The 72,089-nt window shown below is 41.4% G+C and overlaps 3 protein-coding genes across 4 annotated transcripts in view; 1 reads left to right on the plus strand and 2 right to left on the minus strand.

Moving 5' to 3' along the window:
* Positions 1-1,176: 1,176 nt before the first annotated feature.
* Positions 1,177-16,474, minus strand: DNTTIP2 (deoxynucleotidyltransferase terminal interacting protein 2). 2 transcript variants are annotated; one of them, XM_032218086.1, is made up of 7 exons: positions 16,356-16,474; positions 11,037-12,685; positions 9,034-9,169; positions 7,374-7,469; positions 4,890-5,054; positions 2,910-3,019; positions 1,177-1,562 (listed from the first exon to the last, which is right to left on the minus strand). In XM_032218086.1, the coding sequence occupies exons 1-7, from the start codon at positions 16,416-16,418 to the stop codon at positions 1,469-1,471; spliced, it is 2,313 nt and encodes a 770-aa protein (XP_032073977.1). In that variant the 5' UTR covers positions 16,419-16,474; the 3' UTR covers positions 1,177-1,468. The 2 variants fall into 2 exon arrangements, with proteins under 2 accessions (XP_032073977.1, XP_032073978.1); XM_032218087.1 differs by having other exon boundaries at positions 11,037-12,682; positions 16,356-16,458.
* A 1,819-nt stretch (positions 16,475-18,293) lies between these two features.
* GCLM (glutamate-cysteine ligase modifier subunit) lies at positions 18,294-36,023 on the minus strand. Its single transcript, XM_032218281.1, has 7 exons — positions 35,608-36,023; positions 25,871-25,936; positions 23,814-23,898; positions 22,388-22,444; positions 21,312-21,514; positions 21,112-21,226; positions 18,294-19,866 (listed from the first exon to the last, which is right to left on the minus strand). Exons 1-7 carry the CDS (start codon positions 35,731-35,733, stop codon positions 19,694-19,696), a joined length of 825 nt encoding a protein of 274 aa, XP_032074172.1. The 5' UTR covers positions 35,734-36,023; the 3' UTR covers positions 18,294-19,693.
* Positions 36,024-57,698: 21,675 nt separating this feature from the next.
* LOC116509574 (very-long-chain enoyl-CoA reductase-like) overlaps positions 57,699-72,089 on the plus strand; it is a gene marked incomplete at its 5' end in the record, with an annotated part of 25,177 nt that continues 10,786 nt past the window's right edge. Inside the window, 6 exons of the mRNA XM_032218779.1 lie at positions 57,699-57,764; positions 57,951-58,002; positions 60,572-60,616; positions 62,057-62,160; positions 66,882-66,997; positions 67,116-67,221. Of these exons, the coding sequence (XP_032074670.1) occupies positions 57,699-57,764; positions 57,951-58,002; positions 60,572-60,616; positions 62,057-62,160; positions 66,882-66,997; positions 67,116-67,221 (489 nt within the window). The remainder of the gene's footprint in view (positions 57,765-57,950; positions 58,003-60,571; positions 60,617-62,056; positions 62,161-66,881; positions 66,998-67,115; positions 67,222-72,089) is intronic.

Below are 72,089 nucleotides of genomic sequence, written 5' to 3' on the forward strand. Positions count from 1 at the left end.
GAAGAACAAGCAGTTGTGATTTCATGCTGTGGGATATAATATTGCACAATTCTCAGTGATTGTGGGTGTTTTATAATTGCTGTAAGTATTTAAGAATGCAGAATACGGGAAACACAAAAGCAGCACGAGAGAGAAGAGCTGTGGCAAAGGAAACAAACTTAAGAGAGGAACAAAAACGAAGAAAGAGGGGTCACTTATTCTCTCTAATGGCCTCTGTGAAGAGCCTTCAAAATACCAGTAAGGTGGAAGCTGAATGAATTTCAGAGGAAGCGTAGAAAAGAACCGTATTTTTCAGAGTATAAGACGCGCCAAGGTTTTGAAGATGCAAATTAAAAAAAGGTTTTGCACTCTGCAAACCTCCCAAAAACAGCCCCGTTTTTTCCCCAAAAAAGTCATGAATAGCCCTTAGGCGGCTTGTAGAGTACTCCTGGGGAGGTGGGGGCAAAAACGAGCAAAAAACAGCCTGTTTTTTTGCCAAAAAGGGGCATGGCTAGCTTTTAGGAAGCTTATAGAATGCTCCTGGGGGCAAAATTGAGCAAAAAAGGGTCGTTTTTTGCTCATTTCTGCCCTCCCCAGAAGCTCTCTAAAAGCCTTCTACAAGTTATGCACAGCCATTTTGGTAAAGGGGGGGGGGGGGTCAGAGGGCAAAAAATGCTGTATTCAATGTACACTATATTGCCCAAAGTATTCGCTCAGCTGCCTTTACTCGCATATGAACTTACTGTGACATCCCATTCCATAGGGTTCAATATGACGTCGGTCAACCCTTTGCAGCTGTAACAGCTTCAACAGGATTCCTCTCCCCACCTCACCCCTCTGCCTCCTGCTTGGACGGATGGCATGGTGGCAGCCGCGCTCGGACTCCATCTGCATTGTGAGGACTGCATAACCCCAACATGTGTTGGCCAAGGGGCCATTAGGCTGCAGCTGCTGGCACACACTGTCGGCCTCTGCGCACCTGGCACCTGTTGTGCTAGTTACCTCCACCACCACCACCACCACCACGAGGGCTGATGATCTTAATTAGAACTTATTTTTCTGTTTGGGTCTTATTTTTGGGGAAACACGGTATATATTAAAGAAAGCCCATTAATACTTACAAAATATTTTAATAGATATACAAAGAGGAATATACTTCTACAGCAGCCACATTTCAAATATAATCTCATATTGGGCTTTTTTTTTTAAAGTTACGCTCATTCCCATTTTACTTTAAACGGACAGTTTGATTTTAAACTAGGTTGTTTCTTCTAAAACATTTTAATGTCATCCTCTCTGCTGCGTATTTTCATCAGGACGTAACAAAGGGTTTCACATTCAGTTCCAAAATCTTATTGGGAAAAAGCTCTACACCCCTTCTTTTCTTCTTGCTGTTAATGTGATCAGTCCTAGCAGGACCATTTGTGCGAAATTCCAACTCATAAATTCACCATTAAAAAACTATGTTCAAGCATTTTGCTTTCAAAATCTATTTGTGAAACTTCTTCTTCTTCCGATTTTTCTTCCCTGCGGAGAGGGCCTCCTTCTCAGCAATTATGTCTTGGTACTTCCTTTTATTGTACCTGAATAAGAGAAACAATTTTTTTATGAAGAATAAATGCAACCAAACAAGGAATCCAATCCCATTTTCACAGTTGTGACCATTGCAGCATCCCCACAGCCAGGTGTTTTACATTTGAATGCCTGGCCACTGGTTTACATTTATGACTGCTTCTGTGTGCCAAGGTCATGCAATCTCCTTTTGCACCCTTCTGACAAGCAAAATCGATGGGGAAGGAAGCCAGATTCATTTCACTGTGTTACTAATGTAACAATTGCAGTGATTTACTTAACAAATGTGGCAAAAAAGTCCTAAAATGGGACTAGCAATAGCAATAGCAGTTAGACTTATATACCGCTTCATAGGGCTTTCAGCCCTCTCTCTAAGCAGTTTACAGAGTCAGCATATTGCCCCCAACAACAATCCGGGTCCTCATTTTACCCACCTCGGAAGGATGGAAGGCTGAGTTAACCCTGAGCCGGTGAGATTTGAACCGCCGAACTGCTGAACGGCAGTCAGCTGAAGTAGCCTGCAGTGCTGCATTTAACCACTGCGCCACCTCGGCTCTGCCTAAGTCCCAGCTATGCAATGTCATCAGATTTCAATCAATGCCCCTCCTATCTTGAACAAAGTTCATTCAGAAATATGATCATACTCCTATAAAAACTTAGCTTTTGGTGTCTGGATGTAACAGGGAATATGAATATTTGAGTTGACATCAACTGTACGTAAGGCCATTTTGGATTTTTAACCCCCCCCCCCCCCCCCCAAATTTTCAATCCAATTAGTATATTAGGTTTAAACACCATCGAGTCTTTTATGACTGGAATGGGATTGTCATCCTGTACTCTAAATTATTGCCATACAACAAGAAGGCTCGTGATCCTTAACACCTCCTACACATCATCTGGATGAGGAGAAAAGGATTTGTTTTGCTTTCTTGCATATGAGCGCACTTCTATTCTGCTTTCTTTAAACATAAAAAATTCAAAACAGCATATACAGTTAACTATCAGGAAATAATAAAAACAACCCAGAAATCACAAAATAATATAAGAACAAAAAACGGTCAATGTAGTTCAAATGAAAGGGATATCAAGGTGACAACTCATCTAAAATTGAGAAGACAGGCAGACAACCATCGTGCTCCAAGAAGGCATTTTTTAATCTGAATACTGCAATGAAAACAACACCCCCCCAAAATCTTATCACCCAATCATGCATTTTAAGAGGCATTGCAACACATCACAGGGCCTTCCATATGGAATGAACTGCATCGTATAGGATGGAGGAACTCATTCAGCTATACCCAACAGCAATGAAACACTTTATTTTATAACCACCCAAATGACTACATTAAAGTAAATACCGTCTAAACTCTGAATCTGCCAGAAGTTCATCCACAATCGTTTTCTTCCTCTCTTTCTTGGGAATACGAGCATGGTAGAAATCTGCTGGAGAATCCACAATAGTTCCAACCTGAAAAAGAAAATGCACGATGAGTTTGTTTTTATTTAAAGAGGTGATGGAGAATTAACCTAAGGATAACATTTATTAATACCGAATTCATTTGGAGTGCTCAGCCTCATCTTTTAGTGTACAGGTAATCCTTGACTTACAACACTTCGCTTAGTGACCATTCAAAGTTACAACGGCACTGAAAGAAGTGACATATGCCTGTTTTTCAGTTATGATCCAAGGTCACACGATCAAAATTCAGATGCTTAGCAACTGACTCATATAGCAATAACAGTTAGACTTATATACCGCTTCATAGGGCTTTCAGCCCTCTCTAAGCGGTTTACAGAGTCAGCATATCGCCCCCACAGTCTGGGTCCTCATTTCACCCACCTCGGAAGGATGGAAGGCTAAGTCGACCTTGAGCCAGTGAGATTAGAACCGCTGAACTGCAGATAACAGTCAGCTGAAGTGGCCTGCAGTACTGCACCCTAACCACTGCGCCACCTCGGCTCTCATATTTATGACTGTTGCAATGTCCCGGGGCAGTCAATGAGGAATCCAAAATCACTTAACTGTGTTGCTAGCTTGACAATTGCAGTGATTCATTTAGCAACTTTGTCAAGAAAGGTTGTAAAATGGGATAAAATTCACATAATATGTGTCTCACTTAGCCATATAAATTTTGGCCTCAATTGTGATCTTAAGTTGAGGGCTATCTGTACAGACACTTAAATCAGCCCTATTGACTAAAAACTATTTCAGCAATATTACAGAAGAACAAAAACTATTTTGAAAACAAAAAAATGGGAAAGAGAATCAAAATACAGTTTACAGAGAAAATCCAAAGGCCGGGAATTCCTCATTTACTGCTGAGAGGGGGAAAAAACTCAACAAAAAAACCCATAGAATTTTAGAACATACTGTTCTAAAAATAAACATTAACCATTATTTTAAGCAGGAGAACTTTATGTTGCCATGCTAAATATTATATCCAAAATACTGTGCAAAGAGTATTTTGTACAAAAATACAAAGAATAGCAAAGAAGTTGACATTCCGAGAAAACGTCTAGACAGAAATGAACAGAAAATAACCAGTGAGTTCTAAGTAGCATTAGCTAAATTAGTCATTCATAAATCTATCATACGTTTAAACATGTTGACAATATTTTGTAAAAATAATACTAAAACCTGCAGGGGAAGATAATGACACAATTGGGGTCCATTCTACCTTCCTCTTGACCTGCCTCTTACAGTATTTTGGAGGGTCTCCCCAAAACATTTTTGCAGCAGGTACAAATGAAAAAAACTGAAAAATGAAAATCAACGCCCTTATTTCTCTGCCATGTTAGTGCTTCGCCATCAACTACACAACAAGATGCAAAATCCATGTGCCATCTTCAAACAGGACACAAAAAATTTACTAAAGCAGCAGAGGCTGTGCAGTAAATAATATAAGCTAGTAAGCAAATGAATAGTTAAGAAAAAAAACCTAAACTATTTCCAAAACCTTGTAAAGTATTTCCAAGATACGTTTCTAGTAAAACACCAGAAAACTGTACAATGTTTTCAAGTGTATGTAACTTTGTAAGAAAAAAAATACACAAGTTATTTTTATGCAGTTTGTTTATAATTGCCACAAGCATTATTACTAACTGAAGCAGTAGTTGAAAATTGTAGTAATCGGTAAAAAGACTTTAATTCTGTGGAGTGCAAGCTACTTTTACTCAACGTAGTTGCCTGGATTTCACAGAAACATCTTAATGATAAATATGCTTATTTTTTTTTAGCAAGCCTGATATTTCTTTTGGTGTGAAATGAATAGTGAACATATTACACACACACACACACCCCTTATGTGCCAAGTATTAAACACCGTCAACATTCTTACCTGAAAATACTTGGGAAGCCCTTTCCTGTCGTTCTTTTTGTAGAAGCGTTTAGGATCTATGGCGGCTCTCATCTGCAAAGCCTTAAGGTCATTTTTCAATTCCTCCGTCATTTCTGGAGCTTTCATACCAAACCAACCATCACCTGTTGTTTTTGCTCGGTCTATCTGTTTTGGGGAAAAAGTTACAAGCATTCTTTCAAAACTCGTCAGGGTTATTCAATTATTAGGCCAATAATCAGTGGATCAAGACCAGATTTTTTAATCCGGCACTGAAGAGGGCAACACCCCTCCCCTCCCACAATGTGAGACTTCTAGCTTTATAGTAGGCTAATTTTCGAAGTATTTAAAATGTTTTAACCACTTTAAAATGTACTTCAAGGAGCTGTTTCTATCTGAAAGGTCTAAATTCGTGATGGCGAACCAATGGAACGCGATCCCTCTCTGCGGGCATGCCAGCCGTCGCGCCCACCCAGCTCCACTGTGCATGCGCCTCCCGCCAGCCAACTGGTCTTCAGATCTCTGCCATGCATGCAATGGGGGCACGTGTGCTCGCATTGCATTTTGGGGCCTCGTGTGGCTTTCCAGGTGCGCATGCGGGGGGCGGGTCTTGCTCGCATGTGCTGGGGTCATGCACGCATTACATTATGGGCATGCGCTTTTGGGCACACGATGACAAAAAAGTTAGCCATCACTGGTCTAAATAAGATTAATTTTATCAGGGAAATCCTGAGAGATCACAATGACATATTACAGGTAGTCCTTGACTTACAATAGTTCAAATAATGACCATTCAAAGTTACAGTGGCACTGAAAAAAGGGACTGACCATTTTCCAACACTTATGACCGTAGCAGCATTTCCCCAGGGTCATGCGATCAAAATGTGGATGCTTGGCAATTGACTCGTGTTTATGAGGGTTGCAGTTGATCATGGGATCATCTTTTGTGACCTTCTCACAAGTAACGTCAATGGGGAAGCCGGATTCACTTAACAACCCTGTGACTAACTTAATAAATGCAGTGATTCACTTAACTGTGGCAAGGGAGTTCATAAAATGGGGCAAAATTCATTTAACAAATGTTTCGCTTAGCGAGAGAAATTTTGGACTCGATTGGGGTCGTAAGTTGAGGACCACCTGTACTTTAGAGTCGGGAAGAGATATTGTCACATACTACTGCATATCCAAATGTATTTACAAAGGGGACTTTTTCATTTTCTTCAACAGCTTTTCTGAAAGCAAGTTCATGTTAGGGAAGCAACTACATAGGGAAAAGGAACTCTTTTGTTTAGATTACTTAAGATTATCTGTCCGCCCCCTGCCAACTCAGTGAAGCGGTTGACGCGATGTGTCAGTGCCTGGAGGATGTTAGGATCTGGATGGGTGTGAACAAGCTTGCACTCAATCCCGACAAGACCGAGTGGCTTGTGTTTTTCCCTCCCAATAATTGGCCTTGTATTCCAACTCTCAGGCTGGGGGGGGGGGGGTGGGTGAAATTATACGCCCCTCAGACAGGGTCCGCAATTTAGGAATCCTCCTGGATCCACAGCTGACTTTAGAACTCCATTTGTCAGCTGTGACCAGGGGGACATTTGCCCAGGTTCGCCTGGTGCACCAATTGCGCCCCTACCTGAACCGGGAGGCACTATGAATGTAAGCCGCCCTGAGTCCCCTCAGGGAAAAGGGCGGCCTATAAATCCCAATAAATACCTAAATACTCAGAACAGTCACTCAAGCCCTTGTGACCTCAAGATGGACTACTGTAATGCGCTCTACATGGGGCAGCCCTTGAAGAGCATTCAGAGACTTCAGCTTGTCCAGAATGCAGCCATGCGAGCGATTGTGGGTGCACCTCGGTACACCTACGTTACACCTATCCTCCGCGAGCTGCACTGGCTGCCTATTGGACTCCGGACGCGCTTCAAGGTGCTAGTCGTTACTTTTAAAGCCCTACATGGTATCGGACCTGGGTACTTGAGAGACCGCCTCCTGCCAATTACCTCCCTACGACCAATTAGATCCAACAGATTAGGCCTCCTCCGGATTCCATCAACTAGCCAGTGTCGACTGTCGACCCCCCCGGGGGAGGGCCTTCTCTGTGGCTGCTCCGGCCCTCTGAAACGATCTCCCCGTGGAGATTCGGACCCTCACCACTCTTCAGGCTTTCCGCAAAGCCGTTAAAACCTGGCTGTTCTGGCATTTATTTCTATTATATTTCAGTTTCATCCCAAAAGGCCACAAAGCATGGGGGACCACGTGTTATCATCCCATTTTATAACTATTGATGAATCTAGTAAACAGTGAGGAATAAGCCAGTAGATACACATCTTTGCAGAGGATTTTTTAAAGACAGACTTTAAATATGGCATTAACCGGGTGTCAGATTAACAGAGTTGGAAGGGATCTCGTAGGTCTTCTAATCCAACCCCCCCATGCCAAGCAGGAGACCCTACACCACGATCGATACCGCAATGGCATTTCACTTACCTTACGTTGCTTCTTTAACTGATGGACTGATTCTCTTAAAGGTGGCACACTTTCCTTTTTCTCAAAATCAGGAGTTATAATACTTTTCTGCAAAAGCTGCCGAGAGATATTTGGTTAAGCTAGGCCACAGCTACAAGTACAATGCAAATAGGACTCTAAAGGCCTTTTGGAAAACACGGAGTTAGTAAATTGACCCAACGCTCAAGTAGTTCTGGAAAAGTTGCTTGCAAGCTGAGGTTTTCAAGACACTCTCATTAGGAAATTCTTAGATGATGGCCTGGCAAACTTAGTTAATGAGCAGGGCAGGAATAGCCACTCACGTACTGACGTGTCAATAAATACACCTATCCTCCGCGAGCTGCACTGGCTTCCCATTGGTCTCTGGACACGCTTCAAGGTGCTAGTCGTTACTTTTAAAGCCCTACATGGTATCGGACCTGGTTACCTGAGAGACCGCCTCCTGCCGTTTACCTCCCAGAGACCTATTACATTGCACAGACTAGGCCTCGTCCGGATTCCATCTGCCGGCCAATGTCGGCTGGCGACCCCCCGGGGGAGGGCCTTCTCTATAGCTGTTCCAGCCCTATGGAACGATCTCCCAGTCGAGATCCGGACCCTTACTACCCTTCCGTTCTTCCGCAAAGCAACCAAGACCTGGTTGTTCTGGCAGGCCTGGGGCTCTTGATTTATCCAGTCCCATCCTAAGTCAGGAATGTTGTTGACATTTTTAATTGTTGTTTTTTTATTTTTTTATATTCCCCCCTTCCCTTTTTATTTGTAAGCCGCCCTGAGTCTTCCGAGAGTGGGCGGCATACAAACTAATTAATAAAATAAAAGCAGCACAAACTAAACCTGATGTGAAGAGTGACAGTACGTGTGGACAACTGTACTTGATTCCTAAAAGTGCTCAAAGAATGATATTAGAAAACATAGAGAGCAGGTTAAGTAATGGTGTAGTCATTTTGAAGGGGTGGCTGTATAAGGAAGTTTGGGACTACTAAGAATTTATCCTTGGCTTAGCTAGTAATGCTGCTCCACAATAAGGAAGCTTGTTATTTATAGACATCACTTTTCTTATATATTTCATATGCGGCCCAAGACAATTCCTCTTCATTCATTGTGGCCCAAGGAAGGCCAAAGGTTGGACATCCATTGTTTAGAGGCAAGACTGGTGCCATCATTAACGGTCTTCCAGAAATGAATAAAATCTGAATTATCCCAGAGAGCTTTTGCAACGTAAGGTTGCATTGTGCTATTTTAATTTAAGCGATATTGTTTCATCTTAATATTTCATTTATTTATTAAATTGATATGCTGCCCCTCTCAACAATAAGGTGACTCTGGATGGCTTACAAACATAATATTTAACTTAATATTAAATTTAATTTACTGGGAACAACTTTTTTTATTCCATTCTGTAGTTGATGTGAACCACTAAGTGTCACAAGGTATAAATTAAATATAAGTATATATAAATTAAATAATTTTTTAAAAAAATCGTACGTGATGAATTGTGACCTAAAGGAAATCTTCTTACAAAAGAACTTACAAAATGTTTGCTTTTAAAATAGTCCAGGTAGTTATAATGCTGCTAGAATGAAAAATAGGATTTACTATTCATTCTAGTTTTCAATTTAATTGCTAGATTTTGGCAATTTACCTCATCTGTTTTTTTCTCTTTTAGTGGTGGAACGTCATGAGATCCGGGTTTCTGCTTTCCTAAGCCAAAATTAATATATAAACCTCCAAACTGTTTAATGTTTAGTCCAGGATCAATACTGCTTGAAAATGATACTCTGGAAGAGAAAGAACTGATTATCTAAAAATACTTTATATACATATCTATATCTATTTAAAGTCACAACCCCTGGTATGCCCAAATATGGGAGGAAGTTCACTGCTTCCATTCTCTGTCCATCAGCTCGTCATAAGAGACCATCCAGACAGAAACCCAATATTTTTACTGTTGCCTTTGTTACATTTGTGTTGTATTTGTGCTGATAAATAAATAAAGGGAGACTAGTATAGATCTATTTCAAGCTATTTAGCTCTCATCAGCTTCTAATCCCAGTAAGGGTATGGCTAGCTAATGAGAGCTAAATAGCTTGAAATAGATCTATACTAGTCTCCCTTTATTTATCAGCACAAATACAACACACACACACACATATATGTAGGTCTTTAGTTATTCGGGTTTTCTCCCACGTAAAATTGGAAGTGTCTTGGCGACGTTTCGACGAAGTCTCATTCATCATCTTCAGGCTTGTTTGCTCCGATTGGTTCTTCCAGGAGCAATGTGAGATCTCGGCTGTTTCTTCCTTTTAACTGCCAGTGGGGGTTTGAGCTGATTGGATGGGAGCTTGGCTGTGTTCTGATTGGGTGGAGGTGTGTTCTGACTGGTTGGGGGTTTGTGTTTCATGTAAGGATAGGAGGGGTTTAAAGTGGCTACTGGTGCAGTTGCGGTCTGGCTTCTGGTCCTTGGTTGTGCCTCATCATCAATGTGGGTTTTTGTCCGCTTTCTTCGTGGATGTTTGGTGGTGACATCCTGTGTGGCTATTGTGAGTGTGGGCCTGGTGTCATTTCTCATGTTAGGGACTCGTTTGTCAATAAGAGCGGGCTTCCAAATGGCTGGCAGGGGGGAGGTACGTTAAAAGGAAGAAACAGCCGAGATCTCACATTGCTCCTGGAAGAACCAATCCGAGCAAACAAGCCTGAAGATGACGAATGAGACTTTGTCAAAACGTCGCCAAGACGCTTCCAATTTTACATGGGAGAAAACCCAAATAACCAAAGACCTACATACTAACACCCGCGAAAACCTCAGAATATATATACACACACACATATCTATCTATCTATCTATCTATCTATCTATCTATCTATCTATCTATCTATCTATCTATCTATCTATCTATCTATACATATACATATATACATATACACACACACACATATACTTTATCTTATTCTTTGCCAGATTCATAATCAATTGGCAAATGGCTCTTAGAAGTTAAAGAAACACTTCTAAAACCTTAGGTGGCCAACTTGCGTTTTTGTGGTTGGAACTTAGGTCTTTAGGACCCAAAGGTTTTGTACCCACTATCCCCTTGATGGCAAACCTATGGCATGTGTGCTGCCTCTCTGCTGGCACGTGAGCCATTGCCCCAGCTGAGCTTCACTGCTCATGCACACATGCCTCCTGCCAGCCGGCTGATTTTCAGGTCTCTGCAGTGCATGTTGTTTAATCAAAATGCAGTTAAAACACTATACAAGCCATCAACAATACAACTATATACATCTAACAGGAACAGGAATTGCCTCAAAGGAGCAGATAGAGGCAAATCCTAGAGAGGCATGACAATGGAGATGAATGCTAGAGAGGAATAAAGCTGCATACAAGGCAGACATAGCATCTATAACAGCGTAGGCATGCATGGGGGAACCCCCACCCGTTTTTGGTTGCAGGAGGCTTCAGGGAGGCCTGAAGGGGGCACACCTGCATTGCATTATGGGTGTGGGCATGCGTCCGCACTGTTGTGCGCACACGCATTTTCGGCATGTGGACAAAAAGGTTTAGCCATCACTGCATTATACCTTAGCACAAAACTAGCCACTTCAACCAAGCCATTTACTAAGCATATAAAGTTCCTTCAAAGAACGTACAATCCTCTGTTTGCCTTTACTTCCTCTTCGTCCTCATCCACGAACTCTTCTTCACTTTCTTCCACCTCTGATGAATCTTCACTTTGTGTTTCCTCAACATAATAATCTTTGTGAGAATCTAAGCCAGGAGTTTTATCAATGACAAACACCTCTTGATTATTGGACTGGTTTTCTCTCAAGGGGCTTTCGCTACTTTCTTCGACGTATCCAGCAGCTATTTTGCTGTTTTTCAGTTTTCGTAAGTTATTATATTCAGATTCCTGACTTGTAAGAGACACGGAGAGGTCTTTTTTATCTTCCTTGCCTTTGGTTCCACATGAAGAGGATTCAGCAATTTCCTCTTCTAGGCTTCCATCACTATCTATGCTTGAAACCGAAGGTCTGCAGTCATCTCTGTTAACAATGGGTGATGTGATTGTTTTGTTGGTGGGGCTACCTACTTCAGAAACGTCATCACTATCTATTATTTCTTCTCTTTTATGTAAACAGGTCTTTCTAACATTTTCGGGTGTTAAGCTCTTGTTTTTACTTGCTGTTGCTTTTCCTGAGGACTCAATGGATTGTTCAAGGTTTTCTGGATCGGGTGGAGATCTTCTTGAATTCTCCGAAGGCAACTGATTTTCAGATACCTGCATGGGTTTTTCTGAAGATTGATCATGCATTTCTTCTGGAGTCTGAGTTATATCAATTATATCCGCTGCTGTTTGTTTTGAACTGGAATGCTCCAATTCACCATCATTGTTCTTTAATTTCCCTTGCTTAGGCAAGTTTTTATTATCTTCCTTTGTTACTTCCTCATTACTGCTTGAGAAAATCTGTTGCAGATCATTGCTGGCAACAGATTTAGGGAGACACTTTTCTTTATTGGGGCTAAGGTGCTCTTTTATCCACTTTGAAGAAAGAGAATCTGCTTCTTCGGCATTTGAATCAGAAACGTCTGAATCAGGGATTACTATTGTTTCAGATGGAATTATACACTCGGGTGTTTCCGTATCCTCTCCTAATGCATTGCTTTTTCTTTCAGTCTTGGATATTGGTTTGGCTTGCAATTTCAGTGCCATACTCCTGGTCATTCGTTTAAACGGGCTAAAGGAAATACCCGAGCACCAAGACTCAGCATCGGAAACCTCTTCATCTTGAACCTCACACACCGGTGACACATTACCCCATATCTGTCGATGTCTAGACTTTCTCAGAGTTTTTGAGGTCCTTGTTCCCGAGACAACAGAAGAACACGACTCTGCCTCAGATGTATCATCGTGGTCTTGATAATTACTACTTTCATGGGTAGCGGTTTTTTTGCTTGGCCTGTTTTTAGCTGAAGTCTCTGGGGTAGAAGGAATTACAATTTGCCGCCTGGTTATTCTGGTGCTGGTTCTTCGTAGAAATAATGGCGTTTGAAGACCAGACATGGAAGAACAGGTTGATTCTGCTTCTGAAACATCTCCATCGACTTGAGATCCTGCCAGGGGCTCAGCGTTACTTTTACTCAAGACTGTGCGTGCTTCCGAAGGCTCTTCCGCCTCCAATTTTCTTTCAGAAGCTTTCTTTTTTTCACTCTGAGGTTCAGATATGACTCGGAGAGGGGAAATCATTTGGGTTCTGCTTCTAGTTATCCTTACAGACAGGCTATCTTCCACTGCAGTCTGCTGTAAGAATGAAAAGGATATCAGGTAACAAGCAAAAATAAAATACATAAATAAATCCATGCTACGTGAGAAACTCACAAATTCTGAACTACAACATTTCTCTAAAAAGATGACCCACCTTGAAAAGGAGCCCTATCACGTTTTTGCGCACATGCGATCAAATTAAGTCCCACCCGCAAAATTAGCCCTAATTAAGACCCTGCCCACCCTGGGGTGTAGAGGATGGGGCAAGGCACACAGGTAAAAAATAAACTATGGTGGGGATGGGGGTGGTGGAGCTGCCCTACTTACCAGGCCTCGCACCGCCACTCACACGCATTGCCCTGGCCTCCGTTTCGCCTTTAGACGCCTGCCAGAAGGCATCTGCAGACAGTAACAGAGCTCCGGATCGATCCAGAGCTCTATTATCGGCTGCAGATGCCTTTCCAGAAGTCATTTACAGCCTATAACAGAGCTCCAGATGAATCCAGAGCTCTGCTTTCAGCTGCAGATGCCTTCCAGAATCTAAAGACAAAACGGAGGCCAGGGCGATGGGTGCGAGTGGCAGCAAGGGGCTGCAGAAGTGTGCCAGCAGTGGGCTCCTGCTGGGCAGAGTTGGTGCCACTGTCATGATGTGAGTCAATAATTATGTTTAGCCCTTTTTTCGGGGGTCAAAAGAAAATAAGACCCGGCCTTCTTTTTGGAGAAACAGATTATTAATTATCTATTGTAGTTAAGGAACAAAGTTACGCCTGGCATCATAAAGCTGATTTTCTATGCGTCAGCTTCTTTATGAACAGTACTAGTTTCTGACATACTTGCTTTATAGATTTTATATTTGTTGGACTGAAAACATTAAGTCAAGTTTAACACTTTTTAAAAATTAATAACAATTTTTCCTACTTCGTAACTATAATGAGAGATACATTGTGCGCAGAGTAGCTTATGGGGTATGGTCCAGCAGGAATTGCCATGGACAAGGGAAAGTGAATTTGGTTTGCTACTCCATTTTCCAAGTATTTCATTTGCTATTCTACATTTCTTGCCAAAAGAGGCTAGAGAGAATACTCATCTATCTCCCCTAACACTTGCAGCAGATTACTAAATCACAATCTTGTGCTGAAGAAAAAGTTACTTGGCTAAAAGAAAAAACAATTCATTTGCAGAGGAAGAAAAACTAAGGAAAAATAAAACAAGAAATGTCACTTTATGTTATATCCCAAACCAACTAGCCCCCACTCCAAGAATTTTAAGAGGAGAACTTTTACTAATCCAATTTTTGCAATGAGAAAAGGCCCACTGATTAGTCTCTCTACCTAGTTCTGAAATGAATGGATAAATGATCATGTCTGCTATCTGAAAACTGATTCATCATAGAAGCATAGATATGTGAGACGTGAGGCTGATAACTATTATACTGGTGAACACATGCAGTATGATAGAAAAACATTGCAGAAGCCCTGTGCCCTCTGAATTTTACCAGTGTAGTTTCTAAAAAAGAGAACCTGTGAATAAAATGAGAGAGGGAGAGAAAACAGATGATCAATCAGTCCTCTTATTCAAAAATCCATCACAAAATAAAGTAGAGAAAAATATGACAAACCTATTCAGAGATTTTGCTGCTAAGGGGAGAAAGGCAGACAGAAATGAACAAAGGGGGAAAAACTTATTTATGCTTCTTGGCAAAACATTCTTATTAGCAGATTTTTTAAATTATTTTTTCCTTTCTACAACACCTTACAGTCATTACATCAACATTGTTATGTCATCATACCTGTACATGTATATAATATTTCGCTTCTATATTTACACACTTTATACACAGTTCTATATATATTTATATATATATATTTTGGCTTAATTAATTTTATTCTTGTTTTGCAGCCATTTGTACCAATTGTTCCACATTTCATAATATTCCGACTCTTCTTTATCTTTTAATTTCAGTGTTAATTTATCCATCTCTGCACATTCCAAAGTTTTTTTAATCACTAATTCATTCGAGGGGGTATTATTTTGTTTCCAGCATTGGGCAAATGCTATTCTAGCTGTCGTTAGCAGATGTGTTAATATGTACTTAATTTTCTTTGTATATTTCCCTCATATAACGTATATATGGACATTTTCTTTTGAGAGTGGGCATCAGAATTTTATTTTTAAGGCGTGCCAATGTTTCCACAGAGAAAAAAATGACCATAAAGATTATCTTATCTTATAAATACTGTTAAATCGAGGGGAAAAATATTATTCTGCATTTCTTTCCATTGTGTTTTAAGATTCCCATAGAAACTACAATTCTCATAGTTTGACACGGGGACAAAATTCTACCTAGAAAACTGTGAGGAGCAATTCTGCAGAGTGCTCCGTCGATCTGACCGCTTTGGCCACGACGCAGACAAGATCACAGTCCATGTTTGATCTGTGCTCTTGTCTGCGTCTTGGCCAAAGCGGTCAGATCGACGGAGCACTCTGCAGTATTGCTACTCACGGTTTTCTAGGAGCCGAGGTGGCGCAGTGGTTAGAGTGCAGCACTGCAGGCTACTTCAGCTGACTTCAGTTCTGCAGTTCGGCTGTTCAAATCTCACCGGCTCAAAGGTTGACTCAGCCTTCCATCCTTTCCGAGGTGGGTAAAATGAGGACCCGGATTGTTGTTGGGGGCAATATGCTGACTCTGTAAACCGCTTAGAGAGGGCTGAAAGCCCTATGAAGCGGTATATAAGCCTAACTATTGCTATTGCTATTTAAATGAAATGATTTTTTCCCTTCCTTTGTCACCCACTTATGACTTCCAGGATATCTGTCAAATATGAGATGGGACTGTCCAACTGGAAAAAAATTATAAATTGCTGAGTCAGCTTCATATAATGAACGGGTCAATGAGCCGAGGTGGCGCAGTGGTTAAATGCAGCACTGCAGGCCACTTCAGCTGACTGCAGTTCTGCAGTTCGGCGGTTCAAATCTCACCGGCTCAAGGTTGACTCAGCCTTCCATCCTTCCGAGGTGGGTAAAATGAGGACCCGGATTGTTGTTGGGGGTGATATGCCGACTCTGTAAACCGCTTAGAGAGGCCTATGAAGCGGTATATATAAGTCTAACTGCTATGTTTGGGATTATATCCCAAAAGGAACAACAAAGGCACTTATTTTTTTTTTAGGATTAGGATTGAGACCTCTTCAAATCCCCATCACTTTAACCTTAAAACTGTCCAATATTGACATCACCCCCATTGCTAAGAGGTCTTTAAGGGGCGTGCAAGGCCAGTAAAACGGCGGCCATAGTACCGTCGCTCTTACCTTTTGCGCCTAAACCAGAAATGAGTTTCTAACATACACCCACACAAAACGAAACACCGTCACAAACCGAGGCGCTGCATCCCGAGGCTTGCCCCTCCCTGCCCTCCTCTTTCCTCAGCCGACGTCAACGTCCACTCTCTCAGCATTTGCGTCCAGTAAAAGGCCAGCAACACACCCCGGCTCCCCCCCCAAAAACCTCCCCCGAAGGCTGATCGACGCCTTCCAAGCTCCACTCCGGCTCTTTTTTAAAACGCCAACGCGACTCAAAAACGCGGCGCACGCGCACCCCCCCGAACGGGAACGGAATGGCCGGGCGCGCGTGCGCTGGCCGGACCCGACGGGAGATGCGCTCGTGAGTGCGGCGCGCGCCTCTCTCTCTTTCCTCCTCCTCCTCTCACCTCCGCAGCTGGCCATTCCGCCTTCGACTCGCTCCGCCGCGTTACTCGCCTGGTGACCACCATCTTTTCCCCCTCCCCGCGTGCGCAGAAGGAAGCGATCGCTTCCGGTTCGCTTCCGGGAGTGGCATTGCCACACCGAAAGAGGTCCGCCCGGGAAACTTCCTGCACTGCCTCCGCCCAGTTCTTGGCAGGGAAGGCTGCGAGCTATTGGCGAATGGAAAGCTGTTCACAAAGGGCGGCAAGCGAAGTTTTCTGTGCAAAGTCCACCTTTTACTGCAACTACCAATTAAAAAGAATGCGGGGAAGCGGCACGATTCTTAACTCTTTTATTTCGGGTTACTCGGGAGTACGCTCACCTCAACCTATAGGAAGTGATCACCCAGCCCTCTCCCAGAAAAATGAAATATCCTAGGAAATATTGAAAAGGCAGAATATTTCTCTGGATGTGAAAAGAAACGTGTTTTAAAAGACAGAATAGTTTCCTGCCCATCCCCACTTTGTCAATGGGTCATTAAGAAGGCCAAGCTAGTCCACTTTACATAATAAAGGCTTCTCCACTTCAGCTGCAGGGGGATGGCATTAAAGCATGATAATTTTGGCCCCAACTCACCACATGGCATCTGAGAACTCAACCAAACCTGGATTCCAAACACAGCCTAGAGAGTTGCCCCTCAACCCAAAGCTTGCATTTTATATGGAGAGCAGCAATAATCACAATTATAATCCCTATCGCCTTCACCCGTTCGACTGCTGCTCGTCCTGGATGATGCATTGAGATGGAGATGGGTTTGGGAATACTGGAATCACAGGCAAATCTTTCAATTTCCAGGATAAAATGGAAACGGAGGTGCCCATCACTCTATATAAATATAATTTTACCTAGATCTGAACATGGAAGGCAAACTTTTTTAGATGATGGAAAGGCAGTGCTTCTCAAAAGTTTTTCCTTCATTACCCCAAATCGTTTATCAGAAAGTCCTTTTTACCCAATGTAGGTGAAACGGTCAGTTTAAATGTCCCTGTTGTGATTGGGCAAGCAACCTGTATATTACCAAAAGAAAAAAACCCATTTGATTTTGGGTAACTTACTTAGGTTTGAGAAGCACTGTTTTAAGATATTTGATTGGTTAAAAAAGATAAAATAATAAGTGCAATGTTAAAACCTCCCAAATTTGGATTTTTATTCCCTTGCAAATGCATCTCTCTCTAGATATACTTTCCTTGGTTTTGAAATAATTCTAAATCATTTGTCAAGAAATGGTTATAGAGTTTTTACTAATAACGTTAATAGATTTTTAAAGGAAAATATTACTTCAAAAAGAAATCCTTTTTGCACTGCTGGAAAAAGCTCAACAAAGGAGATTTAGAAACTACCAGCTACCGGTATGTCCTGAATGTCAAATGGAAACTTCATAGCCATTACAAAGTTAATTTTAAATTAAACAGTACAGTAGTTATTTTACCTATTCCATGAGATTTAACTCTGCCTGGAAAAAGATCCCTTCTTTCCTCAATCCTGCCAGGAATATGTTCTGCTTTCACTATTACAGTGCATTGCATTTTTTAAAACAAAAAACTTTAAAAACAGATTACAAAGATAGTAATAATAATAATAATAAAACTATATTTTATGTGAAAGTTTCAGCACACAGAACTTATGAAAGACTAGTGGAGAATTAGATAAAATCTCCCCAACTATCTCCCCAAACTCATTAAGATTCAAATAGTTATCTGCATTTTTTGGATCAAGATTTCTTTTAATCCATAATAACTGCAAACTATTAAAACATTCATTCATTGCAGAAATTTAACACCTGACAAAACTACAGAAAACAGCTGCTTCCTACTGTTCAATGCACTTTATATTCCAACCCAAATTTTGCAAAAACAATAGTTCTTTTGTATATTCAGTAACTTTTTTTTATCTATATGTATGTGTGTTTGTGTGTATAATTTCAAGCAGCACATCAAAATTTACTCCAGAATGTTGTCAGATAAATTTTATTTCAGTGATGTACTCAAGTTTTTAAGGACTCTTCCCAACTAACCTGAAACATGGCCTCATTGCATTAAAATTCACTAACACCTCAATGAGCTCAATAGAACCTAGTTCCTGGTAAAGACTGAAATTTGAATTAAGAATGCTTTTTCATGCTTAATATATTGTGGAATCCAAACACCATCACCTAATAAATCATCTAATGCAAAATTATTTTAATATAAAGTATAAGAGGTTTCCATGTCGGAATGGATCCAAGGATATGAATATGGTATGAAAAGCATAATAAAACCTTTAGTAAAGTTACCTATAACATTTTCATTTATAAATTAATAGCTTAAAATCCAGATAAAGTTTGCATCTCTTACATAACTTTCATATGTGCATTAATAACACAGAAATATCCATTAAAATGGCAAAAATGTACATTGTTAAACTACTGAAATCTCAATAAGCAAACCTCTTTAGAGATAATCTGAATAAAAATATTCATTTAACTGCAGCAGTTTTCTAATTAAATTAAGTGCTTAAGAGCATTGAATCAATTTCTTTTGAAGAACCCACAAACTTAAAAGTAACTTATCTTCACCTCTGGTCGTTTTTAAAAAAATCCTAAAAATGTCTGAAAAGCTATACTCAGTGCAATGCTGAAATTTATATATACAACTTTTTATCTTTTTCAAAATATAAGTATGTTTTAACTTCAGCAAAACCAATTTTCAAAAAGTTAATTCTACTCTTCACTGGAGCCATATAATTCTGAGTTAAAAAAAAAATCTTCTGAACATATGCCAAGAGAAAAATACAACAAACGTAACAAAAATTGTGCATGGCTAGTCAAACTCTGATAAGATGTTTGAGGCGTAGTGAACTGAATATAAATTAATGACTCTATTAAATATTTCACATATTTTTACCACTTGTGAAGTCACCTTATTCCACCAAAATGTGGTTTATTTAGTTTTCTATCAGCCCAGCGGCCATAAACTATACCAAGTCAATTATGCCTTACAAATAAAAATACTTCAATCAAAATATAGCTAGCTAGATTTTGAATTTATATTAGTCATTAAAATATTCTAAAGATTACATACAATATCCCTAGTTTAGTAAATCTTAATGAAAAACAATATTATATAGGCGAGCCAACTGTTCTCAACACAGATCACCATATAGTATGTGAAAGTAAATGAAATTGAAAGAATAGGCTCAAGAGTACCATCCCATATGCAATCTGGGTTTTATGATAACTTTGTCAATTAAAAAAAAAAACAACTGCTAGGTTCAATATAAAGTAGAGATAGGGTCTCTCCAAAGTATCCAGTTTTCAAGATCAGCGTTAAGATGATGGGATCCTTTTAGCTTGCAAGATGTAGCCCTTGGATTTGATAATCCCTCTGCTTTTAACAATGACCGAATACCGCAGAAGCCAGAGGGGAGTCCATTCGTGCCCCCGGCAATCTGGAAGGCTTTCCTGAAGAGCTTCCTGGAAACCTGTTTCACAAAGCAGTTCTAAGAGTTGAACAGATGATAAGAATAGTATTTTAGTATATGCGCTACCAGTATTATTTGATAAAAACAAATGTGTATTCCCAAACACACTTCATAACACATTGGGTAGTCCTTGACTCACAACCTTTAGTTTAGCGATCCTCAGAAGTTACAATGGCACTGAAAAAGTGACTTTCACACTTACGAATGTTGCAGCGTCCCCACGATTAAAATTCAGATGCTTGGCAACTGGCTCATATTAATGATGGTTAAGCGATCACCTTTTGCGAACTTTTGATAAGCAAAGTTAATGGGGAAGTCAGATTCGCTCATCAACTATGTTATTAACGACTTCGGTGAATCACTTAATAACTGTGGCAAAAAAGGTCATAAAAATGGGACAAAGCTCACTTAGCTGTTTCACTCAGCAGCAGAAATATTGGCCTCTATTGTCAAGGACTATCTATATTTTAAGTGTTTAAAATTAATATCATTTCCCTCGCCCCCCAAATTAGGGCAGAATTCTTGGTAATACAGAGCTGATATTTTCAAGATGCTACAGCCTCATCTGAGACTTCTAAGGTTGGAATTCTGTAATTGAAAATAACCAGATCACCGGAGGCAATGCTGGGGCCTTTTCAATACTAAAATCCTCTTCTCTATTGATCAAAAAATATTGAATTGAATTGAATTGAATTTATTTGATTTCTATGCCGCCCAATCCCGGAGGACTCGGGCGGCTTACAGAAATAAAAAGAAATGAAAGAAACTTAAAAACAATAGGACACACGAAGTTAAAAAAGGAATGCAACAAACACCCAATCAGAAGGCTTGCCGGAAAAGCCAGGTTTTAATGGCTTTGTGAAAGGCCATGAGAGTGGGGAGAGCCCGGATCTCTGGGGGCAGCTCATTCCATATGGCCGGAGCGGCAACAGAGAAGGCCCTACTCCTAGGCGCCGCCAGCCGGCATTGTCCTGCTGAAGGCACCCGGAGAAGGCCCATCCTGTGTGATCTTATTGGTCTAAGGGAGGTATGTGGCAGGAGACGGTCTCGTAGGTGTCATCTCATGTAATATATTTCATTTAGTGGATTGATATTTTGCCACCATCCCACTCAAATTTTTCAAAGGTTTTCCAGGCCTTGTTTTCAACCTATCAACCCACAGACAGAGGGCTTTAGAAAGTCTTTAAAGTCTTTTTTATCATTAACAGAATTGTTCTTGTTTATTCTAACAAGGCAATCCTCAGATTCTTAAGATGACATTACCTTTTGGGTCGTTATGAGTTAACAGCTGAATGTCAAATTCTTTTGCGAATAAAGTCAGATCTGGTGGCATGACACAACAGGAAGCAAGATTCACTTGGTTACTACTCGGTTTCACCTAAAATAAATGAAACATTCAATAGGTAATAAAAAGTTTGTGCTTTAATAGGAGTTGAATTCACAATGAGCAGCTTGTTTCTTACCTGTGCCCACCTGAACAGCTGTTCTAGCAATGTTTTATCTAGATCAGAAGTCCCTATGGCAACAATCTTTTTGTTCTGGACTAAATTTTCAAGCTCTGTCCAGTAAGGTTGTAAATATTCTAAAGAAAAATTAATTCCATCTTCAGTTGCAGGGGGAGAAATGATCACAGAATCTAACTGGTCAACACCAAGGGCTGAACATGCTAAAAATAAACAAAACAAAACAAAAAAATTAAACAAGGAACAATTTTATATACTTTTAAAAAGCAGAAACAACTTATCTGTATTCAGCCTGTTACATTTATTTTATATCACATTCAGTATGGTAACGACCTGGAGCTCTTCAAATGTAATTCACTCACAAATCAATAATATTTGCATGTTCCTTCAGCATTCATACATATACAGCATTTTGACAGCTGTAAGAGGTACGTCATAAAATACACGATAAAATGATTTAGATTGCAGATGCCACCATAAGGCCTGTGAATCTCCAGATCTTCAGAACTGTAAAGATCCAGCAAAATCATTTTAACTTGCAATGAAGTATCTATACAATGAGGAGAGAAATATTCTGAAGTATGGGGGGAAAAAACCCTCTATATTTTATAAATAGGCTTTGAAATTCAGCTGTTAAAAAAAAGTTACTTTCAAAGCTAACTGAAAAGTTAACATGTCACCCATACCTTCCCTTATATATACTTCTCTCCTTTCTATATCCATGCTTTCTTTCTCAGTAGCCCCAAACAATTTTAGCGTGTTATAAGAAAAATAAAAGCCTAATGATTGTCAAGGGACACAGGAGACTTCTAATTTGCTTTGCAAGTTACCGTAAGAGCACTTGAGTTTACAAAGCCACTGTTTCTTTTAGTAACACAAGCTTGAATTTACTTGTCTAGAACAAAAGGACAATGTTTGCTTTTTGTTAGCTGTAGTTCAAGGACAGGAAGGACATGAAAGCCTTTTTTTTAAAAAAACTTGAGATAAATCTGTCACCTGTTTTAGTTATAAAAGCATTTTTAAAAACATACGAAGCATAAACTGGGCTGTCACTCGAATTTAGATTTTGAACTTACTCATATTGACTGCTTCTCTGATTGATGAGGAGTTTGATCTTGTGACAAAGAGTTTTGCTGAAAATGAAAAGGCGATCGTTAACAAGGACGCCAATCAAAATGCAAGATCGTGTTTTTTTCTACCTAAATATAAAAGCTCAAGGATGTATTGTATTCAGAGGTGGGTTCCTACCAGTTCGCACCTATTCGGTAGAACCGGTTTGTCAAATCTACCGAACCGGTTAGAAGAGGTCCCACCAGTGGACCCGGAAAGCAGCCACACGTACAGAAGAGGTTCCAAAAATTTTTGAAACCCACCACTGGTCCTTGGATATGATTATTCTACACTATCATGCTCATATTTATAAAACTCTGTGAAAGGTAAGGATGACTACTGCGTTTGTGGTGCAATCAAAACATTGCGTGTGTTGACGTTGTTTTAACGCAAACCAAAGATGCCTTTTAAAAAACAAGTTTGCATCATATTCTTATGCATGCCAGTGCTGTGTGTGAGGTAATTTAAGGTGGTTCTGACAAGTGTCGTCGGCATCTTCATATCAGGTCACATGGCTGGCAAGCCACTCCCATCCAGTCACATGGGCAGCAAGCCCCTCCCACAAAGGAGGCCACACCCACAGAGTAGGTTCGAACAATTTTTGAAACCCACCACTATATTGAGAGATATATTTTCAGTGGCATATTGCAGTTTTTGTAAAAGAAGAAAAGTGTTCCTGATATCTTCAGTGAAAGGTAGATAAAAATGTTTTGAATCCAACCACATCCAAATATATTTGGTTCCACTGCACTTACCATTATATATTTTTTCTAACCTTCTTTGTATCTGTTCCAGTTTCTCCAAATTCTTCTGAAAATGTGGGGCTCAGAACTACTACTTCTCATAGTTCAAAATTATTATATTTCTGTTGCCACAGTCTAGAATTGTATTTGTCTTTCTGGCTGTTGTTTCAGGTTATTCAGTTTTTGATTTATTACAATTCCAAGATGCTTTTTCTATTTATTGTTCCCATCCGGAAGTCCCCCATTCTACGCCTATCCCTAATTTGAGTTTCCTTTGCATATTGTCTGTTATTTTTTTCCCTATTTTTATATTATTTTCAGCCTACTAATAGGACCTATCAAAACCAATCATTTATTTATTTTATCACATTTTGATATTCCCTCACAGAGACACTCTGGGTGGCTGAATAATATTCAGTTGTGATGACTTGCACAGGCTAACTTTTGATTTAATGCTGTATAGGAATGCCACTAGTATGTAGGCACATTATTAGACGTAACTATATTAAATAGAACTCCAATTCACTATATGAATGTCCATTTCAATCCCACATTTTGATGCTCTGTAACCAAGGAGTAACGCGAGTTAAGTAAAGCAAGTAAAGATTATTCACATTTCTGCAACATTGAGCACGAAACTGATTTTTACCTGAAACTTTCAATTCTTCTCTTTCTTCAGAATTAATCTTTTCTACTGCTTGTGGGAGAGTACAGTCAATAATGTCTGGAATTTCCTGAAATAAATATTTAAATATTATTTGTATCCTGAAATAAATAATCATGAGCAGCTTTTGTCTTGAGGCTGCTAAGCATTTCTAATACACTGTCAGCTGCAAAAAGCACAATGACACTTTAAAATATATTTTCACTCTATGTTCAGTTTTTATAAAACCAAGTGGATATCCAAGATAGAAATTATGACTCCCCTTGGTCTAAGGTTATCCCCCTGATCCAGAGGGGCTAACCCCCAATTTGATTATGCTTTTATGTGAAACTGGCATGATTAGTCAGGAAAAGCAAGACATTGTATCTTGATATGCATCTCATTTACAGGTCGAAGACAGGCGTACCGTACTGTAAATGGGCAGCAATTTCTCTTTCCAATAATTCAGCTTCAAAATACTTTCTACAGATCTGTGTTGCTGGTTTTTTTTTAATGAACACAAAGAGACATTGAAGACCCTAAAATCCATTCACAAGTTTGCTTTTTTAAAATGAGGACAGGGTGGGATACCAACAGATTGTCAACACAGAGCCCACAGGAACGAAATAATCTCACGTGTACATGTGGATGCTGCAAATAATCTGTAACTTCCCCATTAACTAGAAATTTTAATTTTCCAAAGTTACCAAATCTCATCAGATTTTGATAATTTTGAGCTTCTTTAGTGTATCTGTAAAACTACCAGAATCTATTAAGATTTAACCTTTGGCCTTTTTAGATACAAGGCAGAGGTGGGTTCCTACCAGTTCGCACCTATTCGGTAGAACCGGTTCGTCAAATCTACCGAACCGGTTAGAAGATGTTCCACCAGTGGACCCGGAAAGCAGGCCACACCTACAGAAAAGGTTCTGAAATTTTTTGAAACCCACCACTGGTCCTTGGATATGATTATTCTACACTATCATGCTCATATTTATAAACCTCAGTGCCTCTGTGAAAGGGAAGGATGACTACTGCGTTTGTGGTGCAATCAGAACATTGCGTGTGTTGAAGTTCTTTTAACGCAAACCAAAAATGCCTTTTAAAAAACAAGTTTACATCATATTCTTATGCATGCCAGTGCCGTGTGTAAGGTAATTTAAGGTGGTTCCGACAAGTGTCGTTGGCATCTTCATATCCGGTCACATGGGCGGCAAGCCACTCCCATCCGGTCACATGGGTGGCAAGCCACACCCACAAAGGAGGCCACACCCACAGAGTAGGTTCCAACAATTTTTGAAACCCACCACTGATACAAGGAGAAAAATATCCAGAGTGCATAATAGTGTTTCAAATGTGAAACACTGCCAATTCCTGCTCCACACCGACTTGATGTTCTTATTGTATCTTCAATGATTCAAAAATAGATGCAAAAAGCATACAATAGACAGTGAAACAATTTTGAAACAACTAGGAGCAAACACTTGATATTTCTTCTTTTATTTTTACTTCAGGTTGCCCACCGCTGATAGGTGAAGACAGACATACTTTCATGCATGTTCCTTAATGAGGTACTTTCCATTTACATTTTATCGTGTAAGTCTTGACTAGTAGTAGTAACAATTCAAAACTGATTAATGTTACACCACAGCTGGGTTTTTTTTAAAAAAAAAGCAAATTATTCTATTTCCAGTGACTGAAATGTTATTTATTTAAATAATAATTATTTTGTAATTTATTTTGTTCTTATTTTATTAGTAGCAATATTTCTGCTGAGTTTGTAAGAAGCATATTTGTAGAAGTCAACAATCTTTTTCAATTGATTTTACTGTTTTATTTATTAGCTCTTATGTTAATTTTTAGGTTTCATTTTTATATTATTCTGACTTGTTTGTTTTAACATTTTCTGTTCCTAATAATTCTTTTCAGTTACCTTTTTATTTAATTTAATCTTACCTGTCTGGCCTAAAGATCTTTATTTGTTTGGTAATTTCTTTGTACTGGTTAATATTTATAATAAAGGCTGGTGGTAATGATTAAAGAAATATGAAAGGATCACTTACCTGCATCAGATCCGGGCCAATTTTTGAATTCCATTCATTTAAAGTTTTCTGAATGCAATCCCGCAGCTGTAAATAACATTCCGATATTAACATTTGGTTTCTGCTATTCAATGTAAGAAATAAATTAAACAAAAAACAGTGTAAAAATAACTTTCCAGTATTCATATATTCCTTCTGCCCATATATTTAGGCGCGTGACCCGACAAATGCACGCACGACAATAGGGCGCTGACAAAACCGTGGTGAGAAAACCACAACGTCATAAACGTGCCCACAACAAGCCGACAAAACCGCGCCCACAAAAACGTGATTTAAGTTAAGGTAAGGGTTATTACGTTGTTTTTTGATGGTGCGCTTTCGTCGGTGCGCATTTGTCAGCGCACTTCTGCACGTATTCTTCGAAGCGATTTCGATCTCGCGGCTTTCTCCACGTGCTTTTGTTGCCGCGCTTTTGTTGAGCGTGCATTTGTCGGTGAACCATTTAGGTGTATGAATTATGGATATCATAACTTACATAGCATAACCAACAAGAGCAAGCAGGAGATGGTACATTTCTAAACTGTTATTCCTAGGTTTTATTAATAAATTGGATATATTCTCTTTAGTGCCAAATGGGGGCAGCACTTAGCAAAGTGAATAATCATAAAATAGGTATGGTACTTGCTTACTATTTGAAGGGTAATCACTTGGGAATACCAGGGCTCTGGGCTTAACAAAGGAATCCGCTCTTGGCAAAAGCAAGGGCATTTCACTTAGGTAATGTTGTCAAGAAAATGGCATGAATACATCTATGAAATTACAAGAGGCTGAACTTGACTGAAGATTTTAGTAAAGGGAGCAGATAAACTGTCCATTTGGGGAACTACGTTCCGAATCAAAGGTAGCATGCTGCTTTCTAGAATACTCTTCCATTGTTATCCCCAAGAAGTGTTCATCAACGTTAAGCCCATCCTTGTGAACTTCCTGGAGATATCTGGTTAGTTATGGATGTATAACTAGACTAAATTGGCCCGTGACCCGACAAATGCACGGACGACAAAACCGCACTGACAAAACCGTGACATCATAAACGCGCCCACAACAACGCGCCGACAAAACCGCGCCGACAAAACCGCGCCAAAAGTTAAGGCAAGGGTTAGGATTAGGTTCAGGGTTAGGTTTAGGGTTATTAGGTTGTTATTAGTTGTTTGTTGAAGGTGCGCTTTTGTCGGCGCGATTTCGACCTCGCGGTTTTCTCGCCGCGGTTTCGTAGGCACGCTTTTGTCGAGCGTACATTTGTCGGTGAACCAAATTGGCCATCAGCCTGATCTATTACCACTCTACTTACATTTCTAAAGTCTCCATCAAATTGAGGAGTTTATCAAAAGACAAACAACTAGGGAACTGGAATTATTTGATCTCTTCTTCAATATAATACTGGAGAAACTGTAGAAGCAGAAACTTCATTGTGTAAAATCATGATTAACCACAATGTATGTCAGAACTTACCTATTAAGTATGCATTCATTCTTAAAAACATAATATCTTAACCTCATTAGTCAATCATGGTAGTTGGCTTATTTTTCTAAATGCCCCTCAAACTGCGGAGTATCTGAAGACAAGTTTAAGTTTATTTCTAATAGCTAAAGCTATTTATTCTCTTCTTAGCTGACAGACACAGGCCAAAATGAATTGTGATGTCTCTTTTTAAAAGAGGGGAAGGCCTATCACTTATCTTAGCAATAGCAGTTAGACTTATATACCGCTTCATAGGACTTTCAGCCCTCTCTAAGCGGTTTACAGAGTCAGCATATCGCCCCCACAGTCTGGGTCCTCATTTCACCCACCTCGGAAGGATGGAAGGCCGAGTAAACCTTGAGCCGGTGAGATTTCAACCGCTGAACTGCAGATAACAGTCAGCTGAAGTGGCCTGCAGTACTGCACCCTAACCACTGCGCCACCTCGGCTCCTTGCTACTAATTGTTGTCAAAGAACAGTTCATGGGTGTCATAAATACATCCAATGCCCTCTGCACTGGATGCCAGTTTGCTTCGATTCAAAGTGCTGGTTTTAACCTTTAAAATCTTTCATGGCATGCAACAGGGCTCCCTGGTTATGCCAGCCTGCCCCACTAGATCTGGCAATAAAGGTATAATGCAGGTACCATTGGCCAGGGACCTTCATTCAATGGGTCCCAGGAGACCTGCCTTTTCTGCTGTGGTGCCCCCCCCCCCCCCATGGGATATTCTTCCCTCCAAAATGGGAATAGCTCTTTTATAGGAGCCGAGGTGGCGCAGTGGTTAAATGCAGCACTGCAGGCTACTTCAGCTGACGGCAGTTCAGCAGTTCGGCTGTTCAAATCTCACCGGCTCAGGGTTGACTCAGCCTTCCATCCTTCCGAGGTGGGTAAAATGAGGACCCGGATTGTTGTTGGGGGCAATATGCTGACTCTGTAAACCGCTTAGAGAGGGCTGAAAGCCCTATGAAGCGGTATATAAGTCTAACTGCTGTTGCTATTGCTATAGTATTCCCCAAAGCTCTTAAATCTTCACTATGTTGTCAGTCCAGGGTTTGTATGTGTGTGTGTGGCACAGATTAGGGACCAGGGGTGGTATTCTGGTATTCCCTTCCCTTCCGGTTCACAAAGGTGAGCACGCTCGCATGTGCCACCTCCGTGCACGCGCACAGACTTCCATGCCTTAAAAAAGGGCCTAAATGGGATGCCGCAGAGCCAGGGTGGGTGGGCGGGGCTACCCACGATTTCCGCTACCAGTTGGGGTGAACCGGTCCAAACCGGTAGAATAGCATCTCTGCTAGGGACCTACTCAGATGGCTCCACTGTTGAGGTGTTTTATCATCTCTTTCCTCTGGGTTGTATTTTCACTTTTTAATAAGCTTTTTTTTTAACATTGCAATTTCTTGTTTTTATTTCTTGTTCTTATTATTAATTCTCGCTTGCTGCCCAGAGTTCCCAATGATGCAGCTAAATTATTTGATACATAGATAGATATCCCATCAGGCCTGGGGTTAAGACTACAACCCGCCCGAATAGTATGAATGTTGTGTTTTAATTATGTATTTGTCTTATATGTTAAAAGTTGTCTCCCCCCCCCTTTTTAAGTTGTAAGCCGCCCTGAGTCCCCCCAGGGAAAAGGGCGGCATATAAATAAACTTTAAATCTAAAAAAATCTAAAATAAATAAATAAATAAAAACCCTAAGCTTCAAATTGGTAAATTGACAATAATAAGAACTCATTTTAGGCAGCACATTTGTCTATTATTTAATGATGGCACTTTGGGTTCAGTAGGTTCCTTTAATAGGAAACGAATAAATAGTACTTGAAGCCACAGGTGGTTGGAGGCTGCTCCTCTTTGTTTTTATTTTATTTATTCCCCACATTTCTATTCCACCTTTCTCACCTAAGTGTCTCTTTGATTGTCGGTTCCTACCAAGATTCAACTACATTATAAATAAATAAATAACACCTCTGGACTTTTGAGTTATATCTCATGTGTCCCCCCTTGTTTTAACTGGCTCTAATGCATGGCATTTATCTGTTTGTTTATCAACCTTACACAGCTGACCACTTCAACAATGTGGCTCCAATCTAACCATTCTGCACTGGCTTATAAAGTCTCTAAATAGTAATTGAATTGAATTTATTGCATTTATATGCCGCCCTTTTCCCCGAAGGGGACTCAGGGCGGCTCACAATCCAAGTCAGGGAAGGGGGTACAGATAAGGGATAAAAAAGACGAACAGAACAATACACAATTTAAAAGCACACAACAACCATACCATTCGAGGGGGGGGGGAGGAAGTTCTTTAGCCCCAGGCCTGTCGGAACAGCCAGGTTTTAAGGGCTTTGCGGAAGGCCTGGAGGGTGGTGAGGGTTCGAATCTCCACGGGGAGTTCGTTCCAGAGGGTCGGAGCGGCCACAGAGAAGGCTCTCCTCCGGGTAGTCGCCAGTCGGCATTGGCCGGCGGATGGAATTCGGAGGAGGCCTAATCTGTGGGATCTAATCGGTCTATTGGAGGTAATTGGCAGCAGGCGGTCTCTCAAGTACCCAGGTCCAATACCATGAAGGGCTTTATAATGTGCATTAATACCCACAGAATTCAATGTGGTCATGGATAGTTCTCCTATCTGTTGAAAATACTTCCAGTTTGGACTAGTGATTTTTTCAAAATATTGAATTTGGGAGAATCTTCCATTCACGCAGTTATCTACTGAGAAGCTTCAACGTGTTAAAACAATTCCAGGATTACGCTCAGCTTTTGAAGAGTTGGACAAAGCAGCTAGCATTCATTACTAGCTTTCATGAACTGAAAGAACACATCCAAAAAAGAAACATCTCCTAAGACTGCATATGCAGGCCAAGATTAGAATACTGGCAAGTCTCAAAGATATTGTCTAAGAAATGAAAGACCTCTCTTGCATTAGCGACACAGCCAATGAACAATAATGGTGTGTATGACATGGCTGTAAGCAGAAAGCTTACTGCCCCTCCAAAAAGAACACTACTGCCTGTCCACAGTTGGCAAAAGACCATAGGAATAGGCCAGAAGGCTATTGAGAAAAAATGTTCTGTGGACAGATAAGGCTAAGATAGAACTTTTTTTTTGCCTTGAAGGTAAAATGTTAAGGTTTGTCAAAAGGTAAATATTACATTCCAGCCTAAGAACCAATCTTTGAAACATGGTATAATGGCAATATCATGGTTTTGCTGCCTCTGGACTTGCTATATCACTAACAGAACTAGGAATTCGGAATTGTATTAACAAATTCCAAAACACACAAGTCATAAGACCAAAGATAGATTAAAGCAGAAGAAAATCAATGTTTTGGAAAGGCCAAATCAAAGTCCTGAGCTTAATCCTATATGTAAAAGAAGGAAAGAACTTCACCTAAGGAACTCTTCTAAAACCTCTGAGTTCATGGTGTTCTACAAAGAGGAATAGGCTAAAATTTCTCCAAGCCAATGTGCAGGAGTGATTAAAATTTATCATAAATGCTTAGTTGCAGTTATTGCTGGCCAAAAGGGACATACCCTGGAGATTCGAACCCTCACCACCCTCCAGGCCTTCCGCAAAGCCCTTAAAATCTGGCTGTTCCGACAGGCCTGGGGCTAATGAGTTTTTGTCCCCCCTCGAATGGTATGGTTGTTGTGTGTTTTAAATTGTGGTATTGTTTTGTTCGTGTTCTTTTTTTCCCTTATTTGTAACCCCCCCCCCCGACTTGGGTTGTGAGCCGCCCTGAGTCGGGCGGCATAGAAATATAATAAATTCAAATTCAATTCAATACCAGTTACTGAAAAATTGCCATGCAGGTAATATATCACTGGATCATTTTTCCTAAATAAATAAATAAATGAACAAGTGCAATGGTTTTTAAGACATTTAATTGAATTCTCTTTAACTAGTTTTAGGATTTGCATGGAAAGCAGACTGCATTTAAGGTCACATTTACGCAGAAATATTGAGAATGCAAAAGGGTTCACAAACCTTCATGATATTATAAAATAAGAATTTCAAAATCTCCTTGATTAGTAAGCCAATCTTTTAATGAATGAGTTTTAAACACTGGACCAAAGGAAGTTTGCAGTAAATATAAGATACTTGAACATAGTTGATCAAATAACTTTGACCCAATTTTGTTTGCAGTTTTTGTTCTTAACTAAAACATGCCATATTTAGGTAATTAAAAAAAAAAACCACAAAAGTGTCTCAAATGTTAACATCTCATAGTAGGTCATACTTCCACATATGACCTGGGGGTAGAATGTGATTTCCTGCTTTAATTATGTCAGGATTCCATTGTGCAATTAGAACAAGGGTGAAGCAGATACAAGCTGCAACAAAACTATTACACAGTTCAATCTGCCCTCATTTTATATTAAGCTAGAAGTATATTAGAACATTTTAAAATGAAAAAATAAACCAGAAAAAAATATCTCTGCAGGTTTTATTTTGAGTATAACAATCTAACCCGGGTCTTAAAAGAAAGGCAGAGAACTGTGTTTCATCCTCATCCTTATTATTATCATTATTATTATACAATGGACCATGATACTAGGAATTATCTTTGGCAATGTTTATAGAGCCCCAGATTAAGGCAGATTTTTTTTTTTAAACTTTCATTATAATTGTTGATCAAATTTTAGTCTGTTCGCATTCCTGGCTTGAAATATAAAATTCCAAACCAACAATTTGGCCCTTGCATGTTCCATAACACACCACTATTTCTGTGGCTGGATGAAAATACTCTTTTACCTTCTCTTCCTGAAGGTGTTTTCCCTTTACCAGGAATACCTCGAAGGCACCTTTCTAAGTCTTGTTTCATAGGCAGGAAGCACCGCTCAAGTTTTACTAGAACTTTAACCTCAAAGTTATGGAACATTGTTGACTTTGTGAATTTTATTTTGCCGGTGTACAAAAGCACCGCCTAATAATAGAAATTTTTCCATTTATCACAAACTCAAATCAAACTCTGAGAGCACCACAATTAAGATTCATCGGGTTATAACAAGTATTTCTTAAAGTTAAAAAAAAAACTACCCTACACACCTCTTGTAGAAGGTATGTTGCGTATGTGTACAGTATGAGATATAACCTACGATAGGACAAGCCAGAAAGAGGAAACAAAGGAATTGGAACTATGTTCTCCCAATGAGAATAAGTTATACGTTTCCTCATGCAGCAAAAATTTATATCTCAAGAATAATGGGCTGGTTGCACTTCTGAAGCGATCCCTCCGGTAGCAACTACTATTAACATGCTACAACTCTCCGTCCCCGTGTATCCTGCAGCAGTACCGAAAGCCAAGCCTCTGTATTTTTTTTAACAATAGCACAGCAACATTTAAACATTTATTTATCACCTCAAATATCTGAGAACATTTGTCACTAGCAGGAGCAGCAAAAGAGCTTCAAGTAGAGGCTGCAATATGGAATACCCCACTATGTTTTAACAAGAGGTTCAATTTTTATCTCTTGTGACCTGAACAGGGGATGAACTATTTTAATTACACCCCATGCAATCAGTTTTACAACCATACAATGAATAAATACTGTTAAGAAGTTTAGTACTACTGTACTCCTACTATATTCCCTACTATTGTTATATTTTTATGGCACTGTTTATGTCCACACTCATGTCTATGTACAGACAAGTACACACTCCCACGTTCCTGTAATTTAGTAGAACGCTTTATGAACCTGGACTCTGTTCTTCTAATATTTATGCCATTTATAAATGTTAATCTTTGTGGTATCCGAGAGTTTTAATTTCAACCCATTCAAGGTTTTGGCCTTGAATTATTCTGATAGATACCACAATCAGATCTTTGGAAAGTTTGTATACATCTATTACACAACCAAGACAACATAAATATAAATATAATCTGTATACAGTATATATTTTATTCATCATCTGAATGATGGATTTTTTTAAAAAAATCATTCATATCCCAGCTTTTTAAGCGTTTTAGCCTTTACAGCCATTTTTCAGCTTGTTTCTTACCTTTGAACTCTACCTGACTGTCCCCACCAAACATTTTGTGTCATAGTTAAGTCCAGAATTCTTTTCCATTACGACTTTTGATAGGGAAGGCCCAGCAAAAATACTGTATATTACAAAGCAGCGTTTTATATAGATGGCTCGCTAGATTCAGGCTTAAAGAGACTCGGTTAGCTGGTTTTGCAGTTAGCGAGGGGAACAAACCTTTGGAAATTGAGTTTAGTTCATTTAAATTAATTTAATTAATTTAAAGTTAGCTGGAGATGAAGATCTGTTGAGCTTCAAACTTCTTTTATCTCAACTGTTCTATTTGTTTCAGTGCTTCCAATTTAAATAAATCAAAGTACGGTAACCATTGCTATAATTCTGGGGACTCCAAACCACCCATTTGTTGTTGTTGTTGTTATTAGTAGTAGTATTATATCATTAGTATTAGTAGTATTATTAGTGATGATGATTATTAGTGTTATGATGATTATTACTATTAGTAGTATTAGTAGTATGATTATGATTATTAGTAGTACTATTATTAGTATTATTATTAGTATTATGATGATTATGATTACTATTACTATTATTTTAGTATTATGATGATTATGATGATTATGATGATTATTAGTGTTATTATGATGATGATTACTGTTATTGCTATTACTATTGATTTTGATTACTATGATTATGATGATTATTACTATTATTAGTATTAATATTATTATGAGTATTATTATTATGAGTATTATTAGTGTTATGATGATTATTAGTGTTGATTATGATTATTACTATTACTATTAGTAGTATGATTATGATTATTAGTATTATATTATTATGAGTATTATTATTAGTGTTATGATTATTATTACTTTTATTAGTATTAGTATGATGATGATTATTAGTATTAGTTATTATGATGATGATTACTATTTATTAGTATGATGATGATTATTAGTATTAGTTATTATGATGATGATTACTATTATTACTATTACGATTTTGAGTACTATGATTATGATTATTACTATTATTAGTAGTATTAATATTATTATGAGTAATATTATGAGCAATATTATTATGAGTATTATTATTAGTGTTATGATGCTTATTATGATGATTATTAGTGTTGATTATGATTATTACTATTACTAGTATTAGTATGATTATGATGATTATTAGTAGTATTAATATTATTATGAGTATTATTATTATTACTTTTATTAGTTATTAGTATTATGATTATTAGTATTATTATTATTAGTGTTATTATGATTTTTATTATTATTGACAACAGTGAAGTCGGTCACAACACAAGGTTTGATTTTTGTCGTAGATATTATTATGATTACTATTATGATGATGATTATTATTATTACTATTATTACAACTATTATTACTACTATTACTATTATTATTATTGACAACAGTGAAGTCGGTCACAACACAAGGTTTGATTTTTGTCGTAGATATTATTATGATTACTATTATGATGATGATTATTATTATTACTATTATTACAACTATAATTACAACTATTACTATTATTATTATTATTGACAACAGTGAAGTCGGTCACAACACGAGCTTTGATTTCTGCCGTAGATCCATCCACATTCACCCGAAGCTCATGGGGGGGGGGGGACCCAAAACACAGGCGGAATGTGATTATTAGTATTAGTTATTATGATGATGATTACTATTATTACTATTACGATTTTGAGTACTATGATTATGATTATTACTATTATTAGTAGTATTAATATTATTATGAGTAATATTATGAGCAATATTATTATGAGTATTATTATTAGTGTTATGATGCTTATTATGATGATTATTAGTGTTGATTATGATTATTACTATTACTAGTATTAGTATGATTATGATGATTAGTAGTAGTATTAATATTATTATGAGTATTATTATTAGTGTTATTATTATTACTTTTGTTAGTTATTAGTATTATGATTATTAGTATTATTATTATTAGTGTTATTATGATTTTTATTATTATTGACAACAGTGAAGTCGGTCACAACACGAGCTTTGATTTCTGCCGTAGATCCATCCACATTCACCCGAAGCTCATGGGGGGGACGGGGGGGACCCAAAACACAGGCGGAATGTGATTCCGCGCAACCCGGAGTCCACCTTCGCCCATCGGGGAAAAAAGCATCACGCGGGGCGCCGCTTCCTCCCCGTCCCCCACATCCACACGACTGCCCCCATCATTTCTCCTCCCCGCTCACCTCCTCGCTGGGGCTGGCCGGGCATTTCTTCCGCAAGCGGCCCCAGTTGAGCAGGTTGCCGGTCTGCAGGTTGAGGGTGCGCGCTTGTCTCAGCAGGACGGCCGCCCGGCCGCTCTCGGTGCCCATGCCGGGAAGGAGCCCTTCTGTCTCTCTTTCGACGGGGGAAGAGCCGCTGCTCCGCCGGGCTCGCTCGCTCGGTCGAGGGGGGTAGATAAGCGCCCGCGAGCCGCTTCCTCGGAGCGGGATGACTAAGCAGAGAAAAGCGCCCCCGGTCAACCCGCCATCACATGCCTTGCGGATCAGAGGGAGCCGGTGGCCGAGCAGCAACAGCGACGCTCCGAGCAGCGGAGAAGGCGCGTTGCCGGGAAAGAGCCTCAGCGGCCAGGCTGCTTAGCTCCTCCCGAGAGAAAGCGCAGCCCCCGACGGCGCATGCCTGAACCCCCCGAGCATGCGCCGTGGTTGCTGCGACGGGTTTTGCAACGGGTCCTCCTCGCCGCTTTCCCGGGAGGCGGGGAAAGGGCGTTGAGTAGCGCCCCCTGCCGGTTGGCGGAGGCGTTTCTTACCTCCCTCTTCCCCCCCACCCCACCCACCCAAGCTCGTATTTGTACGCACAGGTAGTATACTCCAGTGTTTCTCAACCTTGGCGACTTTTAAGTCCTGTGGACTTCAACTCCCAGAATCCCCCAGCCAGCTGGCTGGGGGATTCTGGGAGTTGAAGTCCACAGGACTTAAAAGTCGCCAAGGTTGAGAAACACTGGAGTATACTCGGCTTACACTTCACTTAGTGACTGTTCCTGCCAGTTCTAAGCTCTTCTATAGAAGAGATTCCACAAATCTACAGTGCTGTTTCCAGCTCCCTCCCCCTGCCCGTTCGCACATCATCAAGATGAAGAGCGGGAGGAGGAATTCTGGGAGTTGAAGTCCACAAGTCTTAAAGCTGTCAAGTTTGAACACCCCTGGTGGTTTTTTTCTCTAAAGGGTTAGGGGTGCAATGGTCTTGTAACTTGACAGCTTTAAGACTTGCACACTTCAATGCCAGAGTTTCTGAGCCAACATGACTGGAGGACGAAGGAATTCTGGGAGTTGAAGTCCACAACTCTTAAAGCTGTCAAGTTTGAACACCCCTGAGGTTTTTTTTTCTAAAGGGTTAGGGGTGCAAGGGTCTTGTAACTCGACAGCTTTAAGACTTGCGTGCTTCAAATGTCAGAGTTTCTGAGTCAATATAACTGGAGGAGGAATTCTGGGAGTTGAAGTCCACAAGTCTTAAAGCTGTCAAGTTTGAACACCCCTGGTGGTTTTTTTCCTAAAGGGTTAGGGGTGCAAGGGTCTTGTAACTTGACAGCTTTAAGACTTGCGTGCTTCAAATGCCAGAGATTGTTATTTCTTCATATACTCACTTTCTACTCAAAAGTAATTACCGTTGAGTCCAGCAGGGTTTATTCTCCACCAGATTAATACGATATTGCAGTTTGGGGTTCTATAATAATAAAAAAAATCATTTAATATAATAAACACAGCTGCAAGAATGGGATCAATTATATAACAGCCTGCATGAAATTAAAACTGAAATATTTCCGATACTTGGATTATGTAATCCCCCTTTTGTGTGAATTTGTTACAAAGAATGCATTCTGAAGTCTGGAATTTGCTGCTTCAGGCTTTTATTTCTCACTGTCTATGGGTCTCCAATAATGGTTAACAAAAACTTGGCTGCTTCCCAGAGAACTGCAGTAAAAATGGAGTGAATATATTAACAAGAGCCCAAGGTGGGAGGATAACATCTCATTCTAATGATATACCAACTATGTGTTATTTAATATTAGTATGTCATTTAAAAATGAAGGAACATAAAAGTTATTTGGTGAACATGTTAATACCGTTTTCTACGTATATTAAAGCAAGATGGAAAACATTTCTGTGGCCAGGAGACATTATTTCTAGATCATTTTCATCCCCGTGGTGTAAACTTAAAGGGGAATTGCAGTGACGTGATGATGTAATCAAAGGGATGTAGGAAGTTATCACCCATTCCTCTCCCAGAAAAATGAAATATCCTAGGAAATATTGAAAAGGCAGACTATTTCTCTGGATGTGAAAAGAAAGAAACACGTTTTAAAAGACAGAATAGCTGCCTGCCCATCTCCACTTTGTCAATGGGCCATTAAGAAGGCCAAGCTAGTCCACTTTACATAATAAAGACTTCTCCACTTCAGCTACAGGAAAGAATGATAATATTGGCCCCAACTGACCACATGGCATCTGAGAACTCAACCAAACCTGGATTCTAAACACAGCCTAGAGAGTTGCCCCTGCATGGCCCCATGGGAGTCTGACAACCAATCAGAATACATTTCTTACACAGGAACAGGAAACAGAGAGGTGGGACTGAACAGGTTATAAAAAGCCTAGCAAGCCCCTCCTTCAGTCCTTCTCTTCTTCTCCACCAACATTGAAGCATGTGATCACCTTTTCTGTTCAGGGCTCAAGCCATGTGGTCCTGTCCACCAATAAACCATCTTTCCAAGCAGCCTCCGTGTCTCCAGTGTCTTTTTCCCCACTTGGAGCCGAGCTCAGAAGGACATTTCTTTCATCATGGCCAAAGGAACTCATAACTACTTTAATAACCCATTTGTAATAGTGCAGCAAAAATGAACACCTAAAATAGATACACCAATGTTCTCACCAAGGACCAACTCATCTGAAAAATTGAATTATTATAGAAAGCCCCTGCTAAGATTTGTTTCATGATATGATTCCTAGGGATGGAGTTACCAGGAAGGGAGGGAGTGGCCTTGAAACTAGGAGATTGAGTTCTATCAGTTTGGAGATTTAGATCCCTGATCCTCCACTGAAGGATAATTATGACTTTTTTGAGATGGGCTAAAATCGGAAAAGCTGCAGTAAGCCAGATAGTGATAGGAGTAGGTAATATATTTAGTGTATTACCTACTCCAGCCATAGATGAATATGGCTTTCTCCTTCAAAAATTAAAGAAAGGTTAGCAGAATTAAGGAAAAGACTTGTCAAAAACTATATTTTTATTCTTAATCTTTGCTTCAAGTCTGAAACCTGTTTACTGATCCAAAAACATTATTTTTTTTAAAGGAAAATAAAACTTGCTTAGATGACTAGCATTTTTTTTAAATTGAAGATGATACTCTTAACTTTCACTCTCTGTGATATATTCTTAGCTTATTCCAAGAATATATCAATTCTACAATATCAAATACTGTCCCAGCCTCACTTAATGTATGTCTGGCTGTCTTTACAGCTTGAAAAAAATAGAAAATGTGCAGCAGATGAAGGAAAGCAGAAATGTCCATATGTGTGTCCTGATTTAAGATAATGGATATTATGGCTATAAGCCATGCCAAATTCTTGCTATGGGGAAAGGATAACTAACACTAAAAGAGAATTAATGCTTAACAGTTAATATTTCATGGAGCATGCACTGTGCTTTTAGAGTGAAAACCTTTACAGAGCAAATATCCTCTCGCAGTAAGAATCCCAAAATATAAAATCAAATCCTGAAAACAGTATTTACTACCTAATGATTTAAATTTTTTTTAAAATCTTGTACTAAAACTCTTGTGTCTGTTTGACTGTTTGCAATCATCAATTGGACACAATACTGTGTCATATAGGGCAGTGGTCCCCAACCTTTTTATCGCCGCGGACCAGTCAGCCTTTGATAATTTTACCGTGGCCCGCTGAGCGCGCGCAGGGGTGGGGGGGCGTTGTTTGCGACGACACATTGATTGCGTACCTGCGCGGGGCTCTCTTCCCTGGAGCCTTTGCGCACGGCCCAGGAGCTTTTGCGTACGGCCCAGGAGCCTTTGCGCTGCAGCGATCATGTCCCCCGGCCACTGCAGCGATCATGGCCCCCGGCCGCTGCAGCGATCATGGCCCCCGGCCGCTGCGCGGCCCGGTGCCAGGTACTCCACGGACCGGCACCGGTCCGCGGACCGGGGGTTGGGGACCACTGATATAGGGCAACAATTTTTGAACAAAGGTTACTTCAAATCAGGGGTGGGTTCCTGCCAGTTCTAACCCCTTCTATAGAAGAGGATCCACAAACCTACAGGACTGTTTAGAACCGGTTCCAGCTCCCTCCCACCGCCCGTCCGCACATCATCAAGATGAAGAGCGAGAGGAGGAATTCTGGGAGTTGAAGTCCACAAGTCTTAAAGCTGTCAAGTTTGAACACCTATGGGGTTTTTTTTCTAAAGGGTTAGGGGTGCAAGGATCTTGTAACTTGACAGCTTTAAGACTTGTGCACTTCAATACCAGAGTTCCTGAGCCAACATGACAGCCCAGAGATGGGTTCCTACCAGTTTGCACGTATTCGGTAGAACCGGTTCGTCAAATCTACCGAACCGGTTAGAAGAGGTTCCACCAGTGGACCCGGAAAGCAGGCCACACCTACAGAAGAGGTTCCAAAGTTTTTTGAAACCCACCACTGGTCCTTGGATATGATTATTCTACACTATCAAGCTCATATTTATAAAACTCAGTGCCTCTGTGAAAGGTAAGGATGACTACTGCGTTTGTGGTGCAATCAGAAGGTTGCGTGTGTTGAAGTTGTTTTAACGCAAACCAAAGATGCCTTTTAAAAAACAAGTTGACATCCTATTCTTATGCATGCCAGTGCTGTGTGTGAAGTAATTTAAGGTGGTTCTGACAAGTGTCGTTGGCATCTTCATATCCGGTCACATGGGCGGCAAGCCACTCCTATCCAGTCACATGGGTGGCAAGCCCCTCCCACAAAGGAGGCCACACCCACAGAGTAGGTTCGAACAATTTTTGAAACCCACCACTGTCCCAGCCATAACTAATACTGCAGAAAGGCCCTTTGTCCAGCAACTGGACAGGAAGAGAAGCAGCACTTCCAGGGCAATTGAGAGACAAGCTGTTTCCTGACCCCAACCATGCCAGCATAAAGCCTCCTCCTTCCACCTTAGATTACCTGCTTAAGCGGTTCTGTGCTGGGATAAAAGGAAAAACACCATTTCCCTACCTAAAGCTGATCTCAGATTCCTCCGTAGAGGAGGCAATGACACGAGGAGATTGCTCTCTGTAAATAGTTGGTGAGAAACTACCAGTGCAGAATTGTGACAAATCTGGATCTCAGTTTTTGTCAGTACTTGACAATGTAGGGTAAGGTGACCAGATTTTCAGATTGGTAAAGAGGGACACCTTTGACCGGGGGGTGGGGTGGGGGCCTTGATAAAAAAAATTTATACGGAGCAACAAAAATTTTCATACAACGCAAAAATAGTATTGTAATATTTTTTTTTATTTCAGCATAACTACAATTTACAAATATAAATTGTAACTGTTGCCAAACATCAAAATTTTGATCACGTGACCATGAGGATGCTGCAACGGTCACTAAGTGTGAAAATGGTCACTAAGTGTGAAAAATGGTCATCAGTCACTTTTTTCAATGCCATTGTAACTTTGGTCACTATACCACCTTTCTTGCCACAGTTCTTAAGTGAATAACTGCAGCTGGTATTTTGTATTTTGGATAGAATCTTTTTTTTTAAATAGTCTAAGACAATTTAAAAAAAGAATCCACACAGAATAAATTGAAGTAAAACTATTCTTAAAAATTCTATGCGCAATATATTTCAAAGTATTGTGCATAGAATTTTTTTAAATGATTTCACTTCAATTTATTTTGGATAGAATCTTTTTTTAAATAGTCTAAGACAATTTAAAAAAAGAATCCACACAGAATAAAACAATTTTAAAAAATCCTATGCACAAGAAATAAAATATTATTTTAAAATATATAAAAAAAAATAAAAGAAAAAAACCCAGCTCGCTTACCAGCAGGCAGGCACTCCAAGTCAATCCAGAATGATGTAGATGTTAATACAAAGAACTGAGCAAATTAAAATGGTGAAATTAGTCCCAAAGAAAAAATAGTTACTTACCTAGAGAGAGCCGAGGTGGCGCAGTGGTTAAATGCAGCACTGCAGGCTACTTCAGCTGACTGCAGTTCTGCAGTTCGGCTGTTCAAATCTCACCAGCTCAGGGTTGACTCAGCCTTCCATCCTTCCGAGGTGGGTAAAATGAGGACCCGGATTGATGGGGGTGATATGCTGACTCTGTAAACCGCTTAGAGAGGGCTGAAAGCCCTATGAAGCGGTATATAAGTCTAACTGCTATTGCTATTGCTAGTTCAAAGAAAAATATTTCACCATTTTTCCCACACGAGCCGACCTCCAACCTCCGTGCCCCTCCCATCTGGGAAATCCAGGAAGGAACACTACTTGTCTAGCCAAGTATTTCCTGGAGCTCTATGGTACTGGTTCATCTTTTCTTATAAAAGTAAGTAAAAGGGGCGGGGGGGGGGGGTCCGTTTTCTTGCTTTAACGTTTTATCTTCAATGAAAGATAGACAGAGAGACAGAGAGAGGGTTTAGACAGAGTGTCTTTTGTCTTGCCCCGGTTAGGATTTCTTAAGCAAATCCACTGGGCTTTCAACATGAAGCCAGAAAATCGGGACTTTTTAAAAACACCCCGGGACAAATTGTTATAAATCATGACTGTCCCTCCAAAATCGGGACGTCTGGTCACCCTAATGTAGGGCCCATATATTGGATCTGAACAGGGTAGCCCATGCTCTTGGGAGTCCTTGTCCCAACTTGAAGCTCAAAACATTAATTTCCCCCTTTTCTTTCCTGCCTGCCTACCTTCATTATTTTTGTAAATAACTCAAGGTAGTAAACATACATAATGCTCCTTCTTCCTGTTTTCTCCTAACAATAACCCACCGAGGGTGGGTTGGTCTGAAAGATAGTGACTGGCTAACTTATTATTTTTTCAGATTCTCTTACATTTGGCATCCAACATTAATCAAGGAAAACAAAAGCAAAAGAAACATTTATGGAAGAGGAATGATTTTTATACTATACAGGGAAATGAGCCATAATTAGAAAACAATTCCAGAAATGAAATTCATTTCTGGAATTGTGACTGGCTAACTTTTTTTTTATCTCACTGGCATTTATTTTTACCAGTTCATTCACTGCCACCAGCTCCACTCCGCTCACAGTCTGAATGGATGTACATTGTTGAGTTTAGGTGTCAACTTTTTAAAAAGACAGCAGCTCTGTTAAACTAAATTTTCTAAAATGCCTGGAGAAAACCATAGTTAATTATCCCCCCTAAACTATAATAAATAGGTTGTCAGGCCTGCAATTATATTCCTTTTAGAATTTTGGCTTGCCACACTTTCTCTTATTTCATTAGTATAGTATTTCATATGTTGTTTCATTAGTATAGTTGATGGGAGGGGGGAATAGACAGGAGTGAGATTGTGGAATGTATTGTTTTCATTCTTTACTAGAAGCTCAAGGTCATCTTTTGTCTCCGTACTTTCACACCTGACCGGAAGCAGCTGGGTGTGGATGCCAGCATGGAAGAAGAAGATTGGACCATGTGATGGATTGTGGGTGTGGGGACAAGATCATGAACTTTTAACCGGGTGGGATTCTGATGTCATTTCCAGAATTGGGATTAACACAGCATAATGCCAAGATGTCTGATTTATTAAATTGGAATTTTAAGGATCGTTTTGCCTTTGACTCTGATTTAATTCTACATGATACTTGGAACGCTGACATAGGTCCTGGCCATTGGATCCCTTTTTGTGACCTTCTGACAAGCAAAGTTAATGGAGAAGGGCAGATTCACTTAACAACCGTGCCACTAACTTAACAATTGCAGCGATTCACTCCACCATTGTGGTAAGTAAGGTAGACAAACCACTTGACAAATGTGCCCCTTAGCAACAAAACGTCGGGGCTCAATTGTGGTCACAAGTCGAGGAGCACCTTTCAGTTGGAGTAAAGGAGAACCTAACTGGCTGTACCCTTTTTGATTGTGTGTTGGGTTGTCCGAGGGCTGCGTGGGTTCAAAGCAAACTTGGCCAAGAAGTACCTTTTTATGGCTTCACTCAAACTGCAGGCAGTTGAGAACTAATATCCTGCAACGGCACCTTAGCACAATGGTCCAACGATGTGGGGGGGATTCTCACAGCTACTTTAAAAATACCACCTGCCATCTGTCAGAAACGGTATAGGGCAGGGGGTCCTCAAACTTGGCAACTTTTGAGACTTGTGGACTTCAACTCCCAGAATTCTCCAGCCTGGCAACTTTTAAGACTGGTGGACTTCAACTCCCAGAATTCTCCAGCCTGGCAACTTTTAAGACTCGTGGACTTCAACTCCCAGAATTCTCCAGCCTGGCAACTTTTAAGACTCGTGGACTTCAACTCCCAGAATTCTCCAGCCTGGCAACTTTTAAGACTCGTGGACTTCAACTCCCAGAATTCTCCAGCCTGGCAACTTTTAAGACTCGTGGACTTCAACTCCCAGAATTCTCCTCCAGCCTGACAACGTTTAAGACTTGTGGACTTCAACTCCCAGAATTCTCCAGCCTGGCAACTTTTAAGACTTGTGGACTTCAACTCCCAGAATTCTCCAGCCTGGCAACTTTTAAGACTCGTGGACTTCAACTCCCAGAATTCTCCAGCCTGGCAACTTTTGAGACTCGTGGACTTCAACTCCCAGAATTCTCCAGCCTGGCAACTTTTAAGACTTATGGACTTCAACTCCCAGAATTCTCCAGCTTGTGGACTTCAACTCCCAGAATTCTCCAGCCTGGCAAGTTTTGAGACTTGTGGACTTCAACTCCCAGAATTCTCCAGCCTGGCAACTTTTAAGACTTATGGACTTCAACTCCCAGAATTCTCCAGCTTGTGGACTTCAACTCCCAGAATTCTCCAGCCTGGCAACTTTTAAGACTTGTGGACTTCAACTCCCAGAATTCTCCAGCTTGTGGACTTCAACTCCCAGAATTCTCCAGCCTGGCAACTTTTAAGACTTGTGGACTTCAACTCCCAGAATTCTCCAGCTTGTGGACTTCAACTCCCAGAATTCTCCAGCCTGGCAACTTTTAAGACTTGTGGACTTCAACTCCCAGAATTCTCCGGCTTAAGCTGGAGAATTCTGGGAGTTGAAGTCCACAAGTCTCAAAAGTTGCCAAGTTTGAGGACCTCTGGTGTAGGGTCTCCTGTTTGGGCGGGGTTGGACTGGATGACCTACAAGGTCCCTTCCAACTCACCCGTTAATCAGTTAAGCCCGTGTCCCTGCGCGCACGTGTGATCCGCAAGCAAGGTTCCAGCGACCCCGCAGATCAGGCGACGTTGCCGTGTCCCGAGGCGATCCTGATTCCCCGCTTCCTCTCCTCGGGGCTCCAGGCGGCCGCAGGAGCAGCAGCAACAACAGCGCGCAAAGGAAACGGGGAGGGAACGACGGCGAGGCGGCTACGTCCTCCTCCTCCTCCTCCCTCCATCCCTCCATCCATCCCTGCAAGGCTCCCTCCTGGGCGTCGGGAATCTCCTGATTGGCCGGAGGAGCCGCCGGGGGGCCCCCCAATTAAAGTGCAGCCGCGGAGCTGCGAGGATCGTCGGGCAGGAGGAAGACCCCGCTCCCCGCGCCGCGGTGGCATCTTGGCCGCGGTGGCAGCTGGAGGGCGCGTAGAGGGATCCCCGGCGAGATGGGTAGCAGGATCACCTTCTTCGAGGTGGGTGTCTCGGCGGGGCAAGGGATGAATCGGTAGCCTCTTGCCCACCCTCCCCTCCACCCCAAGCCGATGGAGTGGAGGGATCTCCAGGGATCGCCAGCCTGCCCTTCTCCCGGATCCAATCCCTGGGGCGGTCCTCCGTGGCCAGATCGCAGGAAAAGAAGCGAGCAGGGAATCTCCCTTTTCTAACCATCTTCCCGCTTGCCCTGAAGCTATAAGCCAGGACAAAGGTTGTTCCGGGCTATTCTTACGCACAAGAAGGCTTTACTTTGCATTACTAGGTCCCTGACAGTGGTGGAAAAAGCACTTTGCTAAGCGTGGTTGCTCCAATCGGAGCACACAGCTTTAAAATCATCCTTAAAGTAGCAAGTCTTCAATCTCTGATCTATCCTTTTGCCCTCCAAAGTGTAGTTAAGGACCACTTCCTCTTGAAGCACACAAAAGAGGCTGTTAGCTGTTAGTTACACCAGTGTTTTTCAACCTTTTTTGTGCAAAGGCACACTTTTTTCATGAAAAAAAATCACGAGGCACACCACCATTAGAAAATGTTAAAATTTTTTAACTCTGTGCCTATATTGACTATATATAAAGTGTTTTTCCCACGGCACACCTTACACTATGTCACGGCACACTAGTGTGCCACGGCACAGTGGTTGAAAAACACTGAGTTGCACCAACTGTATATTTGGAACAGTATTCTAATGGAACATGCCTTCTAAGGATAAGGACCCACTTTTGCTATCCACTTTAGACAAGGGTCTCCTGGAGGCAGGGTTTCTGGGATTTGAGGTCAGGTTTACCACCAATTCAGGAAAAAGTCCAGAATGCATTTACAGTCAAATAAAAGATTTCAACTATGGGTAGTTTTTACTTAAGCGCTACAAAATACAAGACAGCCAACATTAATGTAAAGCAGATCTGGAGAGGTTTTGCTATGCTGTGTGTGTGTGTGTGTGTGTGTGTGTGTGTGTGAGATAAGTTCTTCTCAATTACTAGTCAGTTGCACATAGTATTTGGGAATTGCTTTTGATTCTCTCTTCCCCTTCCCCTGGCTAAATTTTCAAAAAAACTTTTCAAAGGAACAAGAAATGGGATGATATAATTTATGTTTGTATGGTAGTTTACGCTTTACATTAATGTTGGCTGTCTTGTAATTTGTAGCGCTTAAGTAAAAAACTACCCATCGTTGAAATCTTTTATTTGACTGTAAATGCATTCTGGACTTTTTCTTACCAACATTATACATGTATATTGAAACACGCTTCTGAACTGCATTCAGTATTTCTGTAACACTTAAAGCTACTAGAAACATCCTTTAGAAGTAGAATCAGAGGTGGGTTACACCCGGTTCGACCCGGATCTGGTGAACTGGTAGTAGTGGCGACGGGAGGCTCTGCCCACCCGCCTGGACGCTTCTGCGCATGCGCGAACCTGTAGTAAAAAAAAATGGAAACCCGCCACTGAATAGAATACATCTGAAGCAGAGATATGCTATGCTTCAGAATATTTAGCTTTAGATTTAACTTTAATTATTTTCTCTTTGACTGTTTTCGTCACTCAACACATCTATTTTTATCTTCTTGAGAAGTCAACCGGAGAAGTCGGAATGCTGTAAATATTCCAGAGCGTTAACAACAGCCTTAAGGAGCGGGTTTTTTTTCCTATTCAGAAAAGTATAATTAGTGCTCTTTTTGCTTTCAAGTTTTGCAAGATGGTTAAACTTGCCACTTTCCTGTGAAGTTCCACTTTTTAGGATTTTTACGAGTGCAGACCGTTGTGTGTGGGTAAAGATGGATAAAGATTTCAGATCGCTTGGCGTAGAAGGGCAGTGACATGTTTCAGATACAAACGGCCAACTTCTTTGAATAGTCTGGTTTTGTTAACTTGTGTGTTGTAAACCGTATTTCAACTTAATTGACAGAGCTTCTACTGAAGCATTATCTTTGTACTGTGATGGCAAACCTATGGCATGGCACATGGAGCCATGTCGGCTGACCTGAGGGGTGTCGCCCATTGCTCTTCTGTGTTTCTGGCGTGCATGCACGCATGCCAATCAGCTGTTTTTTTTCAACCTGTGGCAGTGTTGGAAATTGGAAGAGCTGGTCTTCCGATTTCCATTGGCGCATGCTTGCCAGCCAGCTGATAGTTGTGTGCTCATGTGTGCCAGTAACCGGGAGACAAGCATGCGCACTGGAAACTGGAAGTTCATTTCCCAGTGTGCACATGCCCAATTGACACTTCTCTTCCAGGGCCCACCCCTAATGAACATGTGCGTGCATGCACACTCCCTTTTCAGCACTCAGTGCCAAAAGGATTTGCCATCACTGATCTAGGAAATCCCAAACCATCAATATCACAGGCCAGCAGTGCAGAATTGAGGATGGAATGATGTTTGGATCTCTAATTTATATATATAAAAAATTCCCTGCCTTTGTAAGCAAATAGATGATCAGATTTGGGCAACTGAAGATGTTTTACGATTAGCACATCATTCCATTTATGTTACTTTTAAGAAGGTTGGCACCAAAGATGCTAGCAGTGAAGTTTGTAGGGGAGGTAGAAGAAGGATCCCATTTAGATTCTCCTCTCTAAAGTCTTGGAAAGGATGAAAATAAACAATCTATATAGCTATATACTATAGAATTGTATCTTCAGCTTGGCCAGTTTTGAATCTAAAGAGTAGTTTTTCTCTCCTTGTCTTATATTACACAACTGAAACAAATAGTTTTAAAACTTTGAATGGCTAAAAAACAGTAACGTATTCATTTTACCAATTTGGTGTTGTGGCCCAGCAGGAGCCGTTGGAGCTGCCATCAGACTCCGACAGCAAGGGGCCCTATGAGTTGGCTCTGGAGGATGTGGAGGACCCTGGACAGGGTTCCGACTCCGAGCAGGGCACAGAGGCTGGGTGGCCACCAGGAGGCGCCTAAGCCTTGGACCAGTGGGGAGGAGAAAGGGAGAGTGATCTGGATGGCAGCAGTGAGTTGTTCCTGGATGCACGCCATCAAAGAGCTAATAGGCGTCAGGAACAGTTGCGCAGTTACAGGAGATAATTGTACTCAGCTGGTGGTCATTAGGCTCCTCTCCAGACTATAAAAGGAATGCTTGTGCACGTGCCCCTCTTTGCAGAATTCAACGCAGGAACGAATGTCGGAGAACATTATTGTGAGCTTGGCAGGCTGGATTGCTGCCATGGCTTATCTGTGCTGGATTGCTGCCCAAGCTTGTCTGCGCCGGTTTGCTGCCAAGGACCTGTCTGTCTGTTAATTAAATGCCGTAACTTATCTTTGGCTCGGAGTGTGTGTTGGTGTGGGACGAGAGGGGTCAGAACAGAATTGTATCTTCAGCTTGGCCAGTTTTGAATCTAAAGAGTAGTTTTTCTCTCCTTGTCTTATATTACACAACTGAAACAAATAGTTTTAAAACTTTGAATGGCTAAAAAACAGTAATGTATTCATTTTACCAATTCCAGGCCATGGTTTGGATACCGCCTAGAGGTATTGATTATATATGTGTCCCAAAAATGGCTTGCTACCGAAAACGATGCCTATAATAGAGGTGTATATTTGGAGAGGGATGTGTGTGAGAGAGGGGTAAAATCTTCACAAAAAGAGTTCATTGAATTGTAACTCAATCTGGAAATAGATGAGTAGTTTATAGTGATCAAGAGACTTTTTACAGTGTGTTCTACCACCGTGCGCCTAGATGTTTTCTTGAACAGTATGTTCAGCAGAATATGTACAACAATCCAGTTTTTTTCAGCAAAAGCTTGGATTCATTTATTCCTGTAGCCGCTCATCCCATTTTCACCTTGGCACGTATTCGCTCAACTGATCTATTATGAAATTGATCCCAAGTTGTTTTGCATTGGCCGAGACAAATCCCAGATGTTTTAATTGTAATTATTTTATCATCATTTAGATCAGCTTTCGTGGACTGAACTAGTGCCTTGGTTGAAGCTTGTGACTTAGCAGTATTTACAGTCTCTGACTTGCAAAATTTAGGGAAAGGGAAGGAGATATTTATGAAGCATGAGTGGGATGAAAGTAATTTTGAATCTGTTGGTAAATATTTGAGTTGTCAAGCCTGCAGTCATATTCCTTTCTGGATCTTCGGCCTGCTACACACACTCTTATTTTACTATGCTGTTTCATTAGTGGGGGATTGGGAGGGGGGATAGTAAGGAGTAGAATGTGTTGTTGTCAAACTGTTGTGGCCCAGCAGGAGCCGTTGGAGCTGCCACCAGACTCCGACAACGAGGGGCCCTATGAGTCGGCTTTGGAGGATGTGGAGGACCCTGGACAGGGTTCCGACTCCGAGCAGGGCGCAGAGAGGTTGGTTGGCCACCAGGAGGCGCCTGAGCCTTGGACCAGTGGGGAGGAGACAAGGGAGAGTGATCCGGATGTCAGCAGTGGGGAGGAGCCAAGGGAGTTGTTCCTAGATGCCCAGCACGGGAGAGGTAATAGGCGTAAAGAACAGTTAGGCAGTTACAGGAGGCAATTGCACTCAACTGGTGGTAATTAGGCTCCTCTCCAGACTATAAAAGGAATGCTTGTGCACATGCCCCTTTTGCAGAAGTCAACGTATTAACTAATGTTAGAGAACTGTGGTGTTAGCTTGGCAGGCTGGATTGCGGCCAAGGCTTGTCTGTGTTGGATTGCTGCCAAGGAGCTGTCTGTCTGTGAATAAATTCCGTAAAGTATCTTTGGCTCGGAGTGCTTTGATGTGGGCTGAGGTGGGGTCAGAACACAAACTAAAAAAATTCCTTTCTAGAAACCAAGGTCATCTTTTGTTCTCTACATATCTGAGCCTGACCCGAACTGAATGGGTAGAACTGCCAGCGTGGCAGTGGAAGATTGGACCATGTGATGGACTTGTGGGTGTGGGGCAAGATCATGAACTTTCAACTGGGTGGGAAACCCCAGGAAGTTTTCAGATTTGGGTTTCCACAGATGTGCCAACATGTCTCTCTTAATAAATTGGAACTCTGAGGAATACTTTGCCTTGGATTCTGATTTAATTTTGGATGATATGTGGAATGCTGAGTTTACAGTACAATAGAATGATGTAATATCTCTGTTTATGTGATAAGCATGAAAGTGACCCTCCTTTTTATCTTAAATTATTATGTTGCAATGAATAAAAGTAGAAGTAATTAAGAATAGATTTGGGGTGTATGTGTAAAAAAGATCATGACTTTATAGCATTCATTTTAGAGGCCTGAAATAAACAAGTTTGCAACCATGAAGAGTTTAAAAATATGTCTTTTTAAATTAGAGTTTGGCAGAAGCATATTTAGCTTAAGCTTAGTAGTGGAAGTTTTATACCACACATGTTATGTGGTTATGTTCTGATTCAGGGCCAGCCCCGCAGGCCAAATTTAAGCACCCCATGCCCATGGGCCTTGAGTTTGGTACCCCTGGTGTAGGGGATCTTAATTCAACTTTCTCTTGATTTAAACTGAAGTGTCTCCTCTTCTTGCTTCGTGGAGCAATTTCACCTAGAGAGCTTACCAGTTTGAACTACATTTGGGTTCAAGGTGGCTCTCCTGCATGCAGAGATAGAATCTCCTGTAATGACTCGATGCTTACTATCACATATTGTAAACCTGATTTCATATCGTCAACATCCCGCGTTAAGTTTATTCGCTCCTCCGGAGAAGGCATAGTGGGAAGTTGCATCAAGTCAAATTTATCTTCTTCCTTCAGTCTGCTGGATTTTTTTCTTTCCTCTGAAGAATGTTATGTAGAGCAATGTTATCAGAAAAGGGCCCTTATGTATCCTCTTATTTTGCCTTGGCAAGCTTCCCGAGAGTCAGAAGGAGGCGGGCACAAGTATTTTCAAATACTCCAGTTGGCACAATTCCAAAGCTCTGTAGAAAGTGCTTGAGCCTTAAAAGCATTCCGGGTAGTAATGGTTGTTGAAATGATGGCACAAGACTGGCAGCGTGGAAGCCAAGTTATCTCCATCAGTTCAATCAATGTTACTTCCAGTGGTGGGTTTCAAAAAAGTTTGGAACCTCTTCTGTAGGAGTGGCCTGCTTTCCGGGTCCACTGGTGGAACCTCTTCTAACCAATTCGGTAGATTTGACGAACCGGTTCTACCAAACTGGTGCGAACCGGTAGGAACCCACCTCTGGTTACTTCCCATCTAAGTAACTGTGACTGAGATTTCAGGATGGCCCCCTTCATATTCCGTCTTTGATTGTTGATGTGGATCATTGGTAAATCTAACATGACTTTCCTCAGTTGAAGTATGTATCTTTCGTGACCCGTCAAAAGCGCGAACGTCATAAGTGCGCCGACAACACCGCGGCGCTAAAACCGCGATTTCAAAAGTGCTCCGACAACAGCGTGCCGACAACAGCGCGCCGACAGAAGCACGATTTCATTTAAGGTAAGATTTACAGTTAGGTTTAGGGTTAGGTTGAGGGTTAGGTTGAGGGTTAGGTTGAGGGTTAGGTTGAGGGTTAGGTTGAGGGTTACGTTACAGCACGCTTCTGTCGGCGCGCTTTTGTCGGCGCGCTTTAGGGCTAATTAGTCGCTCATTCGTCGTGCGGTTTTGTCACCGCGCTTTAGACACTGCGGTTTAGTCAGGCGCGCTTTTGTTGTGCGCGCATTTGTGGTGGAACCTGTATCTTTCACTTGGTACACCAGTGCTAAGCTTTGAATTTTGCTTATCAACTGTACCAAATTAGTCCTCACCACCCTCTTGGAGGGGTGTGTGTGTGTTCCCAGTATTGCCATTCTCACCAGCTGTCTCAATTTCCTTTACAAGACTAGGGAACCTTTCTTCTAGCATTTTTATTTTCTTTGTTGGCCTCCAACAGCTGATCAAATATAGATTGGACTATGTGGGTAGTACGAAGACAATTTATTTTTTTTGCAACTAAGGACAAATCTGTGTTCAACGCTAATGAGTTCCCAGTTGAATCTGCTTCCTGGGTCTCAGATTCCGTTCCAGCTACTTCTCCCTCTATGTTTATTACACTTAAATCCTGATCAAAGGATAAGAGCTTACCAGAGTCCAGTGCCTGGACGGCTTCCTGCAGCACCCTGCTGGCCAAAACGGGTCATGAGGAGGGCATGCATGGCTCCCCAATCCCTATTTGGCTGGCAGGGTGCTGCAGGAGACATCTGTCCTGTCTGCTATCTGTCACACCTCCCCCCACACAATTGGCCGGCCCATGGAGGACAACTACAATTCTGATCCGACCCTCGAAGAAATCCAGTTTGACACTCCTGTCCTACACTATCTTCTTCCCTGTGTTCCAACATCATCTTTATATTTCCCATACCATTTTCTTCTTCTTGAAAAAGAATATTTGTGATGGGGAAAAGGGTGGATTGTGTGATTTCACAGCATTCACTTGAATGTTGCATTCAGTTATAAATCCCGTCTCTTCCTTGTGGTCTCCGTGATTTTACATATTTAGAAAACCTCTATGGCTGTCCAACTTATTCACGGTGACACTGGGCAGAAATAAAACCCACAAACCCAACAACAATAACATCCCTCGACAATTTGACAACAATCAAACAAACCACTTGTTGGACTCTGTATCACCCTGGGGTCCCCAGGCTCTCTGTCAAAACCATATCTTCAGACATTCAAAAGAGTACCAAGGAGGAGGGCAATCTTACCAATGCAGGTATGATTTCCACAGGTTGGGAACCACCATTCTTCTTAGGATTCAGTAACAAGCTGTGTTACCTTTATGGAAGATTAGCTGATAACCCGGCGTTGGCCAGGTGTTTATGTATAGGGGGGAAATGTCCGGGCCAAGCATAATTTCTAATGTTGGATTTTTCTCCTTACCAGAGGGAGGCCCCTTGGGGAGTACTGTGAAGCTGTTACCATGGCAATTCCACAGTGCTGTACAGTAGAAGCCATTTTATGGCATTATGGTAGAAGCTGTTTTAAGGCACAACAGGCTGTATCTTAACAGAACACACATCCTGAGGGATGTTAGGAAGGTCTTAACCCCACAGTATTTGTTTCCAGAGAATAAATAATCTGTGTACCAAGTCTGGTTGAAATTTCTCAAGACACACACACACACACACACACACACACACACACACACACACACACAGACAGAGCCATAGATAGATAGATAGATAGATAGATAGATAGATAGATAGATAGATAGATAGATAGATAGATAGATAGATAGATAGATGAAGAAGTCACTGCATGTAGCTGATTTGCCAAAATAGTTGTTTTGTCAGCAGTGGAGAAGTCAAACAAAAAGTGAAAATGGTAATTGTGACCACATGATGGAATTAGATTACACTATTTTGGCCGCCACATTGATGTTTTTACACACACTCACATGTATGGATGGTCCTGCAACCAAGGATTAAGGCAGTTTAATGTAAGGCTGATGGCTAAGACTGGATGACTGCTCTAGAAACAGGACATTACAAGGAATGAGGGGGAAATTGATACTGCTCCAGCAGAGAGAGATGAATGATGAATGGGACATGACATTTTTGCAAACTAATGGACAATGCTACCCATTTGAATGTGTGCCCTTGTGACATTGCTCCATCTTTTCAGTTCCTGAATAAGGTATAATTTATTGATGAGAAGAAAATATGCTGTGCATTGCAAGTGGAAACCAACCACTTGTCAATTACGCACAAGGAGAATTCCAATGGCAATGACAAGGATTTCAGGAATATTTGGGAAACTATTGAATGAAGTGACGAATAACATTGATTTTGAGGGGGGGAAATCCTATAGAAATTCATACACTTAGATCACCTAACTTAGTCATTCTGCTTGCTGAGGTGACTGTAATGAGGGAAGTCAGATTTCATAATATAATGAATATACATCCATTGGTCTGAAGGCATCCACTATTAATTTTTTTCATATAAGTGAGAGCCTTCATAGTTCAACTTACAAGAGAAGAATATTTAGAACTCTCTTTGAGTTCCAAAGAGAGAAAAATAGACATTTGCATTCACATTCCTGCCTCAGAGATGACTTCTTGATTTGAAGTCCCTCTTGGGTCTGAAATCATAACTCTGGATCAGTTGTCATCTCCATCATCTTGTCATCTTCTGTCTTGTCATTTCCAGATGACAAGACAGTATCGAAATCTGGATGCCACATTGCCATACCCTGCCTCTATGCGAATAGGGCAAATCAGTTCAGGTGTCAGGAGGAATGAATGTGGCTTGAGATTGATGGGGAACAGATTCCACAATACAGTCTGGACAGCCAGTAATCTGTTCTGGTCCCCCCTCGTTCCACACCAACACACACTCCGAGCCAAAGATGAGTTACGGCATTTAATTAACAGACAGACAGGTCCTTGGCAGCAAACCGGCACAGACAATCTTGGGCAGCAATAAACACAGATAAGGCTTGGCAGCAATCCAGCCTACCAAGCTCACAATAATGTTCTGCGACATTCAATCCTGCGTTGACTTCTGCAAAGAGGGGCATGTGCACAAGGAGTCTTTTTATAGTCTGGAGAGGAGCATAATGACCACCAGCTGAGTGCAATTACCTCCTGTAACTGCGCAACTGTTCCTGACACCTATTAGCTCTTCGATGCCGGGCATCCAGGAACAACTCATTCTCCGGCTAACTCTTCCTTGTCTCCTTCCCACTGATCCAAGGCTCAGGCGTTTCCTGGTGGCCAAGCAGCCTCTCTGCACCCTGCTCGAAGTCGGAACCCTGTCCAGGGTCCTCCACCTCCTCCAGAGCCGACTCATAGGGCCCCTTGCTGTCGGAGTCTGGTGGCAGCTCCAACGGCTCCTGCTGGGCCACAACAGTAATCCATATCTCTTTATGATGGGTTTGCCAGTCACAGTCACATCACCTGGGACAGAAGTCACTATTTGGGAAAAACTGACTCCTCATCTATTTTCTCTGCAAGTGCTTAAATATCGCCCAAACCCTTTGACCTCTGGAGGATTTCTGATTTTGTTTTATCCCTTCTCTTTCAGTCGGGCAACAAGAATAACTTGGCAATTGTATTCCCTCAGATTTTTTTTTGGGGGGGGGTGAGTGTGCTGTGCCGCAGCAATAGTAGTGTAAAGATATGGGTGACTGGGTGTCTTTCATCTCTTTTTCCAGGGGGTATAACAGTAGACTAGAATTAGGTGTCACCCTCACTTGACTGACCCAATTCACACATGATTAGATCAGTTTGGAATGAATGACATCCTTCTCTCCTTATCCATTCTTCCTGTTCCCATAACACTTTTTCTCCCCTTCCAGTAGTGGTGGGTTTCAAAAATTGTTCGAACCTACTCTGTGGGTGTGGCCTCCTTTGTGGGAGTGGCTTGCTGCCCATGTGACTGGATGGGAGTGGCTTGCCGCCCATGTGACCGGATATGAAGATGCCGACGACACTTGTCAGAACCACCTTAAATTACTTCACACACAGCACTGGCATGCATAAGAATAGGATGTCAACTTGTTTTTTAAAAGGCATCTTTGGTTTGTGTTAAAACAACTTCAACACAGGCAATGATCTGATTGCACCACAAACGCAGTCGTCATCCTTACCTTTCACAGAGGCACTGAGTTTTATAAATATGAGCATGATAGTGTAGAATAATCATATCCAAGGACCAGTGGTGGGTTTCAAAAAAGTTTGGAACCTCTTCTGTAGGTGTGGCCTGCTTTCCGGGTCCACTGGTGGAACCTCTTCTAACCGGTTCGGTAGATTTGACGAACCGGTTCTACCGAATAGGTGCGAACTGGTAGGAACCCACCTCTGTCAACATTGCATAGGGGTGGTGAAAATAAAATTTGGGTTATGTAGTATTCTGAATTTGAAGACATAAAGGTGTTCTGGAGTGTCAGGATGTAAAAAAGAAAGCACCTGTTACTAACTCCAAATGTATATTTTCTTGGAATTGTAGTGCAAAGACAGCTTCACCCTATCCTTTGATTGTGTTATTGCTGACACATAGCCAAATAGAATGTACAGACAGAGTTCAATTGCATCTCATAAACAACTCCTTGCAGTGAAATTACAATTTAATCTTCTACAAATCAAAATGTACACTTGTACATGCAGAAGAAGGTTTTTAACAATCTTTCAGCTTATTAACTGTTGGTCTGTGCTGCAGAAAACACCTTATGCTAAGTCCTAATTGATTTGTTTGTCTGGTATACACAGAGACTACGATCTGAACTGGCTCCTGATTCTTTCCCAGTCACAATCCGAGATGTCACTTCTAACATATAGTGTCAGTGTTCCAAGTATCATGTAGAATTAAATCAGAATCAAAGGCAAAACGATCCTTAAAGTTCCAATTTAATAAAGCAGACATTTTAGCACATCTGTGTTAATCCCAATACTGGAAATGACATCAGAATTCCACCCAGTTAAAAGTTCATGATCTTGTCCCCACACCCACAATCCATCACATGGTCCAATCTTCTTCTTCCACGCTGGCATCCACATCCAGCTGCTTCCGGTCAGGTTGACTGGTGCGGAGACAAAGGATGACCTTGGCTTCTAGTAAAGAATGAAAACAATACATTCCACAATCCTACTCCTGTCTATTCCCCCCTCCCATCAACTATACTAAAGAAACAGCATAATGAAATAAGAGAAAATGTGGCAGGCCAAAATTCTAAAAGGAATATAATTGCAGGGTTGACATAAAGGTGTTTAGGGCCTGGGACCTCAGTATTTGCGATAACTCATCTTTCTGTACATTTCTACGTATATCTTCAAGGAAATCCTCAAAGGACCTGTTGAAGTTATTGTTCTGTGTTGAAGTACCTGTAACCCAGAGACAGACCTTCTCAGTGGTAGCCTTTTCCATTGACTTATTATTTTGGCTTTTTTATACTAAGCAAATGAGTTCTTATTCTCTGAGGTCTTTTAATAGATTGATATTTTAACATTTTGTACGTATATGCCTAGTGCACCTTAGCTACACTCAAAAAGGCTGAGACAGCTCATGCCTGTTTAATAGTTGGATAGGAGACCAAGAAGAAATATCTGAGCTGAAGGCTGCATTTGTTAATATAAAATAATTAATTCAGAAAAAGGAAATGGCAAATCACTTTTGCATTGTTGCTAAGAAAACTGAATAGATAAGGTCATGTAGTTTCCAAAAGTAAAACTTGATTCTTATATATGGGGTGTTGTGTAGATTATTAACTAATCTACCTGCGGTTATATTTTCATATATTCTATTTTTAAATGCTACTTGAGTTCATAGGATTTTTTTTTTTTAAAAAAATACAGTCTGGTTTTACTATGCTATAAGTTGCCAGGAGGAAAACCCAGTTTGTTCTTAAAGAACATACGTTATTAGAATAAAAATGAATAAATATACTGTATGCAGCTTGTAAAAGGATTATAGCTATCTTTGAGTCATGAACCCAGCTGTGGTTCATTAAAAAAAAAGTTAAGGTATAACTTCTTTGATATTTGACCTCAACTGTTTCTTGTTCATGTAAACTGTAGCAGTTAAATAGTGTAAGATCATTTGAAATGGTTTGTCCACTTTTTTTTGCCAGGTGGAAATTCTTGACTGGAAGACAAAACAACAGCTGTGCTTCCTAGAAAAGGTTAGTAAACACCACTTTTTAATATTCACATTTATAGATCATGTTCTGAGCACTCGGAGATTTGCACAATATCTTCATCCTGTAGCTGAGGGGCCTCCTTAATTATATCCTTTGCTCCCACCCACTCACCCTTCCAAAAAAAGAATTATCTGCTTGCTTCCTGATGGGAAATTTTCTCTTATTTAGGTTGAGCCACAAACTACAATCAGCGACATCCAAGTGATGTTCCACAAGATGCGTGAGTATCTATGTTTCAAAATTTATTTTAAAAGGGATGTCAGTACCTAATTAAATTTACATAATTGTGAGGAGCAGAAATGACATAAGCTTTCTCAAAGCCGAGTTACTAATTCTTTCTACTAATTGCTGAAGGTTTAAGCCAGACTTTTTCACTGTGATGCTCTTCAGATGTGTTATGTCTCTAGTTTTCCCTTCCCAGTTGCCTCCCAGAAATAGACAAATGGCTGTCCAATGGCTAGAGTCGGCATGGGGCAACTTGTTGTAGCCAACTCACAAGCAGATAACTCACCACAGCCAGCTCAAGGCAGATAACTCACCACAGCCAGCTCACAAGCAGATAACTCACCACAGCCAGCTCACAAGCAGATAAAGCTCACAGCAGATAACTCACCACAGCCAGCTCACAGCAGATAACACACCACAGCCAGCTCACAAGCAGATAACTCACCACAGCCAGCTCACAGCAGATAACTCACCACAGCCAGCTCACAAGCAGATAACTCACCACAGCCAGCTCACAAGCAGATAACTCACCACAGCCAGCTCACAGCAGATAACTTACCACAGTCAGCTCAAAAGCAGATAACTCATCACAGCCAGCTCACAAGCAGATAACTCACCACAGCCAGCTTACAGCAGATAACTTACCACAGTCAGCTCACAGCAGATAACTCACCACAGCCAGCTCACAAGCAGATAACTCACCACAGCCAGCTCACAGCAGATAACTCACCACAGCCAGCTCACAAGCAGATAACTCACCACAGCCAGCTCACAGCAGATAACTCACCACAGCCAGCTCACAGCAGATAACTCACCACAGCCAGCTCACAAGCAGATAACTCACCACAGCCAGCTCACAGCAGATAACTCACCACAGCCAGCTCACAAGCAGATAACTCACCACAGCCAGCTCACAGCAGATAACTCACCGCAGCCAGCTCACAGCAGATAACTCATCACAGCCAGCTCAAGGCAGATAACTCACCACAGCCAGCTCACAAGCAGATAACTCACCACAGCCAGCTCATAGCTGATAACTCACCACAGCCAACTTGCGGCAGCCAACTTGCTGCGGGACAATTTAACAATTCACTTTAATTATTTAAATTATCTAAATCTAAATTTAAAATTATTATTTAAAATTAAAAAAAATAAAATTATTTAAAATAAATTAAAAAACTATTTTAATTTTTGTCATTCTCATTTCATTTTGACCCTCCTTTCTGAATCCTTGCTTTGATGTTAGTGTAATTCTTGTCCCGCCGTGAGTTTTCTTGTGGCTAGTTGTCCCGCAGCATGTTGCCTGCAGCAAGTTGGCGCTCTTTATGCTGGCTATGGCGAGTTGGCAGTGGCGAATTGTCATAGATAGCCTCAAGAGCCAAGGTGGCGCAGTGGTTAGAGTGCAGCACTGCAGGCTACTTCAGCTGACTGCAGTTCTGCGGTTCGGCTGTTCAAATCTCACCGGCTCAAGGTTGACTCAGCCTTCCATCCTTCCGAGGTGGGTAAAATGAGGACCCAGATTGTTGTTGGGGGCAATATGCTGACTCTGTAAACCGCTTAGAGAGGGCTGAAAGCCCTATGAAGCGGTATATAAGTCTAACTGCTATTGCTATTGCTATAGATGTGGCTAGAAGGCATCAAATTGGTGAAGATTGGCTTAGAGGTTTCTGGGTTGAGTTAGCAGTACAGATCTTGCAAAGCTCATTTGCTAAAGCAAACGTTTGTTTTGGAATTTATATATTTATTTTATTTTAAAATATTTTTTGGCATTGTCTCGCTGCAAGGCGGGCGACGCTGGGAGGCTTACAACATTAAGCATCGATGTTTATCATTTATATATTTTATCTTTATACACGCTTTTATTTAGAAATGTATTCATATATGATTATATACAGGGGTGAAATTCAGCAGGTTCTGACAGGTTCTGGAGAACCGGTAGCGGAAAGTTTGAGTAGTTCGGAGAAGCAGCAAATCCCACCTCTGGCTGGCTCCAGAATGGGGTGGGAATGGAGATTTTGCAGTATCCTTCCCCTGCCACGCCCACCAAGCCACGCCCACAGAACTGGTAGTTAAAAAAAAAAGAATTTCACCACTGATTATATACCAATATGCAGAGCTGAAGTGGCGCAGTGGTTAAATGCAGCACTGCAGGCTACTTCAGCTGACTGCAGTTCTGCAGTTCGGCTGTTCAAATCTCACCGGCTCAGGGTTGACTCAGCCTTCCATCCTTCCGAGGTGGGTAAAATGAGGACCCGGATTGTGTGGGGGCAATATGCTGACTCTGTAAACCGCTTAGAGAGGGCTGAAAGCCCTATGAAGCGGTATATAAGTCTAACTGCTATTGCTATTGCTGTTTATATTACTTTTGCCAGAAATGTTGTGTAATACTTTGGAAATCAACCCCACCAAACCCAAACAGGCAAATTGAGAAAGAATGAGTAAAGAAGCGATTGGCAAGAATTGATATTTTTTAAAATAATGTGTTGAGATTAAGATGGAAAGTCAGAGGACTGAATAATAGGAAGGTCACGTTTTTAGTTGTGCGCTTCTGTTTTCCCCTATAGATCCTCAGTGGTATCCAGCAAGACAATCTATAAGGCTTGATCCTAGTAAGTATCGTGTGTGTGTGTGTGCGCGCGCGTGTGTGTGTGTGTGTGTGTGAGAGAGAGATTGATTAATTTAAACACTGCATTTTTCTCTAAATCAAAGCAGTTCATTCAGGTTACAATGTTAAAATCCTTTAAAAAATTAGTTCTTTGCTAGGTTGCTGCAGGAAGCACATTTAATTAGCATTTTGAGTTATGTGAAGTGAGATCTGGACTCCTGCATCCATAGACAGAACTGGGGCTGTTTAAGAGGGAGAGGGAATCAAAATAAAAATTATCTCCTCCCTGTGTAGTAAGAAAAGCAGGCTGCTCAACAGAGGTCCAAGGCCACCTTCTTTCCGAAGTCGGCCCAATTATTGAGACAGAGTTCTGATAGAAAAATCTTGTGTATAATAAACACTTTTTGCCGTGATGTCTTTTTAACACCCTGGTTTCCCAAAGACTAGGCTGTGAGCTCATGTTTTGCATACAGAATGTTACCAATATAGCCCAATTTAAGAGGCTGTGACAGCAGTTCGGAGAAACATCAGCAAAGAATGAAAAAAAGCTGAACAGATTACATGGGACCATGATCTGCTTCAGTTTTCTGTATAGAGGCAGTCCTTGACTTACAACAGTTCATTGAGTGACTGCTCAAAGCTACAATGGCACCGAAGAAAGTGATTTATCACTATTTTTCATACTTAGCAACGATTGCAGCATCCCTATAGTCACGTGATCAAAATTCAGATGCTTGGCAACTGACTCATAATTCTGACAGTTGCAATGGTCTATGGGGAAGCCAGATTCACTTAACAACCATGTTACTAAATTAACAACTGCAGTGATTCACTTAACAACTATGACGAGAAAGGTCGTAAAGTGGGACAAGACTCACTTAACAAAGGTCTCACTTAGCAACGGAAACTTTGGGCTCAATTGTGGTGGTACGTCGAGGATTATCTGTATTGACAAGGACGTGTAGAATCATTTGACATACTCATGGGTGAAATCCACTGACCTTTGCTAGCGGTTCGGTAGCAATGTGAGCACACGCAGTACTTTCCGTGCATGCACAGAAGCACGCCTGCAAAGGTAAGTGAACAGCGAGGGGAGGGGATCAGCTGTGCCATGCGATTTATATTAGCTAGAAAGCAGGAAATCCTGCTTTCTAGCTAATATAAATTGTGCAGCACAGCTGATCGTGGGAAAAACCGGTTCGGGCGAACAGGTAGCATTTTCCCGTCCGAACCGGTAGCATTTCAGTCCTGGATGATATTTTCCTTTCCCACGTCTTCAAATGCTTCCTTTTTTTCCCCTTCAAATGTTCTTAAATGGAAGAAATATTTGGGTGCCTTTGAAGACTCCTTGAGGTAAATAGGAAAGAATAGCTGTAGAAAACGCAAGCTTTGATGAGGGATTGTGTACCTCAGTTCATATTACAACTTCTTCTCATCCTCTCAGAAGGAAAATCCCTGAAGAATGGGGAAATCCTGCAACTTCTCCCAGTTGGCACCACTGCTACTCTCTATTTTAAAGATTTAGGGCCGCAAATTGGATGGACCATGGTGAGCCCCCTCAGCTTTGATATGTTTTAATTAATTGCTGTTTTACTTCAGTAATATCTTGCATTATTCAGATTCAGATTCAGATTGTTTATTTGTATGCCGCCCTTTTCCCTGGGGGGACTCAGGGCGGCTCACAATCCAAGGGGGGAGGGGAAAAGACAAACTTTTACATACAAAACAATACATGATTAAAACGCAACATTCATACCATTTGGGCGGGTTACAATCTTTAGCCCCAGACCTGATGGGATAGCCAGATTCTAAGGGCTGTGCGGAAGGTCTGAAGGGTGGTGAGGGTACGAATCTCCACGGGGAGATCGTTCCATTGGGTCGGGGCTACCACCGAGAAGGCTCTCCTCCGCGTGGTGGCCAGTCGGCATTGGCCAGCAGATGGAACTCGGAGGAGGCCTAAACGATGAGATCTGATGGGTCGTGTGGAGGTGATAGGCAGTAGGCGGTCTCTTATGAGGTTATTTAGGTTTTTCTCCAACGCAAAATGGTAGGAAGCACCTCCCGCCTTTTTGCTTTCTTTTCTAAACTCAAGAGTTGCTGGGATGAAGGATGCAAAGGGGAAAAAATATATATATATATAATCACCCAAAAAAACTTGGCAAACGAGTCCATAGCAACGCAGCCCTGGTTGCTTGGCAACCTGACAAAACCCGGCTTGTGTAATGCCTATATTAGGGGATGCAACGAGAAAGTAGGGAGAGGATGCTGCCCTCCAAAATTAGGGCGAGAAGGAAGCAGTCATTTGATCCAATTACGTGGAACGGAGCCAACTTTGGATAGAATAGAATCCATTCTTCCAACTTTTCATCTTTGGCTTCGGTTTTTTCTGCGCTTCAGTGCCAGGAGAACTTAAAACAGGTGAAGCGCTCCTTTGCACAAAGATGCTGTGACATGCCCCTTTTCTGAATTGGCTTTTTGCCTGTCATATCTGCTAAAAGAACAAAAATAACATCTGATCGGGGGAAAGACATTTTCAAAAAGAAAGAAAGCCCTCAATGTAAGATGGAGCCAGGATTTGTGGGCACGGCAATTTGTGGGTACAGTGGGTCGTGTTATAACCCACAGTCTTCCCCCTCCTTGTGTTTTATTTTATTACATTTTTACCCGCCTTTATTACTTTATAAGTAACTAATGTTATAAGTAACACACCTAATGCTCCTTCCTCCTCCTCCTATTTGCCCCATATAACAACAATCCTGTGAGGTGGTTTGAGCTGAGAGAGAGAGTGTGATTGGCTCAAAGTCACCTAGCTGGCTTTCATGCCTGACGCAGAACCCAGATCTCACCGTCTCCTGTTTCCTAGACCAACATCAATACATTGCTACACATTCTTTGCCAGACTGGCAATTACCTCCACTAGACCGATCAGATCCCACAGATTAGGCCTCCTCCGAATTCCATCCGCCGGCCAGTGTCGACTGGCGACTACTCGGAGGAGAGCCTTCTCTGTGGCTGCTCCGACCCTCTGGAACGAACTCCCCGTGGGGATTCGAACCCTCACCACCCTCCAGGCCTTCCGCAAAGCCCTTAAAACCTGGCTGTTCCGACAGGCCTGGGGCTAAAGAGCTGTTGCCCCCGTCTCGAATTGGCATGACTGTTGTGTTTTAATCATGCATTGTTTTTTTATGTCGTTTTAAATTCTTGTTTGTATCCCCCTTCCCTGGTTGAGTTGTGAGCCGCCCTGAGTCCCCTTCGGGGGAAAAGGGCGGCATATAAATAAAATCAACATTCAACATTCAACATTCAATTTTCAAACATGTTACACAGACCAACATGTGGCCAAGTAAAGGGACTACTTGCATGTATCGTAAGATAAAATGGGACATTGATAGCAAACCAATGATTTATATCTGGAATCAATGCACAAAATACAATTTGGTTGATGTAAACTACCACATTTTCCCGAAAATAAGACCCAGCTGATTTTTAGAGCATGCATCAAATATAAGCCCTACCCCCAAAATAAGCCATAGTGAAGGGCAGTGACGTGCGGTGAGGTTTATGGCTGGTGAGGCAGTCCTTTCCCCCGACATCCCAATGTCTAAAGTGCTTTCCTTCTTTCGCCCGAGGTCAGGCTGGGCTAGTTGCTGCCAGAGTCCCCAATGGATGACTCCGCTTAATTGTTTAAAAAAGCCTCTAAAAAAGCGCCCTCTACAGGAGGAGACGAGAGAACCACGTGCCTCATCTACATAAGGAATTTTTCAGCTTTTAACCCTTGCTTAACTCTGCTCGAGTGATCATGAAGTCAGACTAGATGAGGCACGTCGTTCTCCTGCTTCCTCCTGTAGAGGGAGCTTTTTAAGAGGCTTTTTTAAACAGTTAAGCACTAAGCAGAGTCATCCATGGTGACTCTGGCAGCAACTAGCTCAGCCTGACCTCAGCTCTTGCCTTTTTCCTTTTACATTTTTTTTTCTTTTCATGATGACAGTGGTGAGGCTCTGCCTCCCCTGACTGCACGTCACTGGTGAAGGGGGGGCATAGCCAGCACAGGAGGCGGTGAGCATGCACATGCTGACAGTGTGCAGCAGCAGCCACAGCCCGCTTAGCGGAGGTGAGCCGATTACCTGCCCAAGGAACAGATGCAGGCAATCTCAATGTGTTGTACGGGCCAAGGGAGGGCCAAGAGTCAGTGGGCCCGAATGGCGGGCCACAGCTCTGGCTCATGGACTCTTGGTTTTCCCACGCCCTGTGCAGTGTGTCCAGGTCACCTCCCCCCTGTCCCCCCCCTGTGCCTCTGCCTCCATCTGCTTCTTGGACCGGGGATCAACTCACCTGCGCTGTGCAGGGTGCACAGACCCAGAGTGCCCTGACCAAGGGACTGGCAGACTGCAGCTGCTGCCAGATACCGTTGGTCCCCACCAGTGGTGGGTTTCAAAAATTGTTCGAACCTACTCTGTGGGTGTGGCCTCCTTTGTGGGAGTGGCTTGCCGCCCATGTGACCGGATATGAAGATGCCGACGACACTTGTCAGAACCACCTTAAATTACCTCACACACAGCACTGGCATGCATAAGAATATGATGTATGCTTGTTTTTTAAAAGGCATCTTTGGTTTGCGTTAAAACAACTTCAACACACGCAATGTTCTGATTGCACCACAAACGCAGTAATCATCCTTACCTTTCACAGAGGCCCTGAGTTTTATAAATAGGAGCATGATAGTGTGGAATAATCATATCCAAGGACCAGTGGTGGGTTTCAAAAAATTTTGGGACCTCTTCTGTAGGTGTGGCCTGCTTTCCGGGTCCACTGGTGGAACCTTTTCTAACCGGTTCGGTAGATTTGACGAACTGGTTCTACCGAATAGGTGCGGACTGGTAGGAACCCACCTCTGGTCCCCATGTGCTTGCTGCCTCTTGTGCACGTGCTGGGGGTGGGGCCCCCAGCCAGACTGGTCACCCTGAAATCGTGTTTCCCAAAAAAAGAAACCTTGGTGCTTATTTTGGAGCCCGCCCCCCCAAAAATATAAGATCGGGTCTTATTTTTGGAGAAACATGTAGTTTGTCTTGAGTCGTATTGCTTATAACGACCAGCTGCAAGAAGTATTTTAATAGGCTTGTCCTATGCCCTTGAGCCAAGGCATCGGTCATTAACAGATACATAGAAGGAATGTTAATATTTCATTTGCTTATCCCACATTTATTTCCCTTCTCCCATAGGAACTCATTTGAGTTGATCAGGAGCCTCAGTTTGAATTGGGGATTCAGCCTTCTGCCTTGGATCCAACCATCTAACCATGCTGTGTTTCTTATTAAGCACGATTGTTTTCAGTTGTGCTAAAGGCAAAACCATCTCAGATTGCAAAATAACCACCGCAGTGTTTTACCATTTCAAAGCTATAATACAAGCAGCAACAATTCTTGGGCGATGAAGACAGTTATGTAAAATAGAAAAAAATAAATAAATGACAGCCTCAGGGGAAATAAGCAGAGTACTTTCTAGAGCAGCGTTTTTCAACCTTGGCAGTATTAAGATATATGGGATTCACCAGCCAGCAAGTTAAAACGTTGGTTCAAAGCGTCGGCTATAGCAAATGTTCATTCAGCATCCATTCTGATTGGGAGAACTGCATGCAGTGTTTTTGGGCGAGCTGGCTCGTGGCACGACAAAACCGTGCTCGACTAAGCCGCGCCCGATTAAACCGCGTCGCTGACGTCATCAACAGGGCGACAACAGCGAGCGCGGAGAAAGAAGGGCGCTTTAAATAGTGCTTTGAAAGCAATCCGATTCAACTTAAGGTAAGGGTTAGGTTTAGGGTTAGCTTTAGGGTTAGGTTAAAGGTTAGGGTTAGGTTTAGCTTTAGGGTTAGGTTAAGGGTTAGGTTAAGGGTTAGGTTAAGGGTTAGGGTTAGGTTTAGGGTTAGGTTAAGGGTTAGGATTAGGTTTAGGGTTAGGTTAAGGGTTAGGTTAAGGGTTAGGGTTAGGATTAGGTTTAGGGTTAGGTTAAGGGTTAGGTTTAGGGTTAGGGTTAGGATTAGGTTTAGGGGGGTTAGGTTTAGGTTTAGGGGTTAATTTTAGGTTTAGCGTTTACAGTGTGCTTCTGTCTCTGCACTGTTGTCGCCCTGTTGATGACGTCAGCTATGCGGTTTCGTTGAGCGCGGTTTAGTCGAATGCGGTTTTGTGGTGGAACCGAGCTGGCTATGCATCAGCTTTGTAATATTCCCTGCAACCAAAAGGTAAACTTCTAATAAGCGTCTCTTTCCTTTGCAGGTATTTTTGATAGAATATACGGGCCCGTTGTTCATCTATTTTGTGTTTTATCTCCGTATGCCTTTTATCTATGGCCAGGATGACAGATTTTCTTCAGGCCGACATCCAGTAGTTAAGTGAGTCTCACTTCTAGACTGGAGGTGTTTATTTTGGGGGCATCACAGCTTTATGCCAAATGTCTTGCCCGATTTGTCTTTTTAGTTTTCTGAAACGCTTTTATCTTGCTGTTTCTAGCTTGGCATGTATCTGCCATTCTTTCCACTACATCAAAAGGTTGATTGAAACAATATTTGTTCATCGGTTCTCCCATGGGACTATGCCACTGAGGAATATTGTTAAGGTAAATTGTCACAAAATCTACTTGCAGCCCTTCAATGCAGTCTAATCTGGCCACTCCCTATAGGAGCCCAGTTTGTGATAACAACTTTGGGCCATAATGATGCTCTTCAAAGTGAGGAACTGTTCTCTGTTAGGATTTAACATCCGCTACTGAAATCTGCCATTCCAAATTATTGCTGCAAACCATGGGACTGCGATATCGGATCTTTTTTATTCTAGCCAAGTGGGAACATGCTCCTTGAGAGTGGCTTTCTTCCTAGGTCATGCTCTCCTGTTAAAACTGTTGAGTCAGTGGGTTTATTAGAATTACAGCTGATGCTTGACGTTGGCCTGTAGCTAACTTCACAATAGCAAGGTATATTTTACAGATTTTTTTTTAATGTACTCTTAGACTTCAGCTCCATCAGCAAAACCGAGGGAATTTCGGATTCATTAAAATGTTGCTAACTTGCAACTATTCTTTTATAGAAAAATTTTGGACTTGGGACTATTTGCAAAATGTAACTTTGATGCGCCTTCTCCAGGGACGGAACCATTCCAAATGTTTGTGGGAGATTGAAATCCTTTGCTATGTTAAAAATTAGCAATAGCAATAGCAATAGCAGTTAGACTTATATACCGCTTCATAGGGCTTTCAGCCCTCTCTAAGCGGTTTACAGAGTCAGCATATCGCCCCCAACAACAATCCGGGTCCTCATTTTACCCACCTCGGAAGGATGGAAGGCTGAGTCAACCCTGAGCTGGTGAGATTTGAACTGCTGAACTAGCAGTCAGCTGAAGTGGCCTGCAGTACTGCACTCTACCCACTGCGCCACCTCGGCCCTTAAATTCTCAAAGGAGGAAATAAAAGTACATTAGATTGAAAATGAGGCTAAAATCCATCCCCCCTCTCTCTCGCCCTCCCTCCCTCCCTCCCTCCCTCCCTCCCTCCCTCTCTCTCTGTTACCCTGAGCCAAAATAGATGTTTCTGAATTGATCCTTAAATTAAGCGCTTCTGGAGGTATTGCAGTGGTGGGATTCAGCCAGTTCGCACCTATTCGGGAGAACCAGTTGCTAACTTTCTAAGCAGTTCGAAGAACCGGTTGTTGGAAGAAATCTCCTTTTGTTTTTTCCCACTTTGCAGGGCTAATCCTGTAAGGAAGGCAGGAAGGAAGCATTCTGGTGTTGTTTCTAGCCTAATCTTTATTGCCCTGCTTACAGAAACTGTCTCTCCGATTAACCCTTATTACCATTGTAACAACTAAGGTGAAGTGCCCATCGACCTGAGTGACATTTTCTTGGCCACGCCCACATGATCACATGACCTCCGAGCCCCACCTACCCAGCTGGTCATTAGGGCAGGGAACTGGTTGGTAAATTATTTGAATCCCACCACTGAGGTATTGAATGATTTAAGAACAATGTAGCTAATAAATGTAGTTTTTTTAAAAAAATAATAATGGTGGGGTGTGAATTTTTGTATTATTTTGTTTTTGCATTTCACATTTTATATGTAGAGCATTAATTAGATCTGTATCTCATATTTCCTTCTGGGGTTCAGGAGGGAGTATATAGTAGATCTTTAATTTTTCTTATAACATCACATTGAGGATTGATTCAAATATGGGTATTATTCCAAAATCTAAGCCACTGTACCCTATTGATATAAACATTGCATTTTTTAAATGTATAATAGAGGGTCATTGATTATTGTCATTCATGTGAATTTTGGACTTCTATGACTTTCCCCCCGGATCTTTTTCTGTGGTGGGAGATGCACATAAAATAATAGTGTATTTGCTATCTCTGATATATATATATATATATGTATATGTATATGTATATGTATATATGTATATTTTTGTTATATTTATGCTGATAAATAAATAAAGGGAGACTAGTATAGATCTATTTCAAGCTATTTAGCTCTCATCAGCTAGCCATACCCTATGTTGGGAATCGAACCTGTGACTTTAAATATATATATGTATATATGTATATATGTATATATGTATATATGTATATATGTATATATGTATATATGTATATATGTATATATGTATATATGTATATATGTATATGTTTTTATTGTATTGTGCTGATAAATAAATAAAGGGAGACTAGTATAGATCTATTTCAAGCTATTTAGCTCTCATCAGCTAGCCATACCCTTACTGGGATTCGAACCTGTGCTGTATTGCATACTAGGCAGACTTCTTAGCCATTAGGCCACAAAAAGATATAGATAGACAGACAGACAGACAGACAGACACACACACACACACACACACACACACACACACACACACACACACACACACACATATATATATATATATATATATATATATATATATATATATATATATGTAATATGTAATATCCAGATCGGATCACCTTATTTGTAAATAGTTGCTAATTTCCACTTGGTTTTTTATATAGAGTGGGGGGATGGGCATACCGTTCCAAATTAAAAATCCGGTGCCCTAGCAAAGACGTAATAATCCTTTAGAGCTTTAAGTGCTCTTAGCAGGCAGTTGTTCTCATTATGATTTTTGTTTCCTAATGCTGCATCTGAAGAACAAACTATTCAGTGGCAGCTGGCCAGTTCTTTCATTGGTTCTTTCAATCTCCGCTAAAACAAAGACCACTTACCGTAGAAGCTGTTGCTATTTGATCCGGATTATGTTCTTGAGATCAAAAACGTGCTTTTGCTTGAATCTGGTTGTTTGCATTAATTAGAGCATTGCCTGCTGTATTTTGTTCAATGCAAGAGGCAGTTTTTAACACACGTTTCTCTGCCACTGGAGAACATCGGGATGAATGAGGACAAACGTAGCTATTCTCCAGGGATGCCCTTTTTCTGGCAGTTCAGATTATGCCTCAGAAACACATGAATGCCCTTTTAATTTCTGCCTAATTAACACGGTGAACAAAATTCTGAACTCTCTCTCTCTTTCTCCCTCTGTGGTCTGCAGTTACGTAGCATTTACAGGCAATACTATTTGCAGGAACACCCAGATTCTTCTATTAAGGCTCATTTGCTCCAGCAGGAGAGGCATAGCTATGGGTCCTGTCAATCAAGAATGTCAACTTGTGAGACCTGGGGGGAAAGGGCTTGTTTTTCTGTTGCTATTTGGCCCTTTGGAACACCAATTCTCTTAAGATTAGGTAGCCCTGACCCTTCTGGTTTTTGGGAAGGCTTTCAAGATATGGATCTGTTCCAAAACATGGATTGTTAGAGCCTGTACAGCTGGGGTGATCAAACTCGTGGGCTGCATGCGTCACATGCTGGCCATGCTCACGGCAGTTTAGCAAAGGGGGGGGGGAGTCACAATACATCATGTGACAATCAAAGGAGGTATTCAGCTGGTTCGGACCTGTTTGCCCAAACCGGTAGTGGAAATTGTGGGTGGGCCTACCCACCTGCCCCCGGCTCTATGCCGTCCTCATGCGTGCGCTCACATTTGCGAACCGGTAGGGAAAGTGTTGTGGCCCAGCAGGAGCCGTTGGAGCTGCCACCAGACTCTGACAGCGAGGGGCCCTATGAGTCGACTTTGGAGGATGTGGAGGACCCTGGACAGGGTTCTGACTCCGAGCAGGGCGCAGAGAGGCTGGTTGGCCACCAGGAGGCGCCTGAGCCTTGGACCAGTGGGGAGGAGACAAGGGAGTGTGGTCCGGACGTCATGCATTGGAGCAGTGGGGAGGAGACAAGGGAGTTGGTCCTGGATGCCCGGCAACGGAGAGCTAATAGGCGTAAGGAACAGTTACACAGTTACAGGAGATAATTGCACTCAGCTGGTGGTAATTAGGCTCCTCTCAAGACTATAAAAGGAATGATTGTGCACACGCCTGTTGCAGGAGTCAACGTATTCACTAGAGCTGGAGAACTAGATCAGCATTTCTCAAGCTTGCTGGCTGGGGGAATTCTGGGAATTGAAGTCCACACATCTTAAAGTTGAGAAACCCTTATCTAGACAACAGTTTGGAGGAGGCTGGAACAACGTAAGAAGACAGGCGGAATGATTTAAGAGAAGGATGGTTGGAAAGGGCTTCACAACATCTGATAGAAGTCGAGTATTTTCTGTTACTGTAGAGAGCAGACTTAGGAATTGCAAAGTGTAGTGTAGTAGAATTTAAAAGTGGAAAAATGGCTGTGTAAGACAATGGCCGGTTAAAAGTGACATTATAAATGTGCTATTACCTATTTTCATCTTCTGATATGAAGAGGTGAGGAAAATTAACAGTTTTTTTTCTAAAATATGAAGAGGCAGAAATTTTTCAGGTACAATTAATTTCACAGTAAACTTCACATTTTGGATTGATGGTAGCCATCACCAAATAGCTTTTTAATGGGGCTTCTATTATTAGTAATTAGTAATCAGCAGTGTCGGTGATTAGGGGTGGGGGGAAGGCAGTGGGGCTCAAAACGAAGAAAGCAGTGTTACAATGCAAACTTCGCTTTCCATCTCGGTTGCAGCATCACTCATGCCTAAAAGGGGGTGGGGAGAGAAAGAGAGAGAGAGAAAGAGAGTCTTTGTGGTGTACAAAGTTAACACACAACTTTTTCATTTTCCAAAGTCTCCTCTTATTCATTGCAGGAAGGAAGATTTCCTGCAAATAAAACATTTTTCTAGATCGTCATACCAGGTGTTATTTTCCTTTGAGGTCACTGAAGTTCTTTTTGTTAATTGTCTGCGTATCAACCGTATTATAAGAGGCAAGCACTTTAGATGTTAGATTTTTGTTTGATTGGAAGAAGATCGCAGTGTTATAAAAATGGGACATAAGGTCAGTAAGTTGTTTCGGCTTGTGTTGGATTATGGGTTGGCAGTTTTTAATCAGCTGCACTCTAACACAAGATTCCTTTGTAGGCACAATTACAATGTG

This window comes from Thamnophis elegans, chromosome 5 (genome assembly GCF_009769535.1).
Source record: "Thamnophis elegans isolate rThaEle1 chromosome 5, rThaEle1.pri, whole genome shotgun sequence".
NCBI classification, from domain to species: Eukaryota; Metazoa; Chordata; class Lepidosauria; order Squamata; family Colubridae; genus Thamnophis; species Thamnophis elegans.

Excerpts from the sequence above, each read along its gene's own strand:
- DNTTIP2 (XM_032218086.1), bottom strand. The coding sequence starts at position 16,418 with ATGGTGGTCACCAGGCGAGTAACGCGGCGGAGCGAGTCGAAGGCGGAA. Across the intron at positions 12,686-16,355 it reads CGGAATGGCCAGCTGCGGAG|CAGACTGCAGTGGAAGATAG; the intron begins GTGAGAGGAGGA and ends TCATTCTTACAG. Across the intron at positions 3,020-4,889 it reads GGCTTCCCAAGTATTTTCAG|GTTGGAACTATTGTGGATTC; the intron begins GTAAGAATGTTG and ends TTTCTTTTTCAG.
- GCLM (XM_032218281.1), bottom strand. The coding sequence starts at position 35,733 with ATGGGCACCGAGAGCGGCCGGGCGGCCGTCCTGCTGAGACAAGCGCGC. Across the intron at positions 25,937-35,607 it reads CGGCCAGCCCCAGCGAGGAG|CTGCGGGATTGCATTCAGAA; the intron begins GTGAGCGGGGAG and ends TGTTATTTACAG. Across the intron at positions 22,445-23,813 it reads AGAAGAATTGAAAGTTTCAG|CAAAACTCTTTGTCACAAGA; the intron begins GTAAAAATCAGT and ends TTTCATTTTCAG.